Below are 60948 nucleotides of genomic sequence, written 5' to 3'. Positions count from 1 at the left end.
ATAATATTCTAATGAAACTGAAAATTGTATTTTTTTTAGGATAAACAACAATTTTAACTGGCGTAGCCGTTCATAAATGTTTTTCTGCATTTATCTTCGAAAAATGGCGTATTTAATGGAATAGAACGTTAATACAGTAAACTTTCTCTTTTTTCTCCGCAATAGGCTATCAAAAATAATTTATCTAATGTGTATGTGGAAAATTATGTGAAAAGATAAAAAGTGGCAATTGTTACCTTTCATACCTTAAGTTTCGTTCATCTGATTCTGACCAATGTTTATATACTAAATATCTATTTATATGCCGCTATTATTGTTGTTGTTACCAATTATGTAAATCAATTGTATCTGATTTTATGCCCTTTATGGGCCCTGTAATTTGGGAAATAAAAAAAAAATCTATTCATTGATAAAACGTAATATGGACTGGTCCAGTGTCCAGTTTGCAGGTCATTTAATTTTCTGTACACATTCATGCACGCTCTGATTTAATCAATATACTCGTACGAAAAAGCATGAACAGTTTGAAGGTAATCTAATAATAACTTAATCCAATCAAATTGCATAAGATTCAATAACAATGTCAAGTCCACATCATAATGAGTAATAGAGGTAAACTGGGTAGGGAGAAAATGACAGATATTTCAAGTTAATATTTATGCAATAACGAATTAAAATTTGTCAACCAAAAGTTTTGCTACAATTTCAAAAACATGTCGTTCTGTATGGGTATAGTTTTCGGATCTTTCATTAGCGTATTTAAGGCTATAAAAAGTTTGGGCTTCAAAAGTTCACACAATTATTGACTTTATACAGAAAATTCGTCCTTGTAAAACATTTAATAGTTCACAAATGATACGCGATTTTAAAGTAAAATTATTTCTTAAAACACTGCAAAAAATTTCATTCATATTGATAAAGTGGTATCGTCATAAAGTGCGTTGAAATGAACAGTGGTATAGCAAACATCGAATTCCCTCACAAAATGTTATCACACACTACAGTAAGGGGAGTCAGTTTAAGTTTGTCTATTTTTAGATACTATACAGGTAATCTTTTGACACTACGTATACAACCTGTGTGACCTGTGTAGTGATTTTGATTTTACGATAAATTCATGAATGAACGATAATTTTATGAATGAACATGAGCACCTGACCTCTTTCTTAAACACCTATTAAACATATAAAACCGTATTTAATAAGGAGATAATTCAGTCAAATTTTCAGTACTAAATCAACAACTGAAATGATACCATTTTTTGATGAAACATCGTACGAACGGAGAACGGAATCGCAGGTATAAAAATGCACTTTTTTCCCTTGTAATGACCGCGGATCTATAATTTTTATAGATCGGTTGAAATCCCAAAACTAATTTGCATAATGGAAATTTAGGCGATAGCAATACATCGGAGTGACCTCAAGGTCATCCTCTGTAAAATTCAGTTGAAAAAGGCTTAACCCATCAGATCGCTACAATCAAAAACATCAAACAAAAACACAGACAGGACGTTGCAGGGTATATATATATATATATATATATATATCCCTAGTCCCTTACAACAAAAAAGAAAAAAGACACTAAGTACAGATCTGAGAGTACTTGCAGTTAGTGACACCTATAGTTGAAAGCCAATAATAACTAATAAAAAAGTCATGTATCTAAGACTAAAATATCAATCAGTACACATTCAACATCCAATGGATTTAGTGTAAAGACGTCATTAGCAGTCAGAGAAAAACATGACCTTGTGCAATGCCAAAATATAGGTATCGAAAGATTGTAGTACCGTGAATATGTGTTATATTCAGTCAAGTTTTAATTTACTAATTACAAAACCAATATTTATACAAATAAAAACAATACTCAAAGATTTAATTACAGTGTTGAATAGGTAACCTTTTAGAATACGTTTACTATATTTAAAGGATGATGTGCTATTCCGTTTGAAATAAGTTTTCTACAGGTACAGCCAAACTTGCAAACCAAATCTTCAAGTTGTATCTATGGAAGAATTTAGTAAAGGTTTTAAGTAATTTGTGGTAACGAAATCCCTGACTTGATAATTTCACTATAGTAATACATAGATTACGCTCATTGAAATCCAAAACCTCACTACAGACACGAGCATAGCGAACGAGTTGGGATATATAAACACCGTATGACGGTGCCAAAGGAACATCAACGTCCAAAAAAAATCATCCCTTTTGTCGTAAATTTTTATGTTTCTTGTGTAATATTGAAATATCTAAATCTAGGAAAGGACGGTTATTGCTGTAAATATTTGATTATTTAAAGTAAGTTCCTTTGAGTAAATTTCAGCAGTATATTTAGAGAATTCTTGATTATTTAACGAAAAGATATCATCAAGATAACGGTAAGTGTTGTTGAATTTATCAATTAAATAGAATTTAGACGGTTCTTTACTGATTTTGGCCACACAATGTGATTCATAACAATATAGAAACAAGTCTGCTATAGTTTATTTTAGTTTAGTGATAAATAAATTCCCAGTCGTCATTGACAGCTTTTCAGTCAGTATAATTATAATTATCAGAATACCTAATACATCAATTTCTCCTACAGTCATTTAGTTTATTTGTTAAAACTTGAAATGAACAGAGCTTTGTGAAAGCACTCATAAGACCAACTTATAGTTTGTACTATACAGGAAAACCTCTTTATTTTTCATGAATATTTCCAGAAACACAGACAACAGTCGGTCTAAAATAAGGATGTTAAATCACCAGTGGAAAAAAAAGAGAAAATGGCCTTAAATTCTAAGCAAAATTAACAGGCCATGCAAAAAAGTCTTTTTACAAAGATAAATCCATATGTGCACCATATTTTGACAGATTGACAAAGATTTAAAATATTTTACCTTGTATTGTACAGAGTTGGAATCAATTAGGACCAAGTATTGATTGGAGATGAAACTGAGGGAATTGCATGTATGCATAGGAACGAGGCCGGGTGCATGCCTTACTCGCAATGAGAATTAATTTCACACTCCGGCTCATCTCGTGCAGTCACAAAATGTCACATGGATGAATAGGACATAATCGTTAAAATCACACATAAAATTAATATTCTGGTGTCTAAACAGGTGAAATTATGACCATGAGTACAAAGGGCTTCAGTGGTTGTAGTATGTTGCTGTATATCATATTTGTTTTTTACATAAATCAGTGCGTTAGTTTCTCGTTTGAATTGTTTTACATTTGTCATTTTTATATCTTACTATGCGGTATATAATTTGCTCATTGTTGAAGGCCGTACGGTGACCTTTAGTTGTTAACTTTTACGTCATTTAGTCTATGATGGAGAGTTGTCTCATTGGCGATCATACCACATCATCTTATTTTTATATCGAAGCTTTAAAAGACTATTGTTTGGAGACTATAGTACAAAAATGGATATTGTGATTATAGAGCTTGCAATTTAAGAAAGGGAAACCTTTTAAGGCAGTAAAAATGACATTCTTCAAACTTTGCTAAAAAAAAAGTTTATATCGCGCTTCTTGTATTTCAAAAATAAGTTATATAAAAGGTATACCTAACTGAGCTTATCTTAATTACCGACCTTGCGAGGGCTTTATAGCCCGTCAAGGTCGTTAATAACCCCCATCATCATCTTGTCTTTAAGCTTACAAAATTAATGTACACAATTTGTATAGATTACAAAGGGAGAAGCATTATTACATGAATCGAAGAAAAACAGAATTATGAAATAGAATATGAAATTTCTCCTTCAAAATGCTCTAAGATAATAAAAAAGAATGGGTCTCCTCGATTTTTTCTTGCTAAATAGGAAAACAGTTAAATTAACTATACATCCCTTTTTAAAATCAAAAGTATCCGAGTTATCTCCCCTTATAAAGCAAAGTTTTAATAATATTTAATCAATAAGACAGTTTTCTATATTGATAAAAGCAATTTTCTATCATTAAATGAAATCAAATGATAGTTAAGTGTTAAACATAACAATCGAATTGCAAGCCTGCTTCAAAATTGCATATTTCATTACAAATCTTGACAAATCGAAAGACTTCCATACTGCCTTGTGTTTTTGTGCATTGGTCATTTTTTTGTGTGCTTATCTTTCATTTTCATGTATGCTTTGTCTATTGAGTGCATATCTATGTGCCATTTTGTTTTTCTTTGTTTTAATATTTATTTGATTTTATGGTGATTTAGATTATATAACAATGTCACTGCCGTACCGCAATTTTTTTGTCAATATTACCTATTAGTCTGTTTGTTTTTCTCACTCATTGTTGTCAATATAATGAAATTCTATGCGACTGTCATACAAGTGAGAGGTTTAGCTAGCTATAAAACCAGGTTTAATCCACCATTTTCTACATAAGGAAATGCATGTACCAAGTCAGGTATGATAGTTGTTTCCATTCGTTTGATGTGTTTGGGCTTTTGATTTTTGCCTTTTGATAAAGGACTTTCCGTTTGGAATTTTCCTTGGAGTTCGGTATTTTTGCTAATTTACTTTTTGCACCGACCGTGCGAGACCGTCATGGTTAGTAAAAAAAGGGTAATGAATGTCGTTAAACACCTCCATAGGCTGATATCAGAGACATATATGTTTAAAATAAGGAGATGTGATATGATTGCCAATGAAACAACTGTCCACCAGAGACCAAAGTAGAAGGATGTAAACAACCATATGGCACTATAAAGCATTCAACAATGAGCAAAACCAATACTGTATAGTTATATGTAGCTATACAAATTTAAAGAGAAACGCAACACCTAATTCATTCTAAAATAACAAACGTCCAACAGTTGGGCAGACAGCAGCCAACGAAGTTTATAGCAAATAAAGCTAATTTATACATACATATGTACCTGAAACAAATGTAAGAAGAAAATGCTTATAGATACAAAAAAAAATCATTTCAAGTCATGTATTGGTCCTAATGACCTATAAAATATTTCATGAAATAAGCATAAGTACTTGGGGACAGGACATTTTTTGTTTAGCCCTCCCCCCTTTTTTTTCAAAATCCGTTATTTTTTTGTTTTCTATTAATTTCAATTATTTCCGCGTTTTTTTGTATTATATGAACATAAATACACTACAAATTACTTGTATTTGCTATTTACTATCAATTCCAAATTTACTATCCACAGCGGTTACTGATATATTATATATATATGGCAGTGAAATATGGGGAATGTTTCGTACTGATTCAGCTGCATGTAAAAAAGATAATGATTATATATTAGAAAAGTTTTTGGTCAGGTTTCTTCTGAAAAAGCTCATAATAAATTTACGAAATATATTCTTGGTGTAAATAGAAAGTCCAGTAACATAGCTGTGATTTCAGAGCTTGGTAGATTTCCTATTTGTTTTACTATAATTTTATCAATGTTAAAATATTGTCATAGACTGGAAGGTTTGAAAGAAGGATTATTATTTGATGCATTCATATGTTGTAAGCAATTACATATTTCTAATGTTAATACATGGTACTCTAGTATAGATTATATTCAGAATGAGATTAAATTACCAAATTTTGACCAATCAATTGGTTATTAATGTATGTATGTTAAAAATAAACTATGTGAAAGTTATTTAACATTTTGGAATAGACTGAAGTATTTAACAATTAACTCAGAAAAAGGGAAGCTTGGTACTTATTTTTCTATAAAAGATTGTTTTAAAAAAGAAAAATATTTAGAACTACGTACAGGATTTAAAAAAAAGACAGTCAATTCGTAAATTAAGAATAATAAGCGCTCACTCTTTAAAAATTGATACAGACAGATATTCAAAAAAACATATAGATAGATCTGAGCGTCTTTGTTTAAATTGCTCACTTGGTAAAATTGAGAATGAGCTTCATTTTTTATTAGAATGTCCACTTTATGATATCAAAAGAGAAGATTTTTTTCAATACATTTCAAACATTTGTTCAAAAACTTAAATAAATCTTCCAAATTTTTATGGCTCTTGACACAAGAAAAATGTATCTCTTATGGAAAAAACGGGCTGTTATATTGGTGAGTGTTTTGAATTAAGGAGATCAGGTATAAATATTGATACTAGGTCGAGTAAATAATTTGATAATGAATATATACTGTATTTTTATTATTTCAGTACAACTGCATTCACAATATATATTGTTCGTTGTTGGCTCTGATTCTGACCAATGCTAATATACTAAAGATACATTTACATGTACACTGTGATGTTTATTGTTGTAATTATCAATTATATCAATCAATTGTAACTGATTTTATGCCCTTTATGGGCCCTGTAATTTGGGAAATAAAAATATTCTATTCTATTCTATTCATGCTATAGAGAGAATATACCAGTAACCGCTGTGGATAGTAAATAGCAAATACAAGTCCCCAAGTACCTATGGAAATAAGCATTAAAATAGACCAACGATTTTATTAAACGTACAGTGAATATATTGATGAAAACAGTCCACAGCAATAATTTCAAAAACGTGAAAACATAATTCACCTGGAATAAGTAATCAAATAACACGATTACTTCCATTTCATAACAATATGTATTTAGAAACTAGATTAATAGATGGAGACTTTCAATTTCGCGAGCAATGTGGCTGTGTCCGCATTTGAACGAATCTCCCCTTTATATATCTATTTGATAATAAGACCCAGGTTACACACATAATAATGGGACGTCGTATATATTTTTGTTGGTTTTTGGTGATAATTTCAGATATTGCTTCCAGACGGCGCTGTTGATAAACTTCCTGTATGAAAAGCAAACCTCTCACTTTTTCTTACTCGCCAATTATTCGTCTTTTCGCTGCAGTAGCACAAAATAAATTAAACATTCTTGAAGATGCGATGATTTCCTATAAGAATAGTGTATTATAGGTAAGATTTAACGTTTGGAGATACAAAAATACAATTACAAATGATGATATCGGCCTGGTCAGTTTGAACATACTCAAATTTCTACGATTTCCTTTAATCAAATCTAATGCGTTTCGACTTACGCATTATCATACAGATTTTAGCCGAGAATACAGTATTCGTTTTAGGAAATGTAGGGTGCAATGAAACAACAATATAATAATGAATAAGTAAAATAGAACAAAATTAGTACCACAGTACATGTAGCCATATTTCACTAATCTGCTTCCTCTGATTCTTGTACTTGTTCGCCGTGGGTCCATTCGTCCTAATTCCTGTTCGCCCTGATTTTTAATTTATTATAATCAAATGATAATATTGTCTTGTTGTTAAATATATATTACTCAAATAGAGTATGTTATTGTTAAAGTTTGTTGAAAATTTCGCACAATAATAGGTTGTTTGGCTGCTACCCGATAATCAATTTCTTTGATTTTCACTGTTGAGTACAGGAATACAAGGTATTTGATAAAAAAAAAAACAACTAGAGACCACAGCTTTTTTTAACAATGCTACTAGTTTAAGCTTTAAATTAAGCCCATCGGTTTATACATGTTACAAACGTTATACAATATCTGCAATAAAACATTTAGACAGAAAATTGATGATTTTAAAAAATACACTTAATGATCTTATAATGTAATCCATTGTAATTTTGACTCTCTGTTGAAAGTGTGTTCCTTATTTACAATACGACAAATAATGTGTACATGCTGAAGAGAGTGTGAATTAATTTCCATAACAATGTTTTTTATTACTTTTCAGGAAGTTGTAACATATTATGGCATTTAGAAATAACAATATGGAAAACAGTCTAGGAATGGGACAGTAAGTTATATTTAGAAACAGAAAATTCTTCTTTCTATTTTTAAACATTGTGTAATCACCATCATCATGGAGGGTTTGTATTTTATGACACCAACTTCTAGGTAATTGAATTTCTGATAAATTTATTGATTTTTGGGTGTAGCACATATATTTATTAAATGTATATGTACGAATGTATGTAGTATGAGATACTAAATGTTTAAACATTCTACAAAAAATGTTCTATGGGATTCTAAAATAATATGTACTACACTTTACAAGTATGTCTGCAACAGTCCTAAATAAAAAAAAATGGGGGATATGATGTTGTTTTTTACATGTAGTACATGTACAATTCAATCTTTAAATTTACACTTTTTTATGCCCCCGCTGTAGTAGAGGGTGCATTAAGTTTTACCCTTGCCTGTCTGTACGTACGTCTGTATGTTCCGAAATTGGTTTCTGTTCTCTAACTTTAGTTTGCCTCAACCAAATTTTATGAAACTTATACACAATGCTTATTACCACAAAACACAGATCAAGTTTGAATTTGGATGGCATCACTTTTTTTCCTTTCCAGAGTTATGTCCCTTTTCAAATAGTAAAATTGCTTAATTTTTTCGTTTCTGTTTTCTAACTTAAGATTGACCCAATCAAATGTTATGAAACTTATACACAATGCTTATTACCACAAAACTCAGATCAAGTACGAATTTGGGTACCGTCACTTCTACTGTTCTTGAGTTATGTCCCTTTATAACGTTATATGCAAGCGGGGCATCATATCTGTGTCCCATGGACACATTCCCGATTTATTTTTTAAATATATATTTTGTTTTTATAAAGGTTAATGAGTGTAAAGAGAAAATATTTTACAGCAACGAACTGCTCCTAGGTTTAAAGTTATATATTAGCTGTTCTAAAAATCACAGAAGAAAAAATAGTCTTTGTTATTATCTTTCGCATGTTATGATATGCATTTGTTGAAAAAAATAGTGCTATTTTGAAGTTGGTGATATAGATCTATATGTATGAAATATAATCCTTTGTTAATTCAGAAAATTCTTAGTGGAAACCTGGAATACACAGTAAGTTTTACACTTAGTTAATAAATACTGTGGAAATAAAATATTAAAAGAAAGACACATTAGTTTTAATACACATATTGACATTTACAGTTTTTTTATGAATGCTTGTAAATTCACAGTATTTTTAACTAAGTTTTCAAATGTTGATTTGTTGTTTTGTTTATGCCTTCCCTATGCTTATTTCCAGAACATTTGCAGCTTTGGCAAATCATCAACATTTCTGTGAATAGTCTTAATCCATAAGATCATCCACCAAAGCAAAAAACCCTTTTGTTTTTATCTTAAAATGTTACCTGTATGTTTGATTGGTTGGTTGTTGAAATCTTTCACATTTTGTATTTACCCTTGATGATTTACAGCTTTTCATATGAGTGCTTATCCTTTGTTTAAAACATTACAGTGAACTGATTAGAGAGATCTACTTTTGACAAACTTTTATAATATAAATATTGTTTTGTTGCTCTTAAGATGATGTTTATTCACATTATTCCTTGTCGCATTTAGCTGTCTGCATGTGACAACAGCATCAAAAACTTTGTCAAATATTCACAGAATTTCACGAGACCTGGACTGATGATTCTTACAGATCCAGTGTTACATTGTAGCACCGTGAACAAAAAATTAATTTGTTTCATTTTTCTGTATTTTACTTATAAATGGACACTCAACACTACACTTTAACACCAACACCAGGCAAGAAACAGGGTTCCATGGTTTACTTTTATGGATTTTGACTTGCAGGATCTTTTAGGGATATTCTGTTGTCATGGTTGTACATGCATGATATGGATCTTTGACAATATGGTCTTCCATTTCAGTATACAAATGTTTAAGTGTAATTGTGTTGTTGTGTTGTTGTCACATTTACATTTGCCCACACTTTATTTTATTCATACATGTACAAACAAGGAATTATTTGAGTTCTGGAAAATTGATAAGAAAAGTGTGATGAAAACTAACCCAACTAAATAGTGTTAGCCATGTGTGCATGCATGGCTAAGGTTAATTTTACTTTCACTATTATTTAAGTATAAACTAACTAACCCCCCTTAGCCATTCGTACATGGCTAACCCTATTTAGCTGGGTTAATTTTCATCATACATTTCTTTTCAATTTTCCAGGATTCTAAATTATTCCACATTCAAATAATTCCTTGTTTACATAATATTATTGTTTACATCTACATTATGGAACTTCTTGTAAGATAAAAGCCAGTGAGTCTAAATGGTTTTCTTTCTCTTTTGTTAGTAACTTACTTGTCTTAGTACTATTTGTCAAGTTCTTTGTCATCAGTTATCATTGAGGTATTTTTTGGAATTCAATGTAGTTACTATTGTCTCTTGACATTCTTGAAAGCTGTACTAGCCATGCATGGCAATTGTATTAGATCTAAACATTCCACTGGCCTGATTGAAAAAAATGTGATTATTAAGACTGGGCAAAATTTGTCTTCATGAATTTAAGTGAAGGCATTTATAAATGCAGTGATGTTTATCCCTCCTTTATTTTTGTTGTTTCCAATTCACTGTAGTCATGGTAACTATCAGCTATGTCACTTTTATAAAGTTTTATTGCAAATAACAAATCATTAAATGGAAATGTTTTTAATCAAAAATATATTATCAGTTATTGATTTTATGGACTTTTATATTTAATAAACAGGAGTCCATAGATATTTAATATTTGAAGACATCATTTGCTGATTTTACTGTCACAAATGGATTTTACCCACAACACATACATCATTTTGTACATTAGTATACTGCATTTGAAATACAAGTGAAAATTCATTATTTGATTACAGGTCAACATGTTGATATAGCTGCACTTTTTTGACACAATTTCTTTTTTTTTTTTTATTGATTTTATAAATTTTCAATTGTATCTTTAAATCTTTTGTGGCAAGGTGATTGAAAGTTATTTGTATTTACAAAATCATGTTGAAATTGATCAAATTTATTGTTGTTTTGGCCTTTTATTGCAAAATAACTTTAATTGGAATCCCTTAAAATCATTTATGCTACAACATTGCTCATTTTTGAAGGCCAACCGACGCCCTGTATGTACATCTTTGTCCTTTAGTCTATGGTGAATAGATGTTTTTGTCTCATTTTCAATTATACCACATCTCCTTATTGTTATGTTAAACATGCCAATGCATAGCTACTTTATATTGTTTGTTTATGTTCTTGCATGATTTTAATGGCAATGAAATCCAAGTAATGTTGTTCAACAGTTGGTGATTTTGGAAAATATGATGCTAGTTTACCTTTTCAGGAAAACATTTTAAAGGGGCATTAGCTACGAGATTTAAAAAAAAAAGAATATGATTTTTATTTGTTCAATCATCAATGAAAGTGATAAAGTGAAATACTAATTGGCTTTTAGCAGCCAATTTGGTTCAATTTTGTCAAAATTAAATAAGAAACATTGCTGATGAATTATTCACTTGCAAGTGAATAATTCGACCTCATTGAATCCGTATTCATGTGACCTTTGATTTAACCCCTTAGCTGGAGATGGGTTATGCATGTATTCATCTATTATAAAGAAAAGAATGTTAACATTGAAAGTGAATCAAGGATGAATCATTTGGTTGACTGATTCAATCCACAAAAAAATTATTCTTACCCAGGTTAAAATGACAATAAATATACTTTTAACCTATAATATGAAATCAAACAAACCTAGAAAAGTACAATTGCACGTGAACGCTATCTGTTTATATTAATATTTATGTTTATATCTGGTTATATGACCGTCCGCAGTCTTCGGAGGTCATCTCGATGGTTAATTAGATGATGTCTAGACAAAAATATGCACGAAATGTTGATACCAGTACATATTATCGAGTCCATGCATTGTTAATTGTTTATTTTAGACTTTTTTTGTAATTTGGATATACATTTTAGTATGTTATAGATCAAATATGAGAATTTTAGTCAAATCTGTGAAGATGAATTTGACAGCTAATGCCCCTTTAACACTTTAATAACATATGTACTGCATTTAAAATATTATTGAAAATTCTTAATCCAAAACAGATCAGCTGTTCAATTGTGGTTTCCACCATTTGATCTTTAAATGAAATTGATTAATTTTCATTACTTGTGCATAACAAACCCGAATAATTCAGTCCCTCCCCATAATCAATTTCTCCTACTTTTGATGGGCTGAAGTCCTAACACATTAAAACTCTTCAAGAATACTGGATTTCAATTGGTGCCCTGTGTGAAAGGTGACCAATCAACAGTCAGTTCTATTTTATCGAGTTAGGTAAATCCTTAGTTAATTTGGAATGTTCCATTTTCAATTTTTCATTGTCAATGCATTCAGGGGTGAATGTAGAGTAGCGAAATATAACGACCGAATTATTCGGTTAAAGGCATAACAAATGTTTGTTTAGGTTTTCCTTCCAAAGAACTTATAGGGTCAGTAGGTCAAGTAGGTTTGCAGTCAGCACATGCCCAGGATTTCCAAGGCTGATTGGTTTGATTGGTTACAGTTGAAACATTTTAAAATAATCCCAATTCTAATCATGGTAGTTGTTCGATGTAAAAATGTAACATTTTCTTTTCAGATATGGTGGTCCAAGCAGGAAAGCCCCAGGAGAACTGTCACCAGGATCAAAGAGAAACATGGGACTAGGAATTGTGGGTCTACAACCCCCACAACCTCCCCCACCCAATCAACCACCCCCCTCAATGCAGCCTCCATCACAAGCTGTTCAGCCTCCAAAACCACGCAAAACTGTATGTAACACAAGTTGAGCTAGCTTTTGTACCAAAACTATGTAACACTAGTAGAGCTAGCATTTGTACCAAACCTAAATACATATTTTGTACTACATTTTATTTCAGGAGTATTTTTTTTGTCTTGTGTGTGTTGAAAGTCACTGTAGGCTTGACATAGGCATTTTTGTCTCAAATGATCTTATATCTATCCCTCAATTTCACTGATGTTAACCAAAATGTGTATGATTGGAGACTCTGTCAACATGCCATTGGCACTATATATGACAGGTCAAATGTAGATTTATTTGTATGCGTAAAAATCCACCTGTGCTACATATATATATATATATATATATGAATAAAATGTGAAGGTAATATGAAAATGAGACAGCACCCAAACAACACAATTAACAAAAATATGTCTCAAGGTCATTAATTGACAAGGGTCTATCGAATAGTCAAACTCTAAATCAAGCAGAATCTTAAAAGTTGTGAATAAATTAACCAGAGAATTTTAGAGACCATCTATAAAATTGGGTCATTGAAATATTGTAACTATGGTAACAGGGAAGACTTTGGCAATTTACATTGGATATAGGTATACCAGGAATTAAGATGTTCAGCAAAGTGCAAAATATCTTAAGGTTAATGTAGACTTTGGCAAAACCATGAAATCAAATATCAACTAAAATACAATTTTCCCTCAATCCACCAAAACTGGTACCCCCCTAAAGTAAATTAATCCACAGTAATATTATTCTGTATAAATTTTTGTCCAGCATATTCAGATATATCCACACATTCCTGCTATAACATTTTATTATTTAACAGTACCAATAAATGTAATATGTAGAAAGGGTGCCATTTAGAGGTATAGATGTACTTTCTATCCATTTTGTTAATGCTATCAGTATGTATAGAATTTTATCAAATCAAATCATGGTAATGAATAGCTTTTTTAAGTTTATAATTTCACATTATAAGATACAGTGTATGCTTTCTTTAAATAGTAAACCTATGGAATTTATAAAAGACTGATTCAAGTGGGGGCCTGGCACCATTAATCTTGTTCTTGTCTAAAGTTATGAATGATGGCACCATTTTTCTTATACTCTGTCATATGATGAATGTTTTTCCTGAAGTTAATTTTTTTTTTCACAGGTTTTGTTTGACATGTTTGAGATTTCCAAAGTTTTATCTTTGCTGTGTTCTTTCTTTCCCTTTCAAGGCCTTGTACAATATATTCAAATATGGACAGTGAAATGTTTGCTTAGGGTAAATTTCACTGTAAAATAACTTACTGGATAGAGCAAAAATTACACATGCCAGAAAATTTTTCTATGTCTAGGGTAGTATCCAGAAATTGATTGTCGTATTCTGTAATATCCTATCTCTGATGTTACCAGTATTTGAAAAGAAGTGTGACATTTATACATGATAAAAGACAACAATAAAGTTATCAACAAACATTGAAAAGAATTATAAAGATAAAGTTATTGAACCAAAATAGAAATGATCACCCAGTTTGTCCACCTATTATTTACAGGGTATATTTGGAGTGAACGAGTAAAACATGTTTTTTTTTAATTTTTAGGGTTTGTTTGGGGAGGATGAGGACAATGAAACCAGTATGTATTTCCCACAGTCATCATTCAGAACAGATAGAGATGTAAGTTTTCATTCAAACCTTTCAGTCTGAACTTTTACAAGTTTACATTCAAACCTTTCAGTCTGAACTTTTTTACCAGTTTACATTCAAACCTCTCAGACTGTTCTACTCAAAGTTAATAGTCAAACCTTTCAGTCTGAACTTTTACCAGTTTACATTCAAACCTCTCAGACTGTTCTTCTCAAAGTTTATAGTCAAACCTCTCAGTCTGAACTTCAAGTTTACATTCAAACCTTACAGTCTGAACTTCTTCAAGTTTACATTCAAACCTCTCAGACTGAACTTTTACAAGTTTACATTCAAACCTCTCAGTCTTAACTTCTTCAAGTTTACATTCAAACCTTACAGTCTGAACTTTTACAAGTTTACATTCAAACCTCTCAGCCTGAACTTTTACAAGTTTACATTCAAACCTCTCAGTCTTTCTGACTCAAAGTTTATAGTCAAACCTCTCAGTCTGAACTTCTTCAAGTTTAAGTTCAAACCTCTCAGTGTGAACAAGTTTACATTCAAAGCTCTCAGTCTGTTCGTCTCAATGTTTATAGTCAAACATGTCGAAATATCTTCTTCAAATTTAAATTAAAATCTCTCAGACTTAAAACATGGTTCCTTTCAAACAATCAAACAAACATCCAATGGTGAATAAATCGAAAATAAATCAATCTACAGTAAATGGAATCAACCATTTACTAGAAAAATTTAATAACTGAGTCACTACTGCTATATATAACCAGAACCTATTTGACTTTTCAGATGATGTCTTCAGGTTCACCGTCTCAATTATCAAGTGGATTTGGAAATAGTAACTTTTATTCTCAAGGTAAGAAATTGTTCTCAAAGATAATTGGTTAATTTTATGGTATTGTAAATTCAAATTTTATTTTTATTGCATTAATTGCAACATGTTATGTTTGATAAAAAAATAAATTGCACACTTCATTTTAAAAATCTTATTTGTATAAAACTTTCGATGAAATTGTAATGATTAACCTCGCTTTTATATGTGACTGTCTTTGAAATTCAGAAGTTTATATAGAAGTGCATATCACTTTTAATATTTATAGGTAGTGTCATCTTAAAAGAAATATCTTTATAAATCTTTTTATAGGTCTCAGCAATTTTACAATGCCACAACAAAGAGGTATAACAGGGCCCCAGTTCAGAGGTACAAGTCAGGGTCATGTGACACCTACCAGCATGCATCTACCTTTAAACTTACAGCAAGCTCCACAACAGCCATCACCAAACAGGTGAGTGAAATATATTACTTTATTATTACACAACACAAAAGAATAACAAGTAACAGTGCCAATTATTAGCACGAGATGTAGTCAAAGAAATTAATTATTACAGAAGAGATTTTGTTAATTAGATGACTTGTAATTAACATTAGTTTTATATGATTTACATTTAAAAATATCATTTTCATAATTTTCTGTAAAAGCTGTAATGATGTTTAACGAGTTGTTTGTCTTCAACAGAATTTTTTTTTCACATGTAGCTTAACAAAATAGTAAAAGAAATTGCAAACAATTTTACAAATTAATTACATTATGGATTTCTTTTATCTATTTCTTTAGAAACATAATATCAGCCATTGGAGGACAAAGGAGTGTAATGAACCAAAACAATATGTCTAAAATACAGAACCGACCGATAGGCTCTGGTATGCCAAGGTAAGTCTTTCAGATAATGTACCTCTGTACAATATGTCTAAAATACAGAACCAACCGATAGGCTCTGGTATGCCTAGGTAAGTCTTTCAGTTAATGTACCACTGTTCTGAAGGAAGGGTATACATTATCATCAGCCATATTGCCAGGCTTGAATAACTGTTTGTCAGTAGTACTATGCTCTGTGTTGATACAACATGAAACATGCCTACGGACAAGCAATTTCTTTTTTGTCAAAATAAAAACTGAATGCACAATACCTTGTAAAAATGATCTAAGATTTTGTATTCAATACTGTTCCAAACTTGAGGATTCAATTTGTGTAATTGATTTAAGATGTATTCTTTGAAAAAAATATGAAAAAATACTTTAAAGTGAATGCAAGACAACTAAAAGATTTATTTTTTTTTTCTTTTACCACTTAAAAGTTTGGGTTTACAATTTTAGGTAATTATCAGTCTTAGTTTAAAGTTCAAATTTATTGTCTTTTATATATTTGTTTTTCAGGAGTCTGATGTAATGTTATTACTACTAAGCATTACTTTGATATAAGGAGATTTAAAATAGATGTTAAAAAATTCATTGTGTATTGCATATTTTTCAGTTCAAGTACACCAATATCAAATATGAACAATATGAACAACAGTTTTATATTTGGACAGAGTAGTCGACAAAGTAAGTGGTTTAATTGATAGCAATCTTTTATTATATGAAATCCAGTGTAAGTAATCAACTTATGTCATGTTTATTTTTTGCACTGTGAAAAGGCTAAAGCTATATTATCAATCCATCATTTAATCAAGGTGAAAATTGAAAGTCACTGACGATACAGGAGGTACTCTAGGATGAAAATTGAAATCTTTGTTGAGATATGAGCTACAGATAAAAATTGGAACAGTCATCAACGCATACATTCAAGTGTCCTAAATAATGAAGACACCATTACATTATTTACACAACAATAATTAGAGATTTCATAGAGATTAATGCTTAGAATTGAAAAGACGGATTTGGTGTACTTTTATTTCTCTTCACAAAATACCTTAGGCAATCAACAAAATCATAAGCAAAGAAATTTTATCTGAAAGTCGCAATGAGTCATTAAACATGAAGAAAAATATGAACAAAATCTCATACATTACTGCATGTTCAAGATATGGGAAGATAACTCCTAAAAAACGACTGTAGAAAATGAAAAAAGGGTCACTGTTCTATTTCATGCAATGGTACAAAATGATGTACACTTTATGCTGAGTCATCATATTTAAGGCCCAGGATTTTTCAATCTTAATAAACCGACTGTGCGAGGGCTTTATAGCCAGTCAAGGTCATTAAAACCCCCATAAATAAGAAATATTTAGAAAATTTTGTATTTGGGTTATTTTCTTTAAAATCTCTGAAGATAAACCAGATCTGGTAAAAATTCTGCATGTTTTCTTTTTTCATCCAATATAGATTGCACTTCTGTAAATAAAGACAATGCACTTGCTATAGGAACTCATTTTACTGCTAAAACTGTGCCATTTTGAGCTCACCTGGCCCGAAGGGCCAAGTGAGCTTTTCTCATCACTTGGCGTCTGTCGTCTGTCGTCGTCCGTCGTCGTTAGCTTTTTACAAAAATCTTCTCCTCTGAAACCACTGGGCCAAATTTAACCAAAATTGGCCACAATCATCATTAGGGTATCTAGTTTAAAAAATGTGTCCGATGACCCCGGCAACCAACCAAGATGGCGGCCATGGCTAAAAATAGAACATAGGGGTAAAATGTAGATTTTGGCTTATATCTCTGAAACCAAAGCATTTAGAGTAAATCTGACATAGGGTAAAACTGATTATCAGGTCAAGATCTATCTGCCCTGTTACTTTCAGACAAATTTGACAACCTGTTGTTGGGTTGCTGCCCCTGAATTGGTAATTTTAAGGAAATTTTGCAGTTTTTGGTTATTATCTTAAATATTATTATAGATAGAGATAAACTGTAAACAGCAATAATGTTCAGCAAAGTAAGATCTACAAATAAGTCATCATTACCAAAATTGTCAGTCGACCCCTTTAGGAGTTATTGCCCTTTATAGTCAATTTTTAACAATTTTTCGTAAATTTTTGTAATCTTTTACAAAAATCTTCTCCTTTGAAACTACTGAGACAAATTTAACCATACTTGGCCATAATCATTATTCGTGTATCTAATTTAAAAAATTTGTCCGATGCCTTCCAACCATCATGGCCGACTTGGTTAAAAATAGAAACATAGGGGTAAAATGCAGTTTTTGGTTTATATCTCTGAAACTAAAGCATTTAGAGCAAATCTGACAAGGTGGCAAAAATGTACATCAGATTTAGATTTATCCGCCCTGAAATTTTCAGACGAATCCGACAACCCGTTGTTGGGTTGCTGCCCCTGAGTTAGTAATTTCACAGAAATTTTACAGTTTTTTGTTATTATCTTAGATATCATTATAATATCTAATATCTAATACTATTAGTTATGATTTTAACCTTATTTTACATGATTTTCAAAGCATCAGTAAATACAGGTGAGCGACACAGGCTCTTGAGAGCCTCTAGTTACTATGAAGATTCGTAATAATCATATCCTGAAATGAAGAGTTTATATGCACTACTATTTTTTGCAAAGGTCAAAACAAAGGGGTTGTGCAGCATATTTTCAACATTTATATGCCTCAGACTTCTAAGAGTTTAAACTTATATTTATAAAAGTCTGTACTACCCCTCCTTTTTCTTTTAGTCGTTCTGAGATTTTTATTTGTCAGCTATCCAAAAGTTTTTATACTGGTAAAATTCCCAAGTTGTGTCTCTATGAGATGAAACATGGAGATCATATCTGGGAACCAGTAGGTAAACAAAACAAAATATCTATGAATATTAAATATCTCCCCAAAAGAGGCGTGGTTTGTGAATCAGCCGTTTTTACAAAGTGCAACCTAGATGCATGATAGAAGCTTTATAGTCTGCATAACACTAAGTACATTATTTATTTGTAGTATTTGGAAATGATGAGAATCAGCCGGGTTTGGATTTATCTGAGTTCCCTAGTCTCAGTAATCGTGGTTCCCTACCAAATAGCAGTGTGTCATCCATTCGTAATTACGGTATGTAAACATGATACTTACAGTAGGTAAAGATGATAATTACGGTATGTAATGTAAACATGATAATTACAGTATGTAAACATGATAATTACGGTATGTAAACATGATAATTTGGTAGGATTCATTTATTTGAGAAGCAGGATAACAGATAATTTTGGATTTGAAATTTACTTGTATGCATATCAAGGGCAGACACGATCTAGTACATTACAGCTCGGATAAAATTCCATAGATTGGAACATAACACTGAAGGAAAATATTTTTTTTGGAATTCATCAGAATATTTTAATAGTATTGTGAAATTAAATAACCTTATTGACATAGATTATAATTATCAAAGCACTAAAACTCATCTCTAGTATTTGTTGTAGGAATCTTGTCTCTTTAGTGCAAAAAATAAATTTAGTAATTTTGTTTAGTAGAATTGTAAAGTTCATTTGAAATAGAAATGATAAAAATCAAACGACAGGAATAGTATATAACCACTGTTGTGATCACTTTGAAAAATATTGTAGAATATTGGTACTTATACTGTTAAATCAATAGACTATTTTCATATTTAATACCGACTTTTGACTCCGGATTATATAATTTGTCGACTGGTTACCTTGGACATCATGGTACCAAGTCAGGTAAGAGCAAACTAAAGAAGTATTACCAAGCTTTCAATCAGTACAATTTTGGGGGAAAATTACCTACTTAACATTTTTTTTCACTACAAAATCATCGGAAAACAGTAAACTTTCCCCTCAAATTACACTGATTATATGATTGATTTTACTAATTTTGGTTGCTCTTACTTGACCGAGTACCATGATGTCTAAGGTAACCAGTCGACAAATTATATACTCAGGAGTCAAAAGTCAGTAATATGAAAATAGTCTATTAACCATGGATTCCATATACCACCATTTTTCTCAGTGTCTGGTTCTCAGTACTGTAAAGACATAAATTATAAAAAATAGTATCTTATGCATACCTGCCAACCTGTGAAACCTGTGAAACCTTCAAAGAGGGAGATATCCCCCTCATCTATGACAGCTGAGAGAGAGATTTTGCGCGAACGACATTCAAAAGATAAATATATGACCTGTTTAATTATTCATCTACAAAACACCAATAAGAGTTAATGAATATACTTTATTTCTCAAATTCATGGTTATAATCTATACAACATGTACAAGGTATTTTTTGTTTGCCTTTTTCAATACCTCTGAGTCTCATAACTCATTACATTCCATATTTGAATTTTGTTGAGTCTCACACTAAGCATGCTTTCACACGTTAAAAATATCTGAAAGTGGGAGATTCTATACTCCCGCGCGGGAGCGGAACGGCAAGCGGAAGATCTCCAGAATTTCATCGTTTGCGCGGGAGGATTGGCAGGTATGATCTTATGTAAACTTCATTTTTAAGGAAAATGAGATTCAAGTGCATGAAAAACATCAAAATAAAATCTTAAGACAAACTTGGCCTTTGGAAATCTAGAAATTTATAAACCCAAGGAAAAGTTGATCACTTAACAGTATTTTTTACCTTTGTTTTAACATAGTTTTTGGACAGAAATAGATAAATTTAGTAAATATCCTCCCATTTTCCCTCCCTCCTAAATACTAGTGTTTTAGATTACTGTATGCTATAATTATAGGTATGGTTAGTAAACCTGTGTCAGATCAAACACCAGAATTCCAGATACAACAGGAAGATTTCCCAGCACTACCAGGTGCCACAAGTAAGTTACTGTTAATTCACAAACTTTGGCGATATTTTTATTATTGTGAAAATGACAACAGGATTGGGTTCACAAAAATAAAAATCATGTTTTAAATTTTGATAGCAGATTTTGAATAATACATTTCCTGAAATTTTAATAATTAATCTGGCATTTGTGTCCATTGTTTAACAAGCACAACAATAAGGAAGCTACCATTTGATTTTTATTGGGGGTATGGATAAAATTTGAAAAAAAGGCAGGATGAGCAACTTGGCAAAAAAAAAGGCAGGAAGACAATTTATGTAAAAAAAGTCAGGATGAACTAATAAAAAAAAGGCCGTACCGAATAGAGTGAAAAATAAAAAGGCAGGACAGAGATAACAATTAAAAGAAAATGCAGGACAAAATTTTTCATCCTTGCCCAACCCCCATAAAAATCAAATGGTAGCTTCCTAAATACAGGTATTTATACATTCTCACAACAAAAAAGACACCATTACAGATCTGAGAGTACTCTTAGTTACTAACAGCTAGTTCATACCGTCAAGTCAGCTATCAAAGGCCCTTAAATGACAAATGTAAAACAATTCAAATGAGAAAACTTACGGCCCGATTTATGTACAAAACAGTGAATGAAAAACAAATATACAGCAACAAATGACAACCACTGAATTACAGGCTCCTGACCTAAGTCTTTTTCATTGCAAAACATATTAATGTGAAACCATGCAAGCCATTTAATCAGTTATATTACTTTTTGTAGATCCACCGTCAAGTTCATCAGGCGACGCTACTTGCAAAACGGTAAATTCTAAAAATAGAAATAATAATAGAAATAGAAGTTTTTTTTTATATATTTTGTAATTTCTCAAATGATTAGGGATGATAATTTCCCATTTTAGTCCAGTTTTCTTTTATTTTGTTGTTTACTATTTCCTTGATGTCACAATTCTCGTAACTCCACACAATACTTTACAGTTCTAAAGATATCATGCACAGAAGATAATGTGTGGTTTTGTTAAGTGATTCAAAGTGATTGAAAGAAAACAAAGGCTGATCTCGGGTGCTCCAAAAGGGTAGCATCTTTCTCCTCACTGCTAAAGTGATTGCTGTATGATGCAGTAGGTCAGATGATGCAAAATCTTGGCACAAGTGTGACAGAATCTCAAATATTTACTAGGTCTGTTTTTATGAAATGTACAGAGAAAAATTAATTACCACTGAAAAAATTTAGTGGATCTGAAGCATTTTTTCTGGATTAACCTTTTTAAAAGAACACTCCATGCCAAAAATTTGAAGGCCACACATGCTTCAGGATGACAAACACTAAATGACCAGACTAATCTAGAGAAAACCACTTACAAGACTGATTGTAAATTGAATCATTATTTGCTATGGTACCTGTATAATCCAAACTAGCACCTTCCATCTCCATGGGTTTCAGCTACCACAGGTTTCCCTGTACATGATTGTGTCTATTTACATTACAGCCTACAAGTTTATCATCAGGGATAGGTGACACAGGTTTCACTGTAGATGATTGTATTTTCTTTCCATTACAGCCCACAAGTTTATCATCAGGGATAGGTGACACAGGTTTCACTGTAGATGATTATATTTTCTTTACATTACAGCCCACAAGTTTATCATCAGGGATAGGTGACACAGGTTTCACTGTAGATGATTGTATTTTCTTTACATTACAGCCCACAAGTTTATCATCAGGGATAGGTGACACAGGTTTCACTGTAGATGATTATATTTTCTTTACATTACAGCCCACAAGTTTATCATCAGGGATAGGTGACACAGGTTTCACTGTAGATGATTATATTTTCTTTACATTACAGCCCACAAGTTTATCATCAGGGATAGGTGACACAGGTTTCACTGTAAATGATTGTATTTTCTTTACATAACAGCCTACAAGTCTATCATCAGGGATAGGTGACACAGGTTTCACTGTAGATTTTCTTTACTTTACAGCCTACCAGTCTATCATCAGGGATAGGTGACACAGGTTTCACTGTAGATGATTGTATTTTCTTTACTTTACAGCCTACCAGTCTATCATCAGGGATAGGTGACACAGGTTTCACTGTAGATGATTGTATTTTCTTTACATTACAGCCTACCAGTCTATCATCAGGGATTGGTGATACAAGTTTACTGAAGGATGGTAAATATCCTGGTGATAAGGCTCCAAAGAGGGGAATCCAGACACATCAAGATGGTAGGTCATAGGTTAACAGGCTTTACTACAATGTATATGTCATAATTACAGTGAAATGCAACTTTTTTTTTAGTGGGAAAAAGTAAAAGGGAAACATGAATATGACTTTAATAGTTCATTCAGTAAGGAGAATTATTTTAGATTTTAGATATGGAGGTAATTTTCAAATGTCAATCCGTTTTTCACAAGTTCATGTACAAACAAAAAAGACTGGATTAAAAATAATATAATCTGTATTATTACTTATGCAGTACTGAACATTGCTGTGCTTTGTACATGATAAATCCTAATACAAGGCAAAATATGTCTTTTTATTTGGAATGTATAGAGTGCTTACTTAAAGATGGCAAAAAATAGTTTAAAGGTTGGGAACCACACATACTATTTTACTTGGCCTAATGATCTTTACATTTTACTAATTGTTTAATTTCAGGTACTGTATCCAATATTCCAAATGGAATGGTAAATGACCAGTTTGGTATTGTTGGGTTGTTGACATTTATCAGAGCTGCAGAGAATGACCCAAACCTGGTGGCCTTAGCTCCTGGAATAGATCTGACAACTTTAGGTCTAAATCTGAACTCACCTGAGTAAGTGTTTGATAATGTCATACGAGTAAGTGCTCAGCAAAGTCATTAAAGTTAGTGTTTGATAATGTCATACGAGTAAGTGGTCTGTAATGAAGTGAGAATATTTGGAACCAGAATTATTTAGTATCATAAAGTATTTACATAAGCCTTGCCAAATACGTTTTTCTTTCTTTTTGATTTTACTTAAAGAATTTTTAAAAGATAAGTGTTTTTAATGATACAGGTTAAACTTTCCATCATTGATTGATAAAAAAAATTTCAATGTTGCCTAAGTGAAAATTTAAATTGAAAATTTGCTATCTTTATTTAGTTATTTGGAATGAAAGAAGAAGCTGGGTATACGTCAATTAGCATCTCAATGACAAAAATAACCAAAATAATTGTGGAGACCAACACTGAGTCTTCAACGATTGATAGGTGTCTATGCAATTTGTAAAGCTCCAATTTACACAGAGTCTAAAATGTTTTAAATGAAATAGAAACAATTGAAGATCTGCCACTAACACAAAATTCTCCAAATGACTTAGAATATTAAAATATGACATTAGACAATCACTGACAACAGGCACATGAACTTATGACTTAGAATATTAAAATATGACATTAGACAATCACTGACAACAGGCACATGAACTTGTGACTTAGAATATTAAAATATGACATTAGACAATCACTGACAACAGGCACATGAACTTATGACTTAGAATATTAAAATATGACATTAGACAATCACTGACAACAGGCACATGAACTTGTGACTTAGAATATTAAAATATGACATTAGACAATCACTGACAACAGGCACATGAACTTATGACTTAGAATATTAAAATATGACATTAGACAATCACTGACAACGGGCACATGAACTTATGACTTAGAATATTAAAATATGACATTAGACAATCACTGACAACAGGCATATGAACTTATGACTTAGAATATTAAAAAATGACATTAGACAATCACTGACAACAGGCACATGAACTTATGACTTAGAATATTAAAATATGACATTAGACAATCACTGACAACAGGCACATGAACTTATGACTTAGAATATTAAAATATGACATTAGACAATCACTGACAACAGGCACATGCACTTATGACTTAGAATATTAAAATATGACATTAGACAATCACTGACAACAGGCACATGAACTTATGACTTAGAATATTAAAATATGACATTAGACAATCACTGACAACAGGCATATGAACTTATGACTTAGAATATTAAAATCAGACATTAGACAATCACTGACAACAGGCATATGAACTTATGACTTAGAATATTAAAATATGACATTAGACAATCACTGACAACAGGCACATGCACTTATGTCTTAGAATATTAAAATATGACATTAGACAATCACTGACAACAGGCACATGAACTTATGTCTTAGAATATTAAAATATGACATTAGACAATCACTGACAACAGGCACATGAACTTGTGGTGGGGTTAAAATAGTAATTTTAATCTTAAAAGCATTGGACTATCAATACAGGAAAAACTCATAACAAAAACATAAGTACAAGTAAAAGAATACAGGACAGACTAACATACAAAGGAATGAAAACATTGTTCTCTTCTCTCTCTCTTGCATTTTTTCCCAAAACTTTGCAAATGTTTTCCGAACAAAATTTGACATGATTCCATCTAGCCCAATATGAATTAACATAAAAAGGAATTGAAAAACATATTTGGAATGGCTTTAGGTTGGTTTTTATACACTCTTGTTTGATAAAAAGACAAAGGAAAAGTTTGCTGTCATAGAATTATGTCTATTTTATTTTTTTTCTGAGATATGAAATCTGAAATTTTAACAATGGATTTAATTTATGTTCTACAGTTTATCACAGATAATAAGCGTTTTGTGAAAGTTACTAAAAAATTAAAACAGACTATGAAAAGAAGTAGTGGAAAGAGAGAACTGAAACATAAGCAGAAATGTAGTCAAAGAATAATGTACATTTTTTGTCGTATTATTCTTATACACCACGTTTGAAATAAGAATTAAAGTTGAAAAATTTGAGTTATCTCCCTTTGTCAGAAAAAAAATCTACAACAGAGAAAAAATACAGGAATAAATAAATATCTTACTTACTAATTGCTGTTGGTGTTTACAGAAATTTATACAGTACTTTCCAGTCGCCATGGAAAGATTTGCCGTGTCGCCCACAGGATATAGGTTAGCATAATGTACAACATAAAAATAACTCGTCTTTATTTGTATGGTGTTCATCTGTTTACATCATTTTGAATTTTTTTGTATAGGGTACATCAGTAGTCAAAAAAAATTCTTGTGACACCTGAATGATATATAATTTGGTTGGAAAATGGGAAATTAGAATTGAAAACGAAACAAAAAAATTTAAATTATATAAACAGATGTTTTACATATAGAATGAAATGTGAACCATTAGACACAATGATTCACATTTCTACTAATATATAGTAAGATTGTCACTGTTACTGTTCTTTTATTTTGTTTCTCAATACAGAACAATTTGAATTAAAAAAACGAAAAGAAAAGAAACATTTAATAAGAACAGTATACATGACACATATAAATAACAAAGGTTCTCCAGAAATGTATTATCTTTAATCAAATACAGTGCATATTGTAAAACCTGAAAATTAAGAAGACATAAAAAGGAAAACAGGTATCACCAAAAATATTGGACAATATAACAGGTATTAAATTGTAAGAATATATCAGAAAATAGTACAAGCAAATAAATGATGTATGAGGGGTTGGTTAATAAGGATTTTCACTTTTCATTTGATGATTTTATAGGTTTGGCAGATATTGGACACTGTGCATTGATTGAAGCAATACATTTGTATTGGAGAATCTTTAAATTTGCCAAAATGTGAAATTGTATATAAAGGAATAGTTTGTAAAATGCTGATTGGTTTTCTTCAGAAACCTGTACAGTACATTTCAGTCACCATGGGCCGATTCACCATGCAGACCTCAAGATATAGGTCAGCTTTTATCAAGTGTTTGCTGTGCTTACTGGCTTATATATCACATATGTGTGATCATTGCATGGTTATATAATCGCATTGTTCCATCAACTTTGAACCAAAAATGAATGTCAATCTCAGTGGAAGTCATTTTCTGTCCTAGAATAAATGTTCACAACAGTATGTGACACTGACATGCAACTTCAACATATATCTGGATTTTAGTGACTGTGCTTTACACAATGTGAACCACAAGTTCAGCTTTTGCAAACCGTCAAGGATTAATAGTTTTACCATGTTAATCAATTCACAATGACGTTTTATAGTCCAGGTAAAAGTAAAAATTGTAGCAGAGATTTACAGTTGAAGAAAGTCAAAGTAAATCATTTGTAATAAACTATTGGTATTAGTATCAGTTGTGAACAGTTATTCAGGGAAAAATAATGACTATAACTGGGAGAGACATTCATATTTTTGGTTCATAGTGGTATGTTTGTTAAGGCTAGACTTGAAAGTATTTTTGTTTGCCATGGTGTAACTGATGCAAATTTTAGATAGCTCCTAAAATGTGGAATAAGAAAAGATGAATATGAAAAGTTTTTTTTTTTTGCTATAGTTTAACTGATATAAGTTTTGTACAGCTTCTAAACTATCGAATAAAAAAGATATAGATTAAAAAAATATTTTAATTGGACCAATAACTGTGGAGGTAAATGCTTTAAAATTATCAGTTTGTTTGTGGGATTTTTTGTGGTAGAAAATGGCAAACAAAAAATATTTTATTGTTGGCCTCACAGCTTTTATTTTGTTGCAGTTAAAAGTTGTGTTCACATTTTTTTTCACAAAAAATACATTTGAGTTTGATGAAAGGAAAAAAAAGAAAACAAGAAAAACAGCAGATTATTTAAAAAATAGGAACTTTTAATACTTAGATGCCTTTGTCCAGAAAAAAGATAACAGATATTTTTTTAGTGTAGATTTGTTAACTTTTAATGATTTATTAAATCTCCAATTTATATAGTCATAATTCATAATATCAGTCTAACATGTATAAAATATAATATCTATGAAGTAGTAATTATCTCCCCTTGCTTACAAAATAGTTAATAGTTATCTCCCCTGCCTTTACTTTATACCATCAAAGCTATCATTTTGCTGGCCATTACATAGGCAATTTTTCCTCACATAGAAATAACATGAATTTCACATTAACTTTTTCCATTATAGCTAATATTTTGATTTGTCAGAGTCATTAATATTAACTTTAATTCAAACTACTCTACACCTGAGGTGAAATTTGTCATCTCTACCTGTCCACTGTGGTAGTCGACACAAATTGGATAAAATTTCAAACTACTCTACACCTGAGGTGAAATTTGTCATCTCGACCTGTCAACCTTGGTAGTGGACACAAATTGGATAAAACTTCAAACTACACTACACCTGAGGTGAAATTTGTCATCTTTACCTGTCCGCTGTGGTAGTGGACACAAATTAGATAAGACTCCAAGATTGTCTCGACTCTCCTCTGTGCCAAACCTGTGGACTGGACATACCATTTCAAAATGGAACATACAATACCTTGAAAAATGAGTTCAATATTTTTACGAAATCTAAAGTAAAATTTGAGTGGGCAAGAATGGACTGCCTTCGTTTGTAAGGTTGAATTGACAAAATCCACCTGAGGTGTGATGAATGTACATACATTTAACAGTTCACATGAGAAAATGTGAATTACAGGATAAATTGAATTTATATGAATTTAGGCATAATTTGAAAATATTGTGATTTAAAAGAGAATATTAATAGTAGAACAGGATTCAATTGAAATTTACAAAATTTGCCTATGTTTTCATGAGATACTGTTTGCTCGGTCATATTGATATCAGTTTGAAATGAATTTTCTCCCAACATCTAAAAACAGTAAATAGGGTGTTCAAATTATTTCTCTTTGAGTTGAAGTCCTTTTTTTCTGTTTCATTCTATACAATAGCAAAAAGTGTATGAAATGGTTTTTCATTATTCTGACATATAAAATCTTAAAAATCATTATTTAATAACCTAAAAGTTTCTGAAAGTTTCAAGGATCTTTTAATCATTGTCCCCTGCACAATGTATTTTGACCATTGTACCACAAAGACACATTGTGACACCTAATTTAATTTCTCATTTATACAGCGTGGGGGACGTTTGGCTACTGGGTAGCAATTTTTGTTTAACTTTTAGAATTTGGGATCTTGAACCAAAGACATAATTTTGAATCCCTGAGTAGAGAGCATGTGATAAGAAGCCATTAAGCATCTCAAACTCCTGATTTCTTCCCTTGAAATATTATCAAAACATTGTTTTCTCATTTCAAATCGGCATTTATTACTGTACTTTTTCACAGTTTGGTCTTACATATCAAAACTAGTCAAATTTTGGACTGAATTCTGTAAATCCAGAAATTTTTGCTATGTTTTTATCAATGTTATTCAAATTGTGGCATAGGAATCACAAAAAAAAAACTTGCATTTTAAATTATGACACCATTATTTGTATATATGTAACATTTACTGATTTTGTATTATTTAATCTCGCCTCAAAAATCGCAATGATAAATGTATGCAAAAATTTCTAAATTTAATTTCTAAAGTAATTGGAGAATTTTTATTCTACGATAATATATTGTCTAATGAAGTTATGTTTACACATGAAAATAATATATGTCCACTTGACCAAATGTTTAGTGAACCATCCAACACCATGGTAAATTGTACTGGTCCTATGCCGAGATTAAACCAGTTTCCATTGTCTGATTCATATGAATGTTAATCACTAATATCCTTTTTGCCAAAATTACCGATTTTATGTGCCATTACCTAATTTTAACACAAGTTGTTTCCCTTTACCAAATGTAGACTTTTTCTAATCAAGATTATCTTGGCATCTGCCCCGGCAAAGCATGATGAATTGAAAGTGATATGTAGGCATTTTGTTATCAACAATTTTGCTGAACAAAAGATTAATTTTAATTAAAAGATTTGAAAACAAAAAAGATTTGAAAAAATTAGAGTACACACACATAAATTTTCTCTTTCCGTTTGCTTTTCAAATGCAATGAAATTTTATTTCCCATCAAAAGGTTAACAAAATGGATCTTTAATAACAGGATCAAATAAGGAATTTGCAAATAGATTATTGACAACAGAAACTTGTGAGAAAAAAGTGACCAAAAATACAATACAGGTCAAGCAGATTCTATCGTGTCCACCTGGCAACACCGGGCAGCACACTGAAATCAATTTAGATTTAATCTAATTCTTTTGTAAACAAAAGTTTAACTTAATTTATATTCAATAAATATGATGAAACATAAGAAATGACATATTCACATTCTCTATACGATGGCAATGGTCACACAGAGCCATTTAGGAAATTTGTCCACTGTAAAAAAGCTGATACCCATGAATCATATTAGTGCTTATACAATAACATACTATTGTTTTATATACTGTAAACCAACTAATTTTCGCGAGCAACTTGATTTCGCGATTTTCTCGAGAAGAAAAATAACACATATAAATTGTCGCGAAAATTTAAAACTTGGATCTTTCCTTATCTAACTACAACAAGTAAATCTGAAAATCGCGAAAATTAAATCGCCGCGAAGTGGACTAGAAAGAGATAAAGGCGAATTAAAGTATCCGCGAAATAAGTTGGTTTACAGTATTGTGTGAGTATATTCTCTGTTCAGTAAAAGAATATTTTATTGGCAGTATATTTGACATATAGATATAATAATAAGAAGATGTAGTATGATTGCCAATGAGACAACTTTCCCCAAAGTTCAAATAACGTAGATATTATAATTAGCAGAGTCAATAGAGTTCTTAACATGAAGACGAAGCTAAATTAATTATAAAAACAACAATTGTTGTAGCTTAAGATGTGTTTACAGGGCAAAACAGATGATCTTACAGCTAAAACCATTGGCCTGATAACAAATTTATTGACATGATCTTTTGTATTGATTGATAGTCTAAACTTCAAAAACTTGTTGTATCATTTACTCAATATTCAGTCCAATTAAAAGTTGAGATTTAATGGACAACCAGTAATAAAGTAATTAAACTTTGCCAAAAGAAAAACTGATATGTGGTCCATTAATAAGATTACTGTCATTTCAAAATCATTCGTCTTCTTAGTAGACCTTTGGTTAAAGATTTCTGTACAAACAACACATTTCTGGAATCAATTTGAATAGGTACATTGAGACCAACATTTAGGAAAGCCAAATCTATATTAAAATTTAGAGAGCATAAAAAAAATGAGTCGAACAAATTATACTATGTAGGGTCAACTTTTCCTTAAGGACTTTTATGTAAAAGTAAAATGACTTTCTATCAAAAAATTAGAATTTGATGTATATGCTGTCATTGTTTGACATACAAATCAATTGTCAGAGTTTACAAAGGTGTTGTATGGTTTACTTGATTATGTGGACAATTATTAGTTCATGGTCCAAAAGAAAAAAAAAATGGACTAAAAGTTCTCCAAAAATTAATTGGAATATTTGGTTTAGCACAATTCTCATGTCTACTTATATTACCCAATAAGCATTTTCCTTACATATCCATAAATGCCCTATTAATTAGTAAATTTTGAGTCAGAGGTCAAGGTCTTATATTTGGCCTTGGATTATTAAATATAACTTTTGATTTATGAATATTTTGCTTTTGTCACCATTTTAACAGCATTTTGGAGGAAAATGTAGCAATCATTTTTTTTTGTGATTTACTTTGTTTTTAATAAACAATAGGTTTTCCACTTTTTTTTTTTTATGAACAATTGTTTTTTCTGTATCTACTTTAATTTTTTATTCAACACACTAAATATTCTAAACGACTTCTTAATTCATCTGAACTGTCTACCTTCAGTTGTCTACCTTTGCTAGTTATCAATAAGTAACAGTCTAATTTGACTGGATTTGTTTGCGTGAATTCTCAAAACTAATGATGTTTTTATAAATGTTAGAAATCAGTGTAAACATATTATTAAAACATATTACTTTTCATGGCATCAAATGTTTTAGATTTGTTAGAATCAGCATGCTCATGGGTATTTATTTTCGTGATTAGATAACACTTTATATTTAATTCAGACTTTGAGGGTACTATTTTTGGTGCCATTGAAGGCAAAAAAATTGTTGCTCTGCCATAACTAAAATAAGTTGCAAGCAATAGTAACAATGGCAATAATAACTGGCAATAATTTTAGTTGGGTTGTCTCTTGAATAGATTTATTTCTTAATTAATGGGGTCTCTAATTGTCTCGCTCAGACAAAGTAAAAAAAAGTCGGACTTAGCCATGCTGTTTCAATCAGTGGCAGGTATGCCGTCAACAATGTATTAGTTTGTGATTAAGTCGCTTTAAGAAAACCACTTGTAGTAGGTCAAGGATATTTGGTACACAGTTCTTTAAAAAATTTACATGTCATTTTCCTTGAGATATTTTTACCCCACCACCTCAGTCATGGTCTATTGACTTTAACTTTAGCTTAGTTTACATGTTTAAGTTTGTGTTTAGATAAGTTTAAAGGGAACTTCTTATGATAAGTCAATGATATTTGGTATGCAGTTGTATCAACATTGCCATTTATAATTTCAACGTGGTAATTTGGTCCTACACCTGCAGTCATAGTTCAATGACTGGATGTTTTAGATTGTTTACATGTTAAAGTATTGCTATTTTAATTTCAAAATTTGCATTGTTCTTTCAAATTACGTAAAGACGAAACATATATCTGTGTCAACAGTTTATTTGAGAAAGTTCTGTTCTTTATGTGTTAATCTTTGTGCAGGTTTTAATTGCATTGGTTATGATATTATTTATCTACAAGATAAATGAAAATAAAACCCAAATGAAAAAATTCTGCTTTTTAGAGTAAACTCATGATTTTTTTTCATACATGATCATAATGATAGCAACTCATACATAAGTTTCTAACTTAACATATGAAATGTTCCAAATGCATTTGTATTTGTAATTTTCAATCTATAAAACTTTTTGATAAAAAAAGAACATACATAAACAAAATTGAACAGTTATAAAAAAAAAGTATCTAGAAAAATTATACCAAAATATAACGAAAAGAAATATTTTTAGTCTTTTAATGTATGTTCAATATAAGGAAACATTATTATTACGGGAAAAGGGGAGTAATCTGCAGATATACAATAAAATTTTCTCTTAAAGCTTTTGATATTGTTGCATTTCAGATTTCCATGTTCCTGCTGAATATTTAACCAATATATACATCCGAGACAAGGTAGGACTTTCTTTATATATCACAGATAAGGTACACTATGTACGATTAAAACATATATCACAAATATGTGATTTAAGTTTTAGATAGACAATTTCAGCACCTCAAGTTCTGAAAAAAATGACATTTAGTCTGAATAATATGGACAATCACACACACCATTTACCACACATGAATGATAATTCCACATGAATGATAATTCCACATGAATGATAATTCAATTTTGGATCGTCCTGAACATGCATGAAATATTTGCCACTGGATGTTAAGCAACCAACAATCAATCATTCAATTTTTGACAACTGTAGAGGAGACGAATGTAGATGGAACGTCTGTATCTGGTACTTTGATACGATTTATTCGGAAGAGACAAATGTAGATGGGAGGTCTGTATCTGGTACTTTGATACGATTTATTGGGAGGAGACGAATGTAGATGGGACGTCTGTATTTGGTACTTTGATACGATTTATTGGGAGGAGACAAATGTAGATGGGACATCTGTATCTGGTACTTTGATGTGGTTTATTTGGAGGAGACAAATGTAGATGGGACATCTATATCTGGTTCTTTGATGCGGTTTATTGGGAGGAGACAAATGTAGATGGGATGTCTATATCTGGTACTTTGATGTGGTTTATTGGGAGGAGACAAATGTAGATGGGACATCTATATCTGGTTCTTTGATATGGTTTATTTGGAGGAATAGAAAGGGATTTATCAATTCTCTGTTTGTAGAACAATATAAGTGGTCTAAGTAGTTTACTGTATCACCAGCCTGTCAACACTGAGGTTGTGAGTTTGAATCCCGCACATGGCAGGTGCACTCTACTCTAATCTTAATTGACTAGGATTGTCAGTTGGTGGTTCTCTTTGGGAACTCCGTCTTCTCCCACCAATAATAAATTACCACCATGAAATACCACAATATTGATGAAAGTGGCATTAAACATCAATCAATCATTCAATCAATCAATTTATTTTGTTATATAGCAGAACTAACTTTTCTACTTTCCTAATTTTATGGGACATTGGTACTTTCAATTATATTTTCTTTAAAAGGCACAGATAAAAAGTATATTGCTCATCCATATACAAATAGATTTAAGGAAGTTATAACTATGACCCAAGAATTTGAAGAAACAATGTACATTTATAAGGTATATTAATTCTGGTGTGTTTTCTCCTGGATGAAGTTCTTTATTTATATTTCTCTATAGTGTTTTGTTTATATCTGAGCTAACTTCTGTATACCATTATAATGACAACAGTTTATCAGAATAAAGATATAAATATATATATACGAATATTCACCTATTTTTCTTTAAAAAAAACCAAACAAACAAAGTCAAGTTTTCATATTTAGACGTAATAAAGTTGAAGTTAATCTATAACAAAATCACTGTATGTATTCTGAACCAAGTCTTTTGATTTCAGCTAGCACTGATCAAGTTAAACAGATATGGTGAAGATCAGGGCTTCCAAAAAATATTTGTGCCAGCCGGACATTTTTTGTCTTGCCCCGATTTTGACCCCTTAAGACTACGTAACAAAAGGAAATCATGCTAATCAGTTGGGCATCATATAAACAATGAATGATTGACATAAAAATGATATTAAACTTTCCAAGTGTGCAACATTAGCGTACTAATATCAGTGTTCTCCCCAGATATTTCATTTAGCATCCTGGTAAACAGGGAAATTTAAAATACCATCTTGTTTCTAAAAATTATAGCATCACATCCATAGCATAATCTATAAGAAAACCAATTCAGATAGCATCACATTGAAGAAATAAAGCATCACATTACCATGATGCTAAAAGGCCCTAAGATGAACACTGCTAATATCTGCCTAAGAATCTTTATTTGTGCAAAATTACGTTGTCAAAATAATCCCTGTCAAAATCTTTACTTTCGTTTTTGAAGGTATATTTTTTCAAACCGGATGTTGACTTTAAATTTACAATGGTAAAACACGGACAAGAGACGGATACGAAAAATCCGTGTACATTTAAAAAGCACAATTGAGTTTAAGTAGCTCCTTCCAACGTTATTTCTTCAAGAAAATGTTTAAAATGAACGTTAGATAAAGGTATCAATGATAATTTAAGTATTTTTGAAGAATTTGGATGCATAATTAAATCTCACAACTGCACACATGCGCACGGGTGTACTTTGTTCAAACAACGTGGTCCTGACGATTTTTTCGCTTAAAACCTTTATAACTACCTTTTAAAAATTTTCATCAAATCATATTTATATTACATATTTTTTAAATTTAAATCTTTTTGATTAAACTAATTAGATGCAAAACCGCTGAAATTTATAAAAATAACTTCAAATAGACTGATCAATGTCCGGTACATATTAGTTTACCTGTTACCTGAACAGGTAAATTTCAACTGTCTGACAACTAATTACCGTAGATACTCGCCTAATAGTCGATCCTACTATAAGTCGGGGTCCCTTTTCAGCTCCAAATTCTAAGGATTTAGTCTTGACCCTCGTATAAGTCGGTCAAAATTTGGGCATTTTTTTTTCAGCTGACAGTAACTGAACGCCGGTAAAACCAATGCAAATCCAGGAATAATATTCATTTCTGCATTAATGTTTGTTTGGTTTGAATTTAGTTGATGCTCATCATGATAATTTATATTGCTGTTAATAATAAAGATGTATTCATTTCTCTTGTTTTGTTCACTGTTCAAATGTTAGATTAGCCATGTGTTGTTTATGTAATGCATCAATGATTTTGTAGGGTATGACTAACAACCTATTGTTTGAGAAAAGCGAATATAAACCAATATGAACCTGAAAAATTTAAAGTCAATCAACACTTGATGAAAATATTTTTCACAGCATACATAACTCGGTGTTAAATGAGCATGTACACTTCATAATTCTTATTATATTGTGATGATTAAAGGATTAAAAAAATTAAGTGAAGCTAATCAATATATTAAAATAACTAACTCCAACTCATTAGTGTCATCTGTTTACCTATCACTGATAGTTTTCACACCTTTAGTGAATACAACTCTTTGTCTCTTAATTGGGGTTATCAATGGATTATATTGGCTTGTCAATCAATTTTGTAATTTTTGTTTACCTGAGACACTATAATGAATAATATTTTGATTTTGGGAATGAATCTTAAAATTATTTTTTGATTATTATATGATTTATAAGCATTGAATTGATATCATGATATCACAATAATGACACAATAACTCCGCTGAAAACATCCTTTCACATATTTGGTACATTGTTATCTCCTTTTCATTTTTGGTTCTTGGCTCTTCTTTTGGGTTTATAGGAAAACCATGTGACCATGAAAATCAATACACAAACCGGAAACAGTAGAATTTCAACACGAATTTGCAGAAAATGTTTACCAAAGAACAAATAAAACACAAAGACAGTATTGAAGTCATTTATTTTCAACAAAAACTTTTTATTTATTGATTTATGTAGGTTTGGCAATCAAAAACGTAGTTTTGACCAGGAAATTCACTCCTGACCACTTTTCTCAAGCTTGGATTTTTTCTCTGGTCGCTAGATCTCGTCTATTAGTCGGCCCCCTCTCTGGATTATGAATTTTACTCCCAATTTTCCGACTAATAAGCGAGTAGGAACGGTAGCCTTGATTGTAATGAGAGGGTATTAAAGTAGGATTTGTTTTGATAGTACTTATTCACCATGTCACTTTTATGACCGGAAATGTGGCTGTTTAAGGCAAAAGGTTGGGTCAAAAAGATCGCAAAAACTTCAATTTTTTTCTGAATTATGTTTAAAATGGCAAACCTACTTTAAATGTCCGTTTCAGGTTTGGCATAACAAGTCATATTTATAATTTATTGGTCATGTCCGGAAAATACGACCGTTTTGGAAGCCCTGGTGAAGATCTTTTGTTTTACTTGTTTTATATGAATGGTCTTTTGATTTCAGTTGGCACGGATTACGTTAAACAGATATGGTGAAGATCTCTTGTTTTATTTGTTTTATTTGTTTTATTTGAATGGTCTTTTCATTTCAGCTAGCAGCGATCAAGTTAAACAGATATGGAGAAGATCTATTGTTTTACTTGTTTTATATGAATGGTATTTTGATTTCAGCTAGCACCGATCAAGTTAAACAGATATGGTGAAGATCTATTGTTTTACTTGTTTTATATGAATGGTGGAGACGTGTTACAGTTGGCATCAGCTGCTGAGTTGTATGTACTTTTTGTTAAATTTTTAAAACTGAGATTAAGATCAAAAGTCAAAACAACACACAGTGTAATAGTCTAAAAGTTGAATTTTGTCGCTTCTGACGATATTCAGTTTACAGTTAAATAGTTAGAGTTGAGTAAAATGATTTACCACATACATACAAATTAAATAGCAATCCAACTCTAAAAAGAAAAGACAAGATTATTGCCTTTCACAATAAGAAAATTTAAAACTACACCCAAAACTATTTATAACTGGATTTTCGAAGGAAAAATCGGTTATTGATTTGGGGATGGATGGTGGGCGGGCGGGGGAACTGCCAAACAGTGTCCGTTCATTAACATGAAAACGCTTTGACGACATCTTTTCAAATTTAGATATGTTATTTCCTGTGACGAAATGAAGGTCAAGTTCAAATTTTAGGATTTAAGCTTTTCTTATTGTTGAGTTGTAGACCTTTCAGTAGTGAAAAGTGATATTTATTATATGATTTATTTTTATTTTGAGTTATTTCCCTTTGAACAGAAATGGTGAAATTAATAAGTATATGGATAGATAGTCTATCAATGATTGTATCTGTTCAATTGATTTTAGTCAGGGGTTGTCAAAAATTTCTTTATAACTATTTTTTTTTAAGTCATGTGTGTTTTGAAGGTAGATGTCACAGTTGTTAAATGGTATTTTATTTTTGTTGGGTGTGTTAATGTTTAATTTTTACTTGATCCTGTTTGGGGGTCCAGATTTGCAAATATCATTTTCATTAGATAATAATCTTTTTTTATTAAAGGATATATTTCATTACATTACATTGTGTAGATAAAGTTGTTGACATTGATAGATAAGTTGCAGATATTAGTTTGTGACAAATGAAAGAAAATATTGGGAACTATTAATTATATATATAAAGTTTGATTACACTAAGTGTTTTTAAGATAACAAAGCATGTGGTAATTATCAATCATAAAATTATAATTGGAGTGACAGATTTATTTGAAAATTTTGTGTTTCCTAAGTGTTGTTGATGATAAGCTCTGTAGGACGGTATAAATTTAGTTTGAAATTTACTGTTCATTATTAGACATTTTGAAGATAATTACAGATAAGTTTTATAGATTTTTAAAAGACACTGTATTAATGATAAATGATATTTTGTAAATTTTTTTGTCTTTTCTTTGGTAAATTGTTTGAAGAATTTTGTGGTAGGTTTGTTTGTTATTCTTTATAAACTAATTTTCTGAATGCTATATATATTTTTATTACTTGGTCCTGTTTGGGGGTCCAGATTTGCAAATATCATTTTCATGCAGGAAAATCCTGTTTGCTGTCACTCTGACAGCCTTTTGTTATAGTTTCTTTGGATTTCCTGACTTCAAATTTTGGCAGATGTCAGATGAGTTTGAAATAAAAAATAAAGAATAGAATGCCATCTCATGCCAAAGATAAAAAACTAAACAAAAAACTTGCTCATTGACAACTTAAACAAAATGAAACAGAAATTAGAAACATCCACTTCTAGAGTATGGCGAAACAGCAAACTATTATCATAAATAAACTTTACGATATATTTTCTCTAATTATACCCCCGCTTTAAAAAAGTGGGGGTATAATGTTTTACCTCTGTCTGTCCGTCCATCCATCTGTCAGTCCCTCCGTCCGTCCCATGAATATTTTTTATGTCGCATCTTTACCAGGAACTACATTACAAAGATTTCTGTTGGTTTCAGGGTTTATATAAGTCAGCTATACCGTGTGATGCTTTTTCTGATTCATCACTCAACAACTTCCTGTTTACTTATACTTTTAGCGGGGTGGGGGTATCATTAGTGAGCAGTAGCTCACAGAATCACTTGTTGTAATTATTTTAAGGAAAGAAGGTAAATCTTCCTTTTTTTCCGCAGGAATTTCTTATCAAAATTGTATGATTATTTAGGGACGATTTTCTTGTGCTATTGTTTTAACATACTAGTAATAATAATTATTGTCAAGTACACATTGTTAGATTATCTACTGAATTTGGTATTTCCTTTAGGTACAGTCGAGACTGGCGGTATCATAAAGAAGAGCGTGTTTGGATCACAAGAGCACCTGGTGTAGATCCCATTCTTAAAACAAATACGTATGAACAAGGAACATATTATGTGTTTGATACAAAATACTGGAGGAAAGTACATAAAGAGATTTACTTAGAATATGAGAAGTTAGAAGATCGGCCAAACCTGCCACCAACGATGGTGCATTGACAGCTGCCACCAACTGTGGTGCATAACTGTTTTTGTATAAATGTGTGTAAAGGTGTAAAGAATGAAAGTTTAGTGGTGTGAATGCATATTAATCACAGGAGTTGAATTTAGTCTGGTTGGCATGAATGTTTGATTTTTCTCCAGTTCATCAAACATAAAGTCATTTTATTTATAATTTCGATTTGAAAACAATCATCAAAAATTAAAGGGCTGTTTAAGAGTTTTTAAGTACACATGTACCAGTAAGATAATTATATTTTTCTTATGTAGCTTAGTTAAAAAAAAAAATTCATGTTTTGGACATAGTTGAATAAATAAATATAGATAAAAGCATCATATTGGTTGGATTTTTATTTTGGGATCTTAGGATTATCTACCTTGTGCCAAATGAATGCATAAGAAGTTAAATAAAAGTTATAATGTGCCATTTCTCTTGTTTATGGATGTATGTGTGTTCTATGTACTGTGCAATGTAGTCAATAAATTTTCATGAAACAAATCTTTGATGTAGTGTTTACTTTTACCTACCATAATGTTGTAGTTGTGATCACGCAGTACTTCAGAGAGACATTTTTCTTAGCACTTGCTGTCTGTTTACTTTTTATACGCCCATTTACAGGACGTATTATGGTATACTGTTGTCCGTCCGTTGTCAACATGTCGGACAATAATTCAAAAACACTTTAACCAATTTGCATGAAACTTTGGTGAATTGTTTATATCTCTTGACATGAGCTCCCTTTCAATTTTTACAAATTTTAGATTTTATGTTTATGAGTTATGGGATTTTATTCATTAAAAAAGGGGGATTTTCCAGTTTTTGGACAATAACTAAAAAATGCTTTCTGCAGATTTCATGAAACTTTGGTGAATTATTTATATCTATTGACGTAAGCTACCTTTCGATTTTTATAAATTTTAGATTTTACTTTTCCGAGTTATGGGATTTTATTCATAAATAAGGGGTGATTTTCAAGTTTTCAGACAATATCTTTAAAGTGCTTTGAGCAGTTTTCATGAAACCTTGGTGACTGGTTTATATCTATTAAGATAACCTCCCTTTATTTTTTCATAAATTTCTGATATGACATTGAGAATTTATTGAACTTTATTCTTTGAAAAAGCGATGGATGTATCATTCACCAAGTTTTATTTGGATATGAAAACTAATAAAGAAGAAAATTGGGAATTATTAATTCTATTTATTCAAACTTCCTGACTTCTGTGACGTAGTTTAAGTCTTTTTGCATGCCGGGAGTGGAATTAATCTCATTTAAGTCTTGTTCGTTAACCATCTAATAACGCGATTTAAAGCGCATCGACGACTCTTGGTGTAGCTATTAACCAACTAAAAATTAAGAAAGTAAAGTGATCAGTAAAATTAAATTGTAGGATTTATGTTTTAAGGATTTCTGATATGATTATAGTAATAAAAGTAAATCATACAATAGAACATTTTTATGATATTTTTCCGACGAATATTTTGAACAAACATATATAACTGACATGATTGATAATGTATTAAAAAGGCATGTTTGTATTCTGACCTTTTACTTAAGTCCAGGAAATATTTCCAGCTAGTACTGTGTAAATACAATGTGTATTGTACTGTGACACTTAGTGACTGTTGAATGCGTGGTTAAACTCAGGGTAATTAAAATTTCTTTTGATCTTCACTCAGTGAATCTTAGCCGTCACGGTTCACCGTTCCAGGTGTGAACAACATTTTGTATGAATGATAAACGGGAGTGATAGTTTTAGACTCAGAAAATATAAAAAAAGAAATATAATTATTTTGGGGGAGTAATAAGGTTGCACAATAACTGGATAGTCGTGGTATATTTCTATATTTTGCGTAAGCTCAGTTTAAAATGAATTATGACCGCTGTCACTGTTTTTGTAACCATGAAATACTGAATTGATTTAATTTAATAGATTTATAAATAATAATGGCCTTCTAAACACGAGTGTATGAACTAATCAAAGTACTGAAGTACTGAACATCGGATGACCGCAGGTTCTTGTGGATGGTCAAAAGCACATGTCACAGAAACAGATCACATCTCTATACCTGAAACTGAGGTTAATTTACAGAGATTTTTTTTCTTATACAAGTTCGTGCTTGGATGATGAATAAATGTCAGGAAATTCAACCTCACCGTAATAACTATTATATTGTAGTGATACAAATCAGTATACCTTAGACTATTATACTAATATAATAATAGTTCCAGAGAATACACTGGTTTGTTGTTATATATTATATTAATATTACGGTTGCATGTATTTATAATTTTCATCTTTTTGTATATCATACTATTCTACTATTATTATAGTGTAATGCAAGTGCATGGTGCACACTCTTCTGTAAAAAAAAATCAAAGTCTTAAAGGCTGTAAAAGCAATTGCTGCCATGTTAATGTTTTGTGGACTTTTATTTTTCATCCATATATATATAAGAATTAAACCTGACAGGACAGGAGTGTTGACTAGTGAGAAGCAAGACGGTTTTAACTTTATATCAATATAAGACTTTAGCAGGAAATCATTTTAAATATGTTTTATATTTTACAAGGAGACAACAAGTTTACCAGGCTAAAGTTGGGGTTAATTAGACATGTGCTGAAACATATAACTGAAAAAAAATCATTATGGATTATCCCCTGGTAGTGTTTGTAACTGGGCAATAATTTCCTTTATTGATTTAATTTTAACCATTTTCATAATTAATTTAAATTAACCATTCAGTTAAAACATTTCAACTTTCCAGACGCAAATGTTGAAAAACGGGACAGAAATAAAATATCTTACAAGACATAAACATGTAAAAAATAAATATATATTTCAGCTTACTAAAAATATTTTCATAATGTTACTTTGACATCATTTCTTAAAACTAAGTCCCAAACATAATTGCTCAGTTGACATGTGTCATCCTCATGCCATACGAGATAACTATAATTCTGATGCAATCCCGAAAAGGGGGGTCATCACAAACAAACATGACATTAAAATGTCATTATACGAACTAGAACAAACAGCTCTATGTTGCTTTGATATTTATCAATTTTCAGGAAACATGTGAAATAAATTTCAGGTCCATTTCATTATAGTGCCTAACAAGATTGTGTGAGGTAGACGAAATTGACCTTAAAACGATCGTATTGTCTTTTGATGTCCAAAAATAGGCAGATCGGACATATAAGGACTTTATCTAATGACTAAATAAATTTGGGATTTATTATTATTATAATATTCTAATGAAACTGAAAATTGTATTTTTTTTTAGGATAAACAACAATTTTACCTGGCGTAGCCGTTCATAAATGTTTTTCTGCATTTATCTTCGAAAAATGGCGTATTTAATGGAATAGAACGTTAATACAGTAAACTTTCTCTTTTTTCTCCGCAATAGGCTATCAAAAATAATTTATCTAATGTGTATGTGGAAAATTATGTGAAAAGATAAAAAGTGGCAATTGTTACCTTTCATACCTTAAGTTTCGTTCATCTGATTCTGACCAATGCTTATATACTAAATATCTATTTATATGCCGCTATTATTGTTGTTGTTACCAATTATGTAAATCAATTGTATCTGATTTTATGCCCTTTATGGGCCCTGTAATTTGGGAAATAAAAAAAAAATCTATTCATTGATAAAACGTAATATGGACTGGTCCAGTGTCCAGTTTGCAGGTCATTTAATTTTCTGTACACGTTCATGCACGCTCTGATTTAATCAATATACTCGTACGAAAAAGCATGAACAGTTTGAAGGTAATCTAATAATAACTTAATCCAATCAAATTGCATAAGATTCAATAACAATGTCAAGTCCACATCATAATGAGTAATAGAGGTAAACTGGGTAGGGAGAAAATGACAGATATTTCAAGTTAATATTTATGCAATAACGAATTAAAATTTGTCAACCACAAGTTTTGCTACAATTTCAAAAACATGTCGTTCTGTATGGGTATAGTTTTCGGATCTTTCATTAGCGTATTTAAGGCTATAAAAAGCTTGGGCTTCAAAAGTTCACACAATTATTGACTTTATACAGAAAATTCGTCCTTGTAAAACATTTAATAGTTCACAAATGATACGCGATTTTAAAGTAAAATTATTTCTTAAAACACTGCAAAAAATTTCATTCATATTGATAAAGTGGTATCGTCATAAAGTGCGTTGAAATGAACAGTGGTATAGCAAACATCGAATTCCCTCACAAAATGTTATCACACACTACAGTAAGGGGAGTCGGTTAAGTATGTCTATTTTTAGATACTATACAGGTAATCTTTTGACACTACGTATACAACCTGTGTGACCTGTGTAGTGATTTTGATTTTACGATAAATTCATGAATGAACGATAATTTTATGAATGAACATGAGCACCTGACCTCTTTCTTAAACACCTATTAAACATATAAAACCGTATTAAATAAGGAGATAATTCAGTCAAATTTTCAGTACTAAATCAACAACTGAAATGATTCCATTTTTTGATGAAACATCGTACGAACGGAGAACGGAATCGCAGGTAGTAAAATGCACTTTTTTCCCTTGTAATGACCGCGGATCTATAATTTTTATAGATCGGTTGAAATCCCAAAACTAATTTGCATAATGGAAATTTAGGCGATAGCAATACATCGGAATGACCTCAAGGTCATCCTCTGTAAAAATTGTACTATTTCAAATTAGAATCGGTAACCTTTATTATTTAAAATAGATAATTACCAATTGTAATTATATAATTTGGTCCGTCCAAAGCGATCTTTCTTTACATATTCATGAATTAATGTGCTCATCAAAATATTTTAAATCTGTCTCTGTCACAACGTATAAATACTTCAGCTATTTGAAAAAAGATGTTTGAAAATTTGACAGGAAATTCTTGGTATGGAATCAAATAATTACGAACAAATATTCTTTTCAGGTGTGAAAAACATAAAAAAAAAGGATTCCTAATCAGGAATGTCCTTATTAAAATATTATAAGTCTCCCAACGTATAATACTTTAGCTATTTGACCAACGATGTTTAAAAAAAAATGACAGAATCAATCTAACGTCAACCTTCCTTTTTTTTGAATGGAGACAGACCGGCGGAATCAATTTTCAATGTGCTTTATATCTTGTACCTTTGCAAGACTTATAATTCATTCATAAACCATGTCTATACCAGAGACATATATACACATATAATCATATGTCTGTTTTAACTGGCAAGAATACCCCTAAAGCGGAAAAGCAGTCTATTCTTTAAATTTCTGTTATTTAATACCAAGAAAGAAAAAAAATCTGGAAATTAATTTGATACTTTGATGCTCAATATTTTACCTGGAAATTATTCATTTCCTCTTTCGGTTTGAAAATAAGATAATAATGTGGTTTACAGAACATGCAGAAGTGTGAATGTCATAAAACCTTGTTATATCACAAACCATTATAAATGTGAACCTGTATACGCAAGACCTCATAGGGCGACACCTAACCACATACAGGTAATATACAAGAAGCTCTGTTATACCCGGAAATGTCATGGGATACATAATGTATCAATGCAAAGAAAATTCTGATGATTGTGAAGCATGGCCATTCATGATTTTAGAGGAGTCTTAGATGGGGGATTGCAGAAACGATTTAAATTCTGACTAGATTTTTTCTCAATTTAAATCACTGAACTAAAAAAAAAGAGAAAAGTACGTCCAAGAACAGAATTCTTCTTGTAAATTCACAAACAAAACACTCTTATTTTGTAACTTTCGATAGACTTGACCTTCAACACGCCCCCTCCCCCTGGGAACCCTAAGTACATCTAACGATGTTTATGTCCCTGCCCAAATCCCCCCCCCCAAAAAAAAAGAAGAAAAAAGAAAGAAAGAGATGAACGGTATTTCACATCAGATTCAGATATTTATATAGTTGATTGTCGTTAACTAGAGATGCATAGTGACATGTCTCTGCGTTAATTGATAAGAATAACAGGAAAGTATAAACTTGAAAAAAATAGATTGATGATGAATAATATGCGGCACCCCTTTTTATCAAAGCGTACCGTCATTCATGTAAATGACTGTCCGTTATTTCGATTAAGAATAACAATTGTACGTGAAATCCTATAGATGGTGAGACTTTTTTTACCAGATATGCGACTTTTCGTATTTATATTTTTTCTCATGTTACCCTTATCAAAGATATAATAGCTGGCTATTATATCTATGCTCTTATTTAATATTTTATGCATACTAAGAACAATATTGGGAATGGTATATTCACCCACAATCTAACGTCAGTGGCGTAGCTAGACTTATAATGATCTGCACGCAGAAGCTGCCGAGCGTAGCGAGGCAAAAAAATTTCGCCGAGCGGAACGAGGCGAAAAAAAATTTTGGACCTTTTTTTACAGAAAATGAATCTTTTTTCGATCTAAAATGGTTAATTTTGAAGTGAAGTATGCACAGTTGAGTGTTTTGCTATACTAGTATATCAAATCAAAGACCTAAAACTGACTAAAAAATTCTAAAAACTTTGCAATGCTCGCCAATTTATTATGTTTCAAAGAAAGAAAGGGCTAGAGAAATGGATCCTCTCATGACATATATGTTAACATACGAAAACAAAGCAATTCAAACAATTAATTTTTAATTTGGTGATATATGTATGTAAGACCGTATGTAAGACTGTTAACAACCGAGGTCCTTTAGGAGAGTAACATTTTCATTTGCCTAGCATTGTTAAACGTGTCAATAACTTCTTTAGTGTCAATGTCAAAATCAGAATGAACGTGCAGCAGTGCAAGTGAAGAAAGTCTTTCTTGTCTCATGGTCGATCTCAGATACGTTTTTACGCGTTTCAGAGCGCTGAAAGAGCGTTCAGCAGTAGAGGTTGAGGGTGGCATGGTAAGAAGAATTTGCAGAATACAGAATATATTTGGGCAAACTTCTTTCGGCGTCATCTTCAATGTTGCACAGAGATGGTCTGGTTTCTTAGATGGATAAATATCCCATCTCGCAACCCACCTTTTAATTTTGAGAAGAAACTGATCTTCTGATTGAAGATCGGACTCGTAGGCGCGAAATATGCGAATTTAATGGTCCCGGTTCAAACTTTTCAGATTGTTTGGAAGAAGCATCTGGGCAAGAAAAAGTTCTTCCGAATTGACAAGACGATCTCGTAGTTCGTTTTAAATTAGTAGATGGTCTAAACATTGTATATACCGATGAACGCACAACAAAACTGAACTGATAGAAAACACGGAAACCTTTCTGACAAGTTGAAACACCTATATATACAAAGTGACAGTCAATCGCACTCTTTCTTTTTTTGACTGCTATGATTTTTTAATTATGATTTTTTTTTGGGGCCATTTCGTTTGTGCACGCAAGTGCGTCGTTGCGTCTATGGTAGCTACGCCACTGAACGTAATAAATTAATCAACCCTCTTGCTGGTCAGACGTTAATACGGTATTCGTTAATTTATTTTTTGTACAACTACTATCAGTCTATCCGAAGTGAAGTTTCTTTATTTCTTCAAATAGACTTTTTGGGATCATTAGTGTACGTCCAGTGGCATATACTACATGCATGTCGGAACAGGAAAATTGACATAAGGTACTTTCAGAACCATGTTCACCTTATTATACATTATACAATGGAAGTAATATTAAATATTACTTCCATGATTATACCCAACAATAGTGATGATGATGAATTTCTTCAATTGTTCAAGAACAATCTAATTGAAATATAAATCTGTGATTTTACTATGTCCATAACTTCGATGAACCAAAGCAAGTTAGATATGTATTTAAATCAAATTGTTCTGGATGTTTCTTTCTTATATTTAATATACATGTATATATTTTAAATTGCGACTATCTATAGTTCCGTAACCTTCTATCAAGGCGTATAAATCAATGATCGACAAGTGCGTACATTTTTGTTAAATCAATATTTCTTGTATGTTTCAAAATGTCCATCATTATTGACAACGAGTATATACTTACATTTACCCCAATTTACCCTTGGAAAAAAATTTGTAAATATATTTTTATTTTATCAAATCTTTTTTTGGAATTATTTAGATTTTCATAAATAGTATTCTTTACACCAGAAATGTTATTTATAAACAAGCGTATGAGTTTAGTAATGACAGAGATGTCTCTGGTAATGACTAGTATATCACTATCGGCACGCAAGACAGAGATCTATATTATACACCTGATTGTTTCAAAATGGAAAGTTACAAGTTATCGGCCGTATACACTGATCAATACTCTCACAAGTGAGACGATGCATGAACTTGCTTTATGTAATTGTGTAATAAGAGTTTTTAAGCCCGACAGGAAATCGCTTGAATACCTGGACGTGTCACCTCACAATACCTTTGGGAGTAATACCTTTAGCCATGCTGGTGATCAGATAAGGGAAGGTCCGAATTTATTTAAATAAGTTTATTACATAAAAGAATTATGAACAAATTAGATTTTCGAAAACAATTTTACACGGAACACTTATTTATGACTTTGAACTTTGACTTTTTAACTAAGTTAGTTAGTCGGATAAAACAACCGTACGATTGACAAGATATCGACACGCAATTACGACTACATTAGGTTACTGCTGGTTTTGGTGCTTTGTGGTTTATAGATATATCGTGGTTTCTAAACCGAGAAGATGTCAAAATGGCCGCACGCAGAGAATTGATACTCTACATTTAAAATCGATGGTGATCTCTTATCTAGCAGAATAAAATTTTAATATTTATGAATTTGAGCTTTTTTTATACAGAATGGACATAATATCAATTTTTCATTTTTTTGCGAAGTTTCCCTTTAATGCAATCAAAACCTTATTTTGACTGGCTTGAAAGCTCTTCTTGTTTATGTTTTAGGCCTCATCTCAATTATATTTCAGGCCTCATCTCAATTATATTTCAGACCTCATCTCTATTTTACCAACATAGTGCAGCAAGGTGAACATTCTTTACATCATATCTACATAATACTTCTTAACTTCAATATGTTGAAGATTACAAGAAGGCATATCCCTCCCCATGTCAAGCAATTTATTAAAAACATCTACTCGGATATCAAAGATGTACATAAAGTTGTCTATGTGTATTAAACCACACTTGACCAAGAAAACAAATTTACTAAAACATAAATAAGTTTGAGGAAGTTGCTAAAAAGTGCGTGGCTTGGGAACCCATTTGAACTATTGACTTCACTTGGCGTCTGTCGTCATCGTGGTAAACTTTCAAACAAATTTCTGTGAAATTACTGGGTTTAATGTATCAACTTGTACCATAATGTACCCGAGGGAATCTGGTTTAAAAATTAATCCCGGGATTCGATTAATCAACTAACATGACTACTGTTGCTAAAAATGGAATATAGGAAGTAAACTGCAGGATGTGGTTTATATCTCAATAAGATGTTAAAATAAGTCAACATGACTGAAATCTTCAATAAATCCTTACAGTAGTCATTGCCCTTGAAGGATGATTTTTACCAATTTTTGCAGAAAGTACAGCAAATAGAGAGAATCTTCTTTTATTATAAATTGTTTGGATAAATCCTCATAATTTGACAGAATTTTGGACTATCTTCAGGCCTTTAAAATTTGGTGATCTTTATAGAAATGAGCCAGAATCTTAAAGACGAACATACATGGAGCTGTGATACGATGAAGTTAAGTGAAGATGGAAAGACTTTTTGAAAATGTCCCTGGTGTGAAATAGATTCAGGGAAGACCGGCCTTACCACTTTCCCAACGGATAAAAGCATACGTTTAGTAGGGAAAAAACTTATGGTCGTTAGTTTTCTCGTTAGAATTGTTTTATATTTGACATGTTGGGTCCTTTTATAGCTTGCTATGCGGTATGAGTTTTTCCAGAAGTGTCTCCGGTGAAAAGTTGTCTCATTTGCAACCATACCACATATGTTTTATTATTGTTTAGACTATGTTCCTTAGTTTGAGGGTCCTGATTGGGGGGGGGGTCTCATCACGATTCACGAGTTGATTTTTTTGTCAATCACGATTCACAGAAAATAAATTTCCATGATCACGGATCACGAAAATTTAAAAAAAAATAAATCTGTAGAAAAACGGATCACCATGCGATAGCGAAAATGCGCCGATCACGAAGAACGAAAACAACCCATCAGGCCCCTCTAGTTTGTTAAGGCACATGGACATGTGGCGGGTTTTCACTGTTTTGTTTCTCTCTAGAAAACAGTAAAATACAAAACTTTTGACGTTCAAATATGTCGTGTGGTGAGTCTTTCCAAGGCGTTTCTGTACACAAAATGTATGTCACTAAGTATCCCAGACCAATAGGGACCACCCAGGTATACCCCTCGGCCTTTTAGGCCAAACATTTTTGATGTTTAGTATATGTTCCAGATTTTAGTAGCCTTCCTATTTTTTCGGAGGATCCTTGTTTGAAAACCGCCGCTGAACAGAAAGTCGATGCCTATGGTTCCTCGTTAGAACCCCTCAACTTAGTTGAGTGCGACACTTCGGCATGAACTGTATAAACACATAAAGTTGACGTTTCCTTAAATGATTATTTGTACAATTTTAGTCATTTAATACTTCAATTGAGATGATTTAAGATAAAAAAAAATAAGTTCCTCATGCGAAGTTTTGATTTTATCAAACTTAAAAGTATCAAAATTACCTCAATGCATGTGAGAAAATGTGTATCATTGACACTTCAGACACAATACTGTATTGTTATGTGTAACTATTTGATTGTACGATGACTTTGATCCACTTTATACCAGACAAATAAATTACATGTGTTGTGTGACCAAATTTAAGGTGGATAATTTGCATGTATCTCAATTAACAGTCGTGGAAGTATTAACTTTGGTTTTGGTTTGGATTTTCACAAATTTTGGCTACGAGCATCACGGAAGAGACATTTATTGAAAAAATGCGCATCTGGAGCAGTTAAATTGGTACCGTTAATATTAGGCATAACGATTGTTATTTATCTAATGGACATACATGAGTGGGATTGGGTTTAGGAATTAGGGGGGTGGGGGGGGGATAAAGAACAGAGAATAATAGGGTACTTAAATATATTTAAAAAAAAAAGAAAATATTGGTGGAAAAAAAAGGAAAATGGCGTAAACATGTAAAAATACAGAATTAAAGACCGCCATCTCATCCAGACCCTCATACATCTACTGCTTATCCGTCCATTAGTTGTTTTATACGCCCACTTGAAGAAAGGGGAGTTACTGCTCTGTCAGTCCGTCTGTACCATGAACTTTTCGTTGCATCTTTCTCAGAAACTACTAAGAGTTTCCTAGTATTTCGTTTCAACTTTCACATGAGCATGATTCGTTTCCACTATCCACCTCTTATCGCGATTTTACACAATTTTCATTCTTCTGTTTATAAGCGCAGCTAGCTTTGAGAGAGTCAATACTAGAGATCATCATCATGATCATAAGTTTATGTTGTCTTGAACATCTTCGAATCTTCTGGACTGAAGCTTTTTGACGATCGGTTTAATGCCTAAGCGAGTGCTACAAAAAACAAAAAAATCGAACGTTTATAGACCGATTCTAGAGTCATACTCCATTGAGGAGTGAGCGTTTGTTCCATGCTGAAGTCTCATTGTGACTTTTGGGATGACGAACAGCAATAAATGCCTTCGGTTTTGTTAAATGCGTGAAGAGATTGATCATGATTTGATACATCATATCTTTTCTTGTCCATTGAACTTATTATACGTAGACCATTTGTTTGTTTATTTTTTTTATGGTGTTTAGCGCCTCTTTCAGCGAGCTTGGTTATATTATGGTGGTCAATTTTATTTGGTGGAGGACTGTCGCTGACATCTAGATGTCAATATTTCAATGAGCTTCCACACCGCTAGGCGCTTGGGTCATGGACCCGTTGGTGCCTGTGAAATTATGTTGTGGGATCGCTGTTAATTGACTTTTCCCCTAAATCCCATTTTATTAATTGATATGTATTGCTGTTCATCTCTGTCTATTTACCTTTGTTCCTTCTCCCCATTTGTGGATTTGAAATACTGAATTTGTCTTGAAGTAAAATTCCAAAAAAATCAGTATACATTTTTTTTTAAATTCCTCTTCACCCTTTCAAATGTTTTTTACCAGTTCTACCAGTTCAGCAATTTTTTAAAACAATTTTCAAGAGACAAAATATAATTGAAATTAGTTTTAAAAAACTGATTAAAATCACCCCTTTATCTTTCTATCTTTACTTTTAGGCAAGTTGTAAATATATTACACCCAGACAAAAATACATTGAAGAATAGATATTTTTTTGTCTTCTTACTTTTTCAACTTTATTTTATACATGATATTTAACCTGCTTTCACATACCAGAGGCTATGTTTGTCTCTTGTTTATCGACATTTATCCGTCTCCGAGGCTCTGATAACGTCACTACATATATTTCCATTTAAACAAATAACATCAAATGATTGATATTTGTGTATCCTTACCTTTTCAACTTTAATTTACTATATCTAGCTTTACATGATATATATTTTAAACTTCTAGTGATCTTTAAAAAACATAATTATTATGGTATCCCCAAAACATTTTTTAGTCATTTGATATACTGAAAAGCAAAATACTTCAATTTTCAGTTTGCAAAATTGGAACTGAAACTATGTTGACTTTTCTAAGTACAAAAGATATTTTATGAACAGAATAGTTACCAAATTTATGTGTCAAAACTGATTTCATAATTAAAGTAATAATTATTATTGAAGAAAACTGTTTTAATACATGAGGGTTATTTCCCTTTTAGAATATACTTAATATTATTAAGGACGAGTTTAGTCTAGATTATAGGAAGCACTACACATATTTATCGGGAATACCCAAACTGTTTTATTAGACGAAAAGCGAAACAATTCTGCAATAGTGCATGTCCTTCCTCGTGAGGTCTTGTGTGAATTATACGATTGTTATGAAAATGCAAACTTCATTTTTGGATCTACAAATTTGGTCGGCGTAAAGCAAAGAAGATACAACTGACAGGTTAGCTGTATATATTATTCACAGTCATGTACAATATTGGAGAACTGTTTGGGGGAGTGGGGGGCTCCACATCTGTATTCAATATATATTTATACTGTTTCACAGTTTAACAATTATAATTGACAAAATCTAGAATTAAAATCCCTGTAGAAATTATCCAACGTAAATATTTACTGATGATTTTCTTTACAGAGAAAAAATGCTATATAAAAAGCGAAAAAGGCGAAATTTTCCACTTGAAAAAATATTTTCCTCGTCCGATCATCTTTTTGTATGTCAAGTCATTCATTAATCGGTTAAAATAAGAGATTTTTTTAAACTTAATTAAGTTTTCTGTTATCACTAGCGGAGCAGGAAAATCATGCTAACCTGCCTTAATCACCAGTGACAAAATTATATATAATATGTAAAAATAAGGAGATGTGGTATGATTACCAATGAGACAACTATCCACCAAAGTTCAAATGAAGTGGATGTAAGCAATTATAGACAACCGTACCGCCTTCAATGATGAGAAAAACCCATGCCGTATAATCGGCGATAAAATGCCCCGACGTGAAAAAATGAAACAATTCAATTGAGAAAACTAACGGCCTAATTTATAACAAAACAATTTACGAAAAACAAATATGACAGACATGAACGAATGACAACCACTGAACTACAGGTTCCGGAATTGTCTACATATTTATAATCAATCATAGTCAATAAGTACAAATAAAAGGCTGTGGAAACAAGCAAATCAAGTAAACAGTTTTAACATGTAGAATCTCTGAAAGAAGATATGATAGACTCCAACTGGTTGTTGCCGGACAGTAAATCCCAAAGCTCCCATAGTTAGCATTCTCTTAGAAACCAATAATTCCATATAAGCATGCGTGATTCAAAAGATGCAGTTTGTCTTAGTCTAAAGTTTTGAAAATGATATACTTAGAGAATCATGTACGGTTTGGTACCATTTTATTTTAATACTTGCAAATATTTTTAAGCAGTTTGCTTCTGGGTCCTACTTTATGAAAGGCACATTTCATTTTATTTCGTGTGGGTGTTGGGGCATGGGTTTTAGTCTTGATCCTACTGTATGAAAGGCACATTAAATTTTATTTCGTGGGGGTGTTGGGGGCATGAGTTTTGGTCTCGATCCTACTTTGTAAAAGGCACATTACATTTTATTTCGTGGGGATGTTGGGGAGCATGAGTTTTGGTCTCGATCCTACTTTATGAAAAGCACATTACATTTTATTTCGTAGGGGTGTTGGGGCATAAGTTTTGGTCTCGATCCTATTTTGTGAAAGGCACATTACATTTTATTCGTTGGGGTTTTGGGGGTATGATTTTTTGTCTTGCACTATAGATAAGTTTGAATAAAAATACAAATTTATTTTTCTTAAATTGCGCATCACTAAAAATGACTGGCTGGTGCCTCATTTATTTCAGAAATACGTGTCGCGCACACTGAAATGGGTCTCTTACGGTTTTTATTTGGCAATCAAAAAACCTATCACATCCTTAATTATACATTTTATCAAAAACAAAAATGGTTATATCGATTCATGTTCAAATAAACTTCGGTTTGCTCTCTTTTAGTATAGATGATCCTTGTACTCGTTTTTTAACTTGTCCTAAAATTAAAGTTCATTGGAAAGTTTCATTAAGTTGATATAAATATAAAAACTGGTCTTTGCTATGGGGTTTCCCAAAATTTGACTCTTAGCCAAAAAGGAAGGATATACTAGTATTTAAAGTGACGTTTGGGTGTAATACTTCACAGTCTCGTCCTGACTTCCGAGTGACTTAAATGTTTAAAAGGTATTAAGTGTTATCAAAGTTATAAATGCAAATAAAAAATATTTAATTACATAAACATGGATTTAATGTTGAATTCATACGAAGCAGAACAGTTTTTTGTACATAATTTGCTATTTATGCATTATTAATGGAAAAATTTTGTAATAGGAATAATTTTTTAGTAACTAAATTTTTTTCTTTCGCACTTTTACAGGCGAAAACATTTGCCATTTTGTATGATTTATGAAAAATTTGATATAAAGAATTATTTTCCTAAAAGTGTATTTTTTTCGCTTTTACAGGTGCAGACATGACCAAAGGATCCATAGTTTCGAGCAATGACCCGAATGGACCGGAAATAGTCGAAACCTTGAAGAATGTTGAACAATCTGGTTGCCAGGGAAACCTTAGCAACTTGCCTGATTTAAATTTGTACAAAGATAATGTTCCTGACATTAACATTGCTGAATATGTTCAAAATCTCCCGGAATTTGTTAGAAATAAAATAGCCGGATTTTTTGGAACAGGGGTTATTGAACAAGAAACAGTTGACATAGAAAACATAGAACACTATTTAGTTGTTTCACGGCACTGTAATCATCTTAAATCAGTTTGCGAATCAAAGTTACTGTCGACACTTAATACTGTCAACTGCCAGCACTATTTGGCCATAGCAGAACAGTATGGTTTGGGATTGCTACAAACCAGTGCGCATCAGATGTACAAAAACAATCTTTTAAATGGTACACATCCACCACTCAAATCAACGGACCTAACCTGGACACCGCAATCCCAGACAAAGAAAAATTCCTGTAAAAGCTTCAATGCCATCTTTACCTGCGATACAACAAGCGTAAAACGCGTGTTAACTACTGTAGTTTTGGATTCAACAAAACATGTTAAATGTTACAGAAATATAAAAAAGGGGGACAAAATTAGCAAACAGTTTCAGTGTTGTTGTTTGCAAGATGCTGAAGACCACCCGCCATATGTGTACTGGTCGTTTGGAAAATGTTTCTTCAGATATGACCCAGTACTGAATAAATATAAAAAGCTTTCAACTTTTCGCTATAGTCGCTCAAAGTTCAGTTTAATTTCGCACAATCAATGTTGCTTTGCAATCGGTGGAACATCAGACGGCAAAACGGTTCGTCAAATTGAAGAGTACAATGTTTGTCAAAAGTCGTGGAAAACTGTGTCCAAACTTCCGGTCGAGTGTCAAATGTCATATTCAGCCTGCGTTTTATATGACAGCCAAATTTACATCTTTTCTGCAGCAACATATAAAGATGGTTGCAGCCAAAACAGGACAGTGGTTTGCGTTTTTGACCCGGTGAAAAAGAACACAGACATCGTTGCTGAAATTCTATTATCGTTTACTCAAATTAAAGCTTGTGTTTTTGACTCACAAATCTATCTGGCTTCAGACGACGGAGATTTTATTCGATTTGATCCCAGTAACAATTGTTTTGTGAGGTGTCAAAATCAAATTATGAAAAGTAAAGACTTTGGGATGTACACAGACGATGATTCCATTCTCCTTGCAGGAGGCTGTAATAGTGATGGGAAGTGCAATAATGCGATCCGGAAGTTCTGTCCCGTTTCTGGTCTGTGGACGAGACTCTCTGCAAAATTACCAGACTGCATGGCGGTTTATGGAACTTGTAATATAAAAATACCGACGACTTGTTCCATCATACCGTTCTATGAAACAAAACTTTTTGAAATTCCCGCAAAGTGAAAATGTTGATGCCATTTGAAGTGATTGTTATTGTTTTGTTTGATGTTTTGATTGTTATTATTTTGAAATATTATTAACATTAAATGTTATGGAGTACAATGGATTTTTATAATCAGGTAAATTTGAAGCTAAATGATTAATCTTATTTTTTTTAAAATCGTTATTTGGATAATTGGGTGTTGATGGCATATATTTTGATTGTTTCTGTTAAATATATTTACAAATCTTATAGACTCTGGACGATTTAGAGTTTGGCATATTGTATAGACATCTATTGTTGCTGACTGTATGTTGCCCTCGTTATGTCGTTTTTTTTTTGTCGTTGTTTTGCTGTCTCATTGACGTTTTCGTCACATCTCCTTAATTTATTCTTATGCATTAGACGGTAGTTTAGCTTTTGTAAATCAGATAATAGGTAATCATATTGGTCCTAAAAATATAAAATTTAAAAAAAATGCATGTGCTAAAATAAAGTGACCAAAATTATATAACCAGTCGTTAATTATGCAGATCTGTCTCTCATGATTATGTTCATTTAAGTATGATGAGGTTAACAGATTTGAGAATAATGGGCAGAATAATAAAGAATAGAGAAAAAAAGGCTAAAATACAGAATATAGAAAAGATATATAATGGTTGCCAAAATAAAAGAATTCAAATATAATTGGGAGCATAAAAATAATGAAGAGAGAAAAATAGTTCTTGTATTGTGCTGTTACACCACTGTCCCACGTTAGGGAGGGCTGAGTACTCACAAACATGTTTAACCCCGTCAAATTCTTTATCTGTAGGTCCTAAGTCGGGGGCCTGTCATTAAGTGGTTAACGTTGGTTGTTGTCTGTCATATTTGTATTTTTTTCATATATCAGGCCGTTTGTTTTCTCAGTTATATTTACAGTACACTTTAGGAGGGTTGTTAGTGGTTTACAATACAACGGCGTGGAAATATTCAAGTCTCGCAAATTGTTTCATATTTTGCCCTGTTGGGTCTTTTTATAGCTTTCTATATGGTATGTGTGTTTCTCATTGTTAAAGGCCTTACGTTGGCCTATAGTTGCTTACATCCGCGTTATTTGGACCTGGGTGGATATTTGTCTTAGATGCCACCATACCACATCTCCTTATTTTATATTTTATATATATGAATTTTTCGGCCCATCTTTCTCAGGAACTACAAATTAAGGCTGTATGGAATTTGAAATCTATCTTCATTTCTTAATTTTGATCAAGAAAGAAAATAATCGATCGGTTATGTGTGTCGTTGGTTTATTGTACCATTGACATATACTTTTTGTGACGTTGGTTTATTGTCTCATTGACATATACTTTTTGTGTCGTTGGTTTATTGTCTCATTGACATATACTTTTTGTGTCGTTGGTTTATTGTCTCATTGACGTATACTTTTTGTGTCGTTGGTTTATTGTCTCATTGACGTATACCTTTTGTGTCGTTGTCTCATTGACATATACTTTTTGTGTCGTTGGGTTATTGTCTCATTGACGTATACTTTATGTGTCGTTGGTTTATTGTCTCATTGGCATATACTTTTTGTGTCGTTGGATTCTTGTCTCATTGACGTATACTTTTTGTGTCGTTGATTTATTGTCTCATTGACATATACTTTTTGTGACGTTGGGTTATTGTCTCAATGACGTATACTTTTTGTGTAGTTGGGTTATTGTCTCATTGACATATACTTTTTGTGTCGTTGGGTTATTGTCTCATTGACGTATACTTTTTGTGTCGTTGGTTTATCGTCTCATTGACGTATACTTTTTGTGTCGTTGGATTATTGTCTCATTGACATATACTTTTTGTGTCGTTGGGTTATTGTCTCATTGATGTATACTTTTTTTGTCGTTGGGTTATTGTCTCATTGACATATACTTTTTGTGTCGTTGGGTTATTGTCTCATTGACATACACTTTTCATCTTCTTTTTATTCAAATTAAAGGTAAACAATTTCGAAAAACGCAAATAAACGAAATAAATTCAATACAATAATTAATTTGGCGCACACATGTTGAACTTTACTTCTTTATAACAACTATTGTTACCAATGTGGTCTATTCGAATTTTCTATAAATTCTATAGGAAGTCAGTTTGTTGATGAATGATTCGTGCCCGAAAATAATAGAAAAGAAAGGATATGGGGTATCCATCCATGACACAAAATCAGTACATACACAGCAACAAACACATAAAGTAAAGCAACATCGCTTTTATTGCTGTTCTTCATGAACACGGAGCAAAAACTCTCACCTTACTGTGCATCAGTACAGATGTTGATGCTGATGCATGTGAAATACCATGGATGCAGTCTTTTTCTGTAAGTTTATGGTTAATGAAAATTAATGTTGAAATTATTCGAAACAATTCGAGTTTTCTACGGCCGTAAAAACCCACCAAAGATACCAGACTTATAATAAAGTACACCAGAGGCGCGTTTCGTCATTATAATAATTATAATTGGAGCTCGAATAAAAACAGTTTGAATTAAAAACTAAAAATTTCGAAAAGTCGTGCCAAATCTGGGTAAAGACCATCTATGTCTCTATGTAGACACAACCTCGGTCTTGTGAATAGTTTTAGCATGTTATCAACATTAGCCAGACTTAATACTGATTTTGAGAATTCGTGGTTAATTTTGCGTTCTAACTGTTTCGATTCGGGTGAAACTGTTTAGGTTTCTGTAGACGAAACAGCGTCTGCAACTTGTCAATAACAGATCTCTGTCAAAGTTGCTGTAATGGTATCACATGCAGAGAGATTGCAACTATCCAACACCGGCATCGATCGACTTGAACGTCCCCATTCAAACCACACGAAGAATAAGCAGTATTATATATTTAAATGGAACTGTAATCATTTATCAGCAAAAGTTTCAGATTTTGGCAATTAAAACCAGAAAAAGACAAGATAGTTCAAATATTTATGCTGCCATACAAAAACAGTGATAAGGTCACAATTTGATGACAGAAAAGATTTCATTCCAAATCCATAACTACAAAACATCTTGTGAAAGCGTAACTACTGCTTCTGAAAAATTTGAGACAATAACATTTTCCTTGTTTTTTTCAAATCTTATTGCTCTTTTTTGAACGGCCCTCAGATATGAGAAGCTTACATCTAATACATACAATGTAGTTTAAAGGTAATACAAATATGAAAAATGTGGAGTTAAGTGACATTTATTTTTTACACATACAATAAATGAATAAAAACCAAGTTTGTGACCCCATATTGCCTATATAGAAATTATTTAAATGAAAAGACTAAAAAGATGCTCGATGTTTTCTAGACATATTTAAAAGTTTTTATTTTCGTCTTGCCTGAGATGGATTTGACACAATGCGAGGCAAATGGATACTAAAATGAGGTGTAACGTTTCTTATGTTGCCTTTATTCTCTTATATGTTTTATGACAATCAGAAGCTCGTAACTGTTACGGAAAAACTGATGTGCTATCCTAAATTTGTCTTCTGATTTAAAATATTTACTTAATAATATAAATACCCCTATTAATAGATATCCTAACTTGAAATGTTTAAACATTCTTTATTCTTCTACGATACAGAAGTATTGTAAATATTGTATAAATAATATTACTTTGTTTCACACGCATTGCCCGGGAAAATGATATATGTCATATATCATAGGCAGTGACGGATCCAGGGAAAAGGGGGGGGGGGGGGGGGGGGGGGGGGGGGGGTTCCGGGGGTTGGACCCCCTTTTTTTGACGATCAATGCGTTTGAATGGGGGCATATAGTTGGAACCCCCCTTTTATTCTGGGTTGGGAACCCCCTTTTAAAAATGGCTGGATCCGCCCTTGATAGGGGTAATTTAGATAGGGAAGGCCACTCGTTCTAAACTTTAAAGTATAGTCTTCAACAATAGATAGGTGTCTGCATAATAGACTATATAAAAGTATCAATAATAGTGAGTAAATTTAATTGAAACAATCAAAGATTGACATGAAAACTTCTTGTAAATGAAATAAAAGTTTATCTCCGCAATATGTTTATGTACCTCTCTCCAAAATCAGGAATCTCCATACTTATATATTACTGATGTTTTTTTTTTTATTTTCGTTTTATATTTGGGGAATTGTGTGTTGATTGTATATTCTCAAACGTATTCAGATTTTTCTCTAGACTCCCGGACGATATACAGTTTAACAAAGTATATAGAAACTTGTTTGTTGTTGACCTATGTTGACCTCTAGATGTCGTTGGAATGCTGTCTATAACCTACCTCTCTTTTTAACATTGGGAGAAGAGTTCAACCCACCCCCTCCCCCACATGCGCGCGCATTATACCAAACACACACAAACGATTAACCACCTATCTGAAAGCAATTCATGCCATTTTGTTTTATTTATTTTACTTATTTCAAAAACTTTCAATATTTAGGTAACACCATTCCGACATAAGGAAAGTAAACGTATAAAATTTTGATTGACTACAAATAGTCAGCAAAAAGCAATTGTAAGATTATAATTTGTTTTGACCTAAGAATTTAAACTTTCAATAACATTTTCAATTGTAAACGTCATGATCGAACTTTTTTGTAGTATATATGTGTCAATGACATGTGTCGGTTTTTTCCATAGAAAATATATTAAAATTCTCCGTATTAGTATGAATATGATATTTGACATTTGTTCTGATTTGTTTATAAGTCTTGTAGGACTTGAGTTATATAGTCACGACGTTTAAATAAAACGTAGTAATTATATTTTTGAAAAATCAAAATACAAATAAAAAGTACCAACAACACCAAAAACACAATGTATGAGAAATAAAGATAATGTAACAAAGAAACCTTGAAAGGGTTCGATTCATGATTATATACATCCAATGCTGTATATAAAAAGTAAAATCACAAAAATACTGAACTCCAAGGAAAATTCAAAACGGAAAGTCCCTAATCAAAAGGCAAAATCAAATGATAAAACACATCAAACGAATGGACAACAACTGTCATATTCCTGACTTGGTACAGGCATTTTCAAATGTAGAAAATGGTGGATTGAACCTGGTTTTATAGCGCTAAACCTCTCACTTGTACGACAGTCGCATCA

At 31.7% G+C, this 60948-nt stretch overlaps 2 protein-coding genes across 6 annotated transcripts; both read left to right on the top strand.

The window, feature by feature from the left end:
* Nucleotides 1-6713: 6713 nt before the first annotated feature.
* Nucleotides 6714-39783, top strand: LOC127724562 (CCR4-NOT transcription complex subunit 2-like). Of its 5 annotated transcripts, none has more exons than XM_052231545.1 (18): nucleotides 6714-6878; nucleotides 7683-7745; nucleotides 8783-8812; nucleotides 12394-12565; nucleotides 14142-14216; nucleotides 14970-15036; nucleotides 15325-15466; nucleotides 15797-15892; nucleotides 16494-16564; nucleotides 18895-19002; nucleotides 20651-20734; nucleotides 21480-21520; nucleotides 22847-22949; nucleotides 23383-23539; nucleotides 26479-26540; nucleotides 32783-32832; nucleotides 36946-37046; nucleotides 39074-39783. In XM_052231545.1, exons 2-18 carry the CDS (start codon nucleotides 7699-7701, stop codon nucleotides 39282-39284), a joined length of 1617 nt encoding a protein of 538 aa, XP_052087505.1. In that variant the 5' UTR covers nucleotides 6714-6878; nucleotides 7683-7698; the 3' UTR covers nucleotides 39285-39783. The 5 variants fall into 5 exon arrangements, with proteins under 5 accessions (XP_052087505.1, XP_052087506.1, XP_052087509.1 ...); XM_052231546.1 differs by lacking the exon at nucleotides 26479-26540 and adding an exon at nucleotides 25679-25740; XM_052231549.1 differs by lacking the exon at nucleotides 8783-8812.
* A 14415-nt stretch (nucleotides 39784-54198) lies between these two features.
* Nucleotides 54199-55961, top strand: LOC127724564 (uncharacterized). Its single transcript, XM_052231552.1, has 2 exons — nucleotides 54199-54240; nucleotides 54424-55961. Exon 2 carries the CDS (start codon nucleotides 54432-54434, stop codon nucleotides 55860-55862), a length of 1431 nt encoding a protein of 476 aa, XP_052087512.1. The 5' UTR covers nucleotides 54199-54240; nucleotides 54424-54431; the 3' UTR covers nucleotides 55863-55961.
* The last annotated feature ends 4987 nt before the right edge of the window (nucleotides 55962-60948 follow it).

Source organism: Mytilus californianus, unplaced genomic scaffold (assembly GCF_021869535.1).
Source record: "Mytilus californianus isolate M0D057914Y unplaced genomic scaffold, xbMytCali1.0.p SCAF_14, whole genome shotgun sequence".
Classification (NCBI taxonomy): Eukaryota; Metazoa; Mollusca; class Bivalvia; order Mytilida; family Mytilidae; genus Mytilus; species Mytilus californianus.
Note: the sequence above shows the minus strand (reverse complement) of the source record. Positions and strands in the feature narration are given on the sequence as shown.

What these genes read in the sequence shown, in the direction of transcription:
- LOC127724562 (XM_052231545.1), top strand. Translation starts at nt 7,699, where the DNA reads ATGGCATTTAGAAATAACAATATGGAAAACAGTCTAGGAATGGGACA. An exon ending in AATCCAGACACATCAAGATG is followed by an intron (nt 22,950 to 23,382) that starts GTAGGTCATAGG and finishes GTTTAATTTCAG; the next exon opens with GTACTGTATCCAATATTCCA. An exon ending in ATATATACATCCGAGACAAG is followed by an intron (nt 32,833 to 36,945) that starts GTAGGACTTTCT and finishes TTTTGATTTCAG; the next exon opens with CTAGCACCGATCAAGTTAAA.
- LOC127724564 (XM_052231552.1), top strand. Translation starts at nt 54,432, where the DNA reads ATGACCAAAGGATCCATAGTTTCGAGCAATGACCCGAATGGACCGGAA.